Source organism: Papaver somniferum, chromosome 8, assembly GCF_003573695.1.
Source record: "Papaver somniferum cultivar HN1 chromosome 8, ASM357369v1, whole genome shotgun sequence".
Lineage (NCBI taxonomy): Eukaryota > Viridiplantae > Streptophyta > Magnoliopsida > Ranunculales > Papaveraceae > Papaver > Papaver somniferum.
This window is the reverse complement of record NC_039365.1, coordinates 145,922,174-145,994,262: the sequence shown is the minus strand read 5'-3', so window position 1 is coordinate 145,994,262 and position 72,089 is coordinate 145,922,174. Positions and strand designations below refer to the sequence as shown.

General features: G+C 36.7%; 3 protein-coding genes across 6 annotated transcripts; 2 read left to right on the top strand and 1 right to left on the bottom strand.

The window, feature by feature from the left end:
• The first annotated feature begins 27,167 nt into the window (after positions 1-27,167).
• LOC113303362 (cell division control protein 2 homolog 2-like) lies at positions 27,168-35,478 on the top strand. Of its 4 annotated transcripts, none has more exons than XR_003337432.1 (8): positions 27,168-27,255; positions 27,345-27,502; positions 27,679-27,708; positions 27,804-27,913; positions 27,997-28,069; positions 28,161-28,275; positions 28,386-28,487; positions 35,155-35,478. XR_003337432.1 is itself a non-coding variant. In XM_026552392.1 (7 exons), coding segments are annotated over exons 2-7 (339 nt in total). In that variant the 5' UTR covers positions 27,168-27,255; positions 27,345-27,492; the 3' UTR covers positions 28,387-35,478. The 4 variants fall into 4 exon arrangements, 1 of the variants encoding a protein (XP_026408177.1); XR_003337430.1 differs by having other exon boundaries at positions 34,842-35,478; XR_003337429.1 differs by having other exon boundaries at positions 34,751-35,478.
• Positions 35,479-44,365: 8,887 nt separating this feature from the next.
• LOC113303361 (myosin-1-like) lies at positions 44,366-55,414 on the top strand. Its single transcript, XM_026552391.1, has 23 exons — positions 44,366-45,751; positions 46,491-46,592; positions 46,690-46,833; positions 46,928-47,078; positions 47,188-47,215; positions 48,002-48,167; positions 48,303-48,366; positions 48,493-48,506; positions 48,591-48,675; positions 48,872-48,975; positions 49,080-49,218; positions 50,258-50,376; positions 50,734-50,886; positions 50,966-51,055; positions 51,251-51,328; positions 51,474-51,632; positions 52,265-52,471; positions 52,772-52,977; positions 53,107-53,242; positions 53,496-53,625; positions 53,738-53,884; positions 54,059-54,138; positions 54,516-55,414. Exons 1-23 carry the CDS (start codon positions 45,365-45,367, stop codon positions 55,197-55,199), a joined length of 3,573 nt encoding a protein of 1,190 aa, XP_026408176.1. The 5' UTR covers positions 44,366-45,364; the 3' UTR covers positions 55,200-55,414.
• A 623-nt stretch (positions 55,415-56,037) lies between these two features.
• LOC113304818 (DNA-directed RNA polymerases II, IV and V subunit 12-like) lies at positions 56,038-57,896 on the bottom strand. The gene is made up of 3 exons (XM_026553960.1): positions 57,735-57,896; positions 57,562-57,654; positions 56,038-56,316 (listed from the first exon to the last, which is right to left on the bottom strand). Exons 1-3 carry the CDS (start codon positions 57,772-57,774, stop codon positions 56,294-56,296), a joined length of 156 nt encoding a protein of 51 aa, XP_026409745.1. The 5' UTR covers positions 57,775-57,896; the 3' UTR covers positions 56,038-56,293.
• Positions 57,897-72,089: the final 14,193 nt, after the last annotated feature.

Sequence of the window (72,089 nt, the reverse complement as noted above, 5' to 3'; positions counted from 1 at the left end):
AGCTCAACTGTTTCAGTTAGGGTTTGCGATTTTGACCTAAACCCATAGCTAAAAATCGATTGAAACACTAATTAAACAGTTCTAAATGACTTACCTTCTCAGAGAAGCCATGTTTACAAGAAGTTGATCGTCCGAAGCCTCTTGTTCTTCGTCTTATTTCTCTTGAGCAATCAAAGCAAGCCTTTCCTGTAATTTCTGTTGAGCAATCGATTTTTATTTCGATTGGGCATCTTATTTCTTTCGTGGAGGCGTTCTTATGATTCGGGTAGGTTAATCGACGAAGGAATTTATGAGTTAACGATTAATCGTCGATGAAGAATGGATGAAGAACGATGAAAAACAAAAAATTCGGAACCTTAACCTAGAGTGTGTCAGAACTGAACGGGGGATAATTGATTTGACTTTTGATTTTTAGTTTTAAGTTTTTATTTTGTGGGGAAGGTATAACAGTCTTTTCATAATGTTTTTTAATAAATCAAAGGGTGTTTTAGTATTTTCGCCTCAAAAAACACCCCTTAGCAGACACCTTTGGTTGGGGGAAGTAATTCATATCCCCAATTAGTTTTGATATCCCTCAATCGCGCGTTCTAAAAGAAACACAAACCATTAAGAATGGTGAAGGAATCATTTGCTTCAAATAAAAAAAAGAAAAATAAGTCATTTCCAGGCAACCTCCTCCCAAAGATAAAAAAGAACGCGCAATTGGGGGATATATAAACTAATTGGGGGATATTGGAAAAGGACAAAAACGGGATCCAAATATCAATTCAAGGTCACCCCTTATATAAGTATCTTACTTAATACCTAATTTACCCCTCACTAATCAGGATTAGTGATTAATTATAATTAGGAAAAATCTTAAGATTATTTGATAAAAAATTAGTGTGTGTTTTTATTTGTATTTGGATGAGTGAGGTGAGAGTAGAAGGAGGGAAAAAATATTTGAGAGGGAGTTTTTTTGGGGGAAAATGAAGGATGATTGTGAAGAGAGAATTGTTGCTGCTGAATCTTTAGCTCAACTACAACAAGGATCATATCTTGAATCTTCAGTTGATGACAACAACTCAGAATTGCAACTCTTAGTTGAGCCAACACCCTTGAATGATGATTTTTACGAGCATGGAGATTTTTTTGAAGAACCTACACAAGAAAGTAAACTTGCACAACATACAAGCATCCCCAATACACAGGTAAAGCTGCTAAGAGGTTGAAAATTTGTTTTTTTTTCTTTGAGCCCACCATTTTTTCAGCTGAAAAAGCTCGGTGCCAGCATAGTAGTGGTATGAATACAACGCCGGAAGTCTCCATACCGGCATGGTATTCATACTACGGCCATGTCGGCAGCCCGATATCCCCTATTTTGAATATCAATCCGGCATAGTATTCAACCAAAAAACTATGCCGGTACAAAAGTTACTTTTTACCTACCATGGAATATTCTACGGAATATGGTACCAGCATGGTTATATTCTAAGGTTACCATGTCGGTACTGCATGAAAAACATACAGTAAACAGTGCCTTCCAAAGCTAAATACCGGAATGGAAAATTAATTAATTACCATGCCGGAATTGTGTACTGGCGTAGAACTATAGATAACGAGCATGCCGGCACCTCCAACGACATTGTTCGATTATAACTTTAGCATGCCGGTACCTACAAAAAAATCATACAGGAAGGAGTGTTTTTCAAATCTAAATACCGGCATGGTATATGAATTATGGGTAACGCCGGAACCAGGTACCGGCATGAAACCATAGATTACGAGAATGCCGGCACTTATGGTTCCGGCTTTTATTTGAAATGAAATTTGCATGCCGGAAACATTTTACAAATTTTGTCTTAAGTTTCGGTTCAGTTCGACTATGCCGGTAGATTGGTCGAGAATGTCGGAACCTGTTTCCGGCATAGTGTTTTAATTTTTTTTGGAACTAATTTATTTTATTTTCGTTCGATCCTTAGGTGGTGACATATATTGATCCAACAAATGCAAAGACGCTTGGTCGGGATACATCAGAATACTATAAAATGCTTCCAATATGTTACCAAAGAATACTTTTCACCTAGTATCTTGAACTTTACTAATGGATTGCTTGTAATGAACCTTCTCCCATTGTTGTCCTTATGTAGGGAATAAAAGATCCAAAGAAAGCAATCGCTTGGGATAAAGAGACGGCTCTTAAGAACATGTATGTGTTGGTGAGGAATACCCAAGGTTCAAAGAGCCATTTTGAAATGGTTTGCTAAAGAAGTTGGGAATACAAGAAGAAGAATAGTCACAAGAGAAAGCGTTATGTATATCCAAAAAAGACTAATAGGATATACAAGACTCGTACAAGGAAGGATAATTTCCCATTTAAGCTTGCATTCCATCTAAAATACAAGGAAAATGAATGGGATTGTAGGGGTTTTTTCGGACGTCATAACCACCGTGATCCGAAAGATTTTGTTGCTCACACCCTAGTTGCGAAGCTAAAACCTCATGAATTCGAGGATGTAAAGAGATTGACCAAAGCACTTATCAAACCGAGACAAATTCTCAGAGGCTTCAAGGAAAAGGATGAGACGAACGTGTTTTCTCTACGTACAATTTATAGCGCATAAGTAACTATTAGAAGGATGGAATGGGAAGGGAGGACCGTTATGCAAGAATTTGAGAAGATAGTTTGGGATTACAACTACACGCGTATCACTAAAAGAGGGTCGGACAACAAGCCCCTTCAAATATTCATTTCACATTGTTTGCTTTCACAATTGGAAAATACATGTTGTGGTGTTCTTTTGATGGATTGCACCTACAAGACAAACAAATACAATATGCCGTTGTTCAACATCGTGGGGAAAACATCGGACAGGGTAACATTCACATTGGATTGGTGTTTAATGGAAAACGAGAGGGACTATAATTATCATTGGGCTTTACGACAATTGAAGTTATTCTTCCGGGAAAATAAACTTCCGAGGGTCATCATAACCAATCAAGATGACGCATTAATGAATGCAATATCCGACGTCTTCCCGGATGCACAAAATTTCCTATGTACATACCATATACGTAATAATGTGATAAAAACCTGTCATGCCTTGTTTGAACCCACTAAGGCGGATATTAAGAAGAGAATGATTGTTCAACTAGAGGAAGATGTTCTCAAGAACAAAATATCCCCCGAAGAAGAAGAAGATGAGAGAGGCAAGATAAAAGAGCGAGTGGAAAAAGAACATGCGTAAAACCATAAAAACTGGTTGGAATTTCTAAGATATTGGGAGAAAGTTTATTGGTCTCTTACCGAGGTTATGTACGAAAAGAGATTGGACAAGTTTATTGCCGATTGGAACAAAGTTTATCCGATTGCCGTCTGGTATTGTCGAACTCAATGGTTGGATAAGTTCAAGGAAAAATTTGTTTGTGCATCCGGTGTTTCATTTTTAAATACTCAACCACCGCATCTAGGATGATGTCATGTCGTTGCTCGATTTGTTGAGCAATTCTTCTCTTCAGGTTACCATAATCGTGAGTAAATTTGTTAAAAATATTTAACCACATGGAATCCCGCGAACCGTTATCTATAGTTGAAGGACGATTTTAGAAATACCATGCTTTGGTGATTGCTAAATCTTCCTCGGAGTCAAAAGATACCATTTGTTGTATGTGGGAGTAGGTTTTATACTAAACTATGTATATATGAATCTTCTAGGGATTAGGGTTTTATAAGTTTAGAGTCTGAAGGATATACTAAAGAATACATGAGTTTTGGGCAATTAGGTCCAAGTATTAGCTCCCTTTATATAGAGAAAAATACCAACGGATAGTTTTTTTGAAATCACATGTGCCGGCATTGTAGTTAATATGAAGAGGTACGCTGGTACCAACTTCCGGTATGAATCACCGTTAAACATCTATGCCGGTAACAACGTATTTTCTTACATAGAGATTTTGTGGACTATGCAGATGGTACTGGCGTAGTTCTAACGACAGCGTACTACGCCGGCAGAGACTACCGGCAGTGATTGTCTTTCTGCGACAATGCCGGTACATTTGAATTTCAAAAAAAAAAAATGGCTAGTTTTTTGAAAAATAAGACCGTTGGAGCTTCAATCTATATAAGCCCCCCTCATTCCTTTGCAAAAATGTACACAAAGCACCTACCACATAACAAATATCCTTCTCTCAAGAAAGCAAGCCTAAAAAAATAGATCAAGCAAGCACGGTTCAAGCTTCACAAGCAATGGGATATTCATCTACAAGCTCTATTTGCAAACCACCATCAATCTCTACCTGCAAAGTAAGTAGATTCAACATTACTAACGATGGATTGGACAGTTAAAATCCTCTCTAATATCACGTATCACTAATATAATCTTCTCTTACAGAGTCATCATTGCAGTTGTCAAATTTGCAAGTCACCTTCTCATATATCCATGGACTGTCCTTTCATTTATTCGAAGTGTAGAAAATGTGATGGGACACACCGGTTTTGGATTGCAAAAACTGACGATGCTGAAAATGGAAGAATGTTTCTAAGGTGTTTGAATCACCCAAAGTGCGAAGAGTTTCAATGGTTTGACAAAGCAGTTGAACTAGCCGAAGCAAGAGAAAACCACAAGGGCCAATGCAAGCCTATTGATGGGTGTAATGGGTGTTATATGAAGGGAAAGGAATATGTTGAAAGAGAAGATGAACCAATGAAGATAGTCCTTGACACCGATTCCAGACGATGTTTTCGAAGATATTCGCGAAAGGCTCAAAGGTTCCGCAATTGTTGAAAAGGGATGAAAATAGATTATGAGATCATCTTGAACCAAAATTACTCCATTCCATGTTTTTTAGTATGTTTTAATTTAAAGTTTCGTGTTTTTTTAGTATGTCTTAATTTAAATTTTCAAATCTAATGTAATAGATTATCTAGGAACGAAATAAAAAGAGCATTCGTAACGGATCTATGATCAATCCCGGCGTTGTTGTTTTAATTTCTGAAGAGTTTAAAGCGTTCCGACATGGAAGATATCTTTTCTTACTATGCCGGTTTTCTACAAAACTATCCAAGTTAAAGAAAATCAGATTTCCGGCATTGAATATTAAAAATATATCCATGCCGGCACAGGTCAAACTCTATACATGAACTTGAAACCTTTCTTTACTACGTTCCGGCATGGGTTTAGAAAAATATTTTAATGCCTGTACTAGTTACGACATGGAATTCTAATACCAAATCTAAGCCGGATTCAGTGACGGCTTTGTTCGACTTAAACACTTCTATGCCGGCACCTGGGTGTGAATAAAACTTACCAAATAAAATATTGTACTACAAATCTAAATATGTTCAAAATAAACCAAACAACTAAATTGTGTTTAAATGTGCTTAATCCATGTATCATAGACAAAAAGTAAACCAAACAACTAAAGAGTTAATCCAAAAACAAACTCGGAATTGTTTGAAACGTAACAACAACCATCGAAATAAAGAAACACAACTAAAGAGTTGATCACTTGGTCTTTTGCTTCTTGTGGACCGCCAGCTTCATTGTTTTCCCGAACAAATCTTTTGCACTTGGGTCTTCAATTTTATCAAGATTTTCCTTGAGTTCCTTCATTTATTCTAGGGATAGGACCTCTCCTTCCTCGTACTTGCAACCAAACATCTTCTTCAACTTGCGAAGCCGACGCCGCTAGTTTCATACATCCAACACATAATTAGTATGTATATGCTAATATAAGATTATATGTACATTAAACTACTAAGCAATTAACAATACTTACTAGCAATCCAAGAGTCTTATTAAGTTGGGGCATTGTAGGTGGTGCCTCTGTAGGATTTGGAACGGGAGGGTTTTTCTGGGGTGGAACATAGACGTCGTCCGGGCGCACGACAAAAGGATGTGACCATTCCAGATAATTATGAATATAGGCAGGATAGGCTTCATCACCGTTGTTCACAAGCTCCAAATTACTAATATCTACCAAACGAAGTGGTTCCCTATCCCTCCAATGTGTTGGTTCTGGAACTGGCGTATACCCTACCCTCAACTTTGTGGAAGATGCAATGCACTGAGCATGGTCAATAGTGTACCTTCCAGGAGCGGCTATCATGAATCTAGGTAATTTCTTATGTCCAAGTTGTCGCATGACATGCCAGGGATCAACCATAATGTATCCCTTTGGGTAGAACAACGGTCCATTGTAGAATGCAACGTTATTAAAACTCATAATTTGGAGGTTTTCTCTAGTCTCCTTGTAAGGGTTGAACGCAACATCTTTGGTAGTCATCGCGTTCAGAGTCAATCTCATATCTATCAGCCGACGCTTGTTACCGGGCTTTGGAATATTTTTGAACTGGTATCTCTTAGATCTAGGCGCCACGGGTTCGAGAAGGTCTATGATCTTCAAGAAGGGGCAGTCCTTGAACAATGTTGGGAAGTGTTCATAATCCCACACTGATCTCAATGTGGAATAATACATATAAGAAGCAGTAAATTTTGTTTCTAAGTTCATAATAAGGGTATATGTGAACAATATACATAAGAACATAAGTTTAAAAACAAAATTACTTGGAGCAGAATGAAATTCCCACCAAATTGGTTTGTAACATCCTTAGAGGCCCTTCTCATCTCCGCCATAAAATGTGCCATTGCCACGGTGCCCCAAGAATAGTTACAGACATCTTCCAATGGATCCAAGTATTGAAGGAGGTTTCCACTAACCCTGTTGCCGTTAGTGTCAGGGAATACCTTCGTGCCCAAAATGAATAACAGATACGCAACGGCTGTATAACGAATCTGTGCAGGGTCCCATCCATCCTCGGAACTTCTTTCCTTTGTGTTTTGAAAGGTATTATTAAGCAGCGTCAGCTTGATTGTCTTTGTCCTACTAGCCTTAGATACATAGAAGCTTTCCACAGAAGTTTTGTAGTCTCAACCCAATATCTTGTTAGTGAGAGCGTGCAACTTCGACCTTTCTAGGTCAGGACTGTTATCTCCTTCTACAATTGATTTTCCGATAACATTCAAGACTAGAATGTTCTGAGCATCATCAGGGATCAAGGTCATCTCCCCAGACGGGAAGTGCATGGTATCGGTTTCACCATGATACCTTTCGACGAAGCAATTGACTGTCACAGGATCACACTTGACATGATTTTCAACCAAAGCATATAGACAAGAACCCCTTACTAATGTTTGGACCTCTTCACATTCCATAGACAAAACCCAATGAGACGCGGCTTGGTTTCGGCAAACACGCACAGCATTCTTATGATCCTACAATTAGGAGACAATACAATTAAGAGATTTTACATAAAAACACAACAATACATATGCACAAGATTAAAAATTCTTACGTAGGTTTAATAGATAGTACGAGCCCACGTGTTCTTGTAGGAAAATAGTATTCTCGGAACGTGAGCTTCACCCCAAATTCTACCATCAGCGCGGTCAGGTATCATGTCATAAACATGAAGAAGGTGGGAACCTTTTACTTTGCCTTTTCCTTGTGTCGGTTGTTGACTTGGCCCACCTCCTTCCTCCACAACTTCTCTATGGCTTGCTAATTGACTTGGATGAACCTCATTATCTTCCTCGTCACTTTCCTCTTCATCTTGCTCATCATCTGGCTCATTGTGCTCAGCTGTTCCAATAGGTTCACGGATTAAGACTCGACTACGGTCACCACCACTCTCCCAAATTTTCCTTCTTGTATCTTCCCTCAAACGCTTGTTGCGACCTTGTTCTTTCCCTCGAGGAGGTATGGACTTAGGAGTAGCAAGACCATCCTTCTTTCTTTTATTAATGCCAGCATCTTTAGTTTTTCCTTTGTTAGCTTCCTTGGCTCTAGCCCTATATTAAAAGACACACGAAATGAATATGAATATAAAATAAGTCACTCTCATTTTTAATACCGGCAGAGATGCAACAAATAAAAACAATGCCGGCTATGTGGTTACGGCATAGTTATGTAGCAAATACGTCGTGCCGGTACAGAATTACGGCATTACAAAATAACTATCGACAATGCTGGTAGTCTTAGCAAATTCATAGGTTGTTCCTGGATACCAAAAGAGCACTACCGGCACACACGTAAAATTTCCACTCCATGCCGTAACTCTGTACCGGTACTGAATGCACCTAAAACTGATACCGGTACTGGTTACAAATTCATAGGTTTTTCCTGTTTATTTAAAGTGCACTACCGGCATACACGAATAACTGTAAATCAATGCCGTAACACCCTACCGGCATGGTGTTCATCCTAATTTAAATGCCGGCGCACAACATTCAGTTTCAGATGAATATGGGTTTGAAAACGGCATAGTATTGATACTAAAATCAACGCCATAACTCAATACCGGCATTGTCTTCATTATAGATTGAACGCCGTAATATAGTACCGGTATTGTATTCATACTAAATTCAATGCCGGTACTCACCGAAACTCAACTGTTTGAGTTAGGGTTCGCGATTCTAACACAAACCCAATGCTATAAATCGATTCAAATACTTATAAAACAGTTCAAAATCAATTACCTTCTCACATAAGCCATGTTTCTGAGAGGTTGGTTGTCCGAGTTTGCTGCTTCTTCTTCTTCTTGCTCTTGAGCAATCAAAGCAAGCCTTTGTTTTAATTTTTGTTCACCAATCGATGTTGACTTCGATTGGGCATCTGATTTCTTTCTTGGAGGCATTGTTATGATTCGGGTAGGTTAATCGACGAAGAAATTTTTGAATCGACGATTAATCGTCGACGAAGAACGGATGAAGAAGAAGATGGAAGAATGCATCTTCCAAGAATAGCTTCGATTTCTACTTCTTCGTCTTAATGTAGTCCGAAACTATCTTTAGTATACTAAATTAAGAATGCATTTTGGCAACTAAAATTGACAACTAATTTGACATACCAACGCTAGTGGGTTCAGCCGAGCAATGCTCTAACAACATCTTAACTTACGTAAAAACATGTTGAGTTTGTTTGTTTACCGAAAGTGCATTCTTAATTAATAAGCCCCATGATGACTTTTAGCCGATAGTTGTGTATATCCTCCATGAATGAATACCATATTCTGATGCACACATAAGCATGTATCCATGAAAAATTTCCCTTCTGCATTTAATACTTTTGAAATTATGTATGCTGTGAACCCATGATTTTGAAGCTGTTGAGAGCATTTAAATCTCCTATTACGCGCATATTGATTTCCACTTTTATTCAATACACTGATTTTCTTTTTTAATAATGTTAATCAAGTAATATGATAAGTTAGATCTCCCTGTTATTTTATTGCGATCATTGATTATTCAATCCGAAGCATGAAGTGTTTAAATATAAATATATATGCTCTATGAGTAACCTAGTCGCATGTGTAGGTTGTCACTTTATTAACTTCACAAAGCATCAATATTATCTTGTCATCCAGTCGCATGTGTAGGTTGGCACTTCATTAATTTTACAAAGCATCAATATTATCTTGCTTTGAATATCTTGATCGGTTATACAACAAAAATTCTAGTAACGTGCTCCAGGCACCATACTAGTAAGGGTCCCTAAAGGCCGCTTGAATACAAATCTACTAAAGGATACGGGTTTCTTCGCGCATTCGGTCCGCTGACATTACAATTATCTAAAAGTATAAGGGTTGTTCCGCATATCCGTCATCTAATATTACAATTACTAAAAGATACCGGTTGCTCTGCACATCCGGTCGGCTGACATTACAATTACTAAGGGCTACGGGTTGCTCCACGCATCTGGTTGGATAACATTACAATTATTAAAGACTACGGGTTTCTTCGTGCATCGGTCGACTGACATTACAATTACTAAAGGATACGGGTTTCTCCACGCATCTGGTTGGATGGCATTACAATTACTAAAGGTTACGAGTTGCTCCGTGCATCCGATCGACTAACATTATAATTACAAAAAACGACAGATTTCTATGCGCATCCGATCGGTTACAAATATACAAAAAAGAAGATGGTTTGCTCATCCGATCGGCTACAAATATACAAAAAGGCGACGGGTTTCTCTGCGCATCAGATCATCCACAAACAAACAAAAAAAGCGACGAGTTTCTCTGCGTATCCGGTCAACCACAAATATACTAAAAAGGCGACGGGTTGCTCTGCGCGCGCGATGGATCAGAAATATACAAAAAAGGAAACGGGTTTCTCTGCACATTCGATCGGTCACAGATACACAAAAAAGGCGACGGGTTTCTCTGCGCACCCGATTGGCCACAAGTATACAAAAAAGGCGACGGGTTGCTTTGTGCACCCGATTGGCCACAAATATACAAAAAGGCGACGGAGTTCTCTGAAGCATCTGATCGGTCACAGATATACAAAAAAAAAGAACGGGTTGTTCTGCACATACGATCGGTCACAGATATAATACCCCAAATCGCTTCAAGCATCTGGTCGACTATCATACACACACTTCCATAGAGAAGTCAAAAGCCTTCATATAATAAAATTGATTACTCCTAAGTATAAATAGCGCTCTGTCTCTATCGTACTTACTCTTGGAATTTCAAATTTTATCTCTCCTAAGAGGGGGCAAGAAGACTAAGAATACAATCCAAAGGTCCAAAGACGCAAAGTGGTTTCATAATAAAATGTTCAGTCATACTCCGAGTTTGCAACATTTCATGCAAATATTCCTGAAAAATACTTATCCAAACCTCTCATCGTGCATGACAACAATTTCCTACGAACTAAGCATTTATAAGGCGAGATTAAAACCCGAGTGATACCTTAAAAAGGATTCTCATGTATTATGACATCTAAATCACTAGCACCAACCACTCCTCATAAACTCCTCAAAAAATGGGAGACTGAATGTCGAACTATGTCGCAGGAATCGAAAACTGAAACTAATTTGTGACAATCCAATAAACATACCATCGCTGCCATGTTTGCTCGAACCTTTAGTTATATACAAACGACATGCAAGCCCCTCTCCAAGATTTGTCCTTGGATAGACCGCCGAAGCGCCAGGAATCAAATAAAGCAGCAAATGCGCGTAGAACTTAGAGATTTCTCATGAGGACTCGGAACCAGGAAATAATGAACAAAGGGGAAGGTCAGAATAAGGACTAAGGTGCATATTGGGTTATCCTAATATCCATGGGACTAATGTTGATGCATGCAAAATAATTACCCTTTAGCAGGGCCAAGAGGTCCGTGAAATAGGTCAAGCCCAAGAAGTAAAATGGGGACTTGGGGACTAAATCCCAAGCCCTATGAAGGAGTCTGTGGATTGAAAAGGATAAGGAAAGCATTAAAGGAAAGGTTAAAAGTCATAGTGGTGAGAATGGTAATTAAGTTAAATAAAAGGGTTTTGGAGACATGTGGCATGATGTCATGAAAATTAGAAGTTTTGGGAATATATATATAAATAGGGAAACAAAATACAATAGAAGAGGGTCCCTTCTCTCTCTTGTTTTTGGAATTGGGTGTGTTGTGGTTAGGACTAAGCTCTTGAGACTATTTTTATCTTCAATCCACAACATCCATGAACCTGATTTGCGGGTTAGAGTACTTGGTGATTCCAAAGATAAATTTCCAAATATCAATCAAGTTGTATCCAACAAACAAGGATGAGTGTATCTACTTTGATTGATTAACGCACAACTTATAATATTTTAATTATAAAGATAAATAATATAGTGCGGAAAAGGAAATAACACAGACACCAGAAGTTTTGTTAACGAAGAAACCGCAAATGCAGAAAAACCCCGGGACCTAGTCCAGATTGAACACCAAACTATATTAAGCCGCTATAGACACTAGCCTATTACCAATTAACTTTGGACTGGAATGTAGTTCAGATTGAATTAAACGCTCCAAGCAATTCAGTTAAAGTTGTGCTCCTTACGCTCTTGAATCCCAACAGCACTCCGCGCAATTGATTCCCTTAGATGATGTTACACCAAATAAGAGTTTTTTCAACTCAATTGAAGACTTTAAACCAATCTGCCTCCCACAGATAAGCCTATATGTGTGATCTCCTTTTATAGATCAAGGTAATGAAAATTTATGGCAATAGAAAAAGTCTAGCTAACCTCAAAATCCGGACTTATGCAACCCGAAGTGCATCCTAGATTACTATTCACCTCACAAGTATAAAACTTGTGAAATCAACAAAGTCTAAGATAAAAAGTACTTTGATGATTTTTATCTATCTTTTTCAAGTGAGCAACTCAACAATCAAACAAGATCAGTATACTCGATATATCAAGATAAACAATAGCTGGACCTGTCTTCATGAATCCGTATGAAGTATTTGTAGTCGTTAAACCATAAAAGGGTTTTAGGAATAGGAAGACTCTAGTAACAACTAGGACACACCAAGAAAAGTACTGTTGGGATTTAAAGATCCCAGCTGCTTGAGGTTCCTCTTATACAGACATTCAAAGTATATGTTGTTTTAGGTTTAAGCTAAGATAGCTTTGGAGCCAAGCAAACAATATCCATTGTGAAAGACCGGAAAATTACGCCTTTGGCGCGCTGCCCCGCAGGCCGTAATCTCCCCGATGCGCCATGATGAAGCTACGATCCGGGCCTCAAAGCTAGGCAAATGCAAGTTCGTTGCCCTTGCAATCATGCTCATGGAGCATAATGCAGCTAACTTAGCTTCCACACTGTTCCAAACTTACCCTTGTCCGCTAAAGGGTGTAAGGCCATTAGGCCAAGGCCAATGCATCTTGCATGCATCACTGGCTTTTTGTTAGAGCATAACTCGGTTGAACCCACCAAGCGTTGGTCGTCAAGTTTGATTGTCATATTTTAGTGAGCCAAAACTCATTTTAAGAGTCGCTTGATTATGTACTAGAGTCAACTTCGTATAGGTTTGCTTGAAAGTACTAGGATATGAGACATTACAAGTATTGCGAAGACTTGAAGAAGTGAAGAAGTAAGGAGCTACAACAACAACATCATCCTTCCACTTGAGGTTAGTGATATTTGACTTGAACTGTTTCATTCCCTAACATATCTTTCAAGTCGTGCATATTGAAAACAAAACTGCGAAGCATGAATGATTATACTCTAATTATACATAATATTAAGGAATACAATACGAGGTTTATTGCTTAACCATTAAACATTGTATATAAGACATCGATATAATCGTTTTAATGCTACCGTGATTATGTATGGGTATAAGGTGAAGATTTCATCCTAGGAAACAATGTTTTACATTTTTTTTAAGGAAGTAAATTCATGAACTTGTTTTATGAATTGAAAGAGAAATCGCCAGGCATTATTGGTATTGTTATTCATTGCATATATTTTGAACTACCAATATGTGTGATTAGTATAACCGCTCATGACTTGTTTATATTCTTGGTAAAACTATTCACAAAGGCCTGACTTTTGTATTGGTATGACTTTTATTAGTGAAACCGATCTTAAGTAATCACCTGAGATGGTATGATCGATTTTGTGTTATTGATATGACCTGGGTAAAGGAAAACCGATCCTAGTAAGAGGTGCAACCTATCACAAAGGGGAATCGATCCTTGTATGAGGTGCATCAAGTTTTTAGAAGAAAGGGGAACTGATCCTATGTACATGTGCGACAAGTACAAGTTAGATACCATATATATGTGGGGAACCGATCCTAGTACCTAGTCAACCGAATTTTGGTAACTAGCGTGACTATGCATAATACTCACATGAAGGTAGAACCAAAACTTGTTTTGGTAGAATCGTGAACCCAAGATTGGTGATTGAGTGTTCTTGATCAATCACGTAGTTCTTGAAAGTCAGATGAACCAATTCTAAACTTGTTTGGAAGTGTGGCAAATCGGTTTCAAGATTGTAAGTATGAAAGAAGACTTACAAAGTAAGGATGTCGACATACTTTGAACATGTGCAGTAACGCTAATCTTTAATTGTTCAAAGTTATTCCTTAATATCTAAAGGAAGAAAATACAGGATCGAATAAAATAAACTGAGAATCTTTTATTTAAGGTTTTTAATTTTATTTTTGGAAAATGAAAATTAGTAATGTGCATTTGCTAGTTAGAGATTTTCCAAGAGATTTTCGGTCATTATTTGGACAAAGAATTTTCAGGAATTATGGAAACCGAATTTGAAATATATTGCATATCTTGAGAATATTTTCGGTTTTGGAAATTCCTTGGTGTCCAAACTTCCTTGGTCTATAAATATGAAAGTTTGCATTTCGAGCAAACTAATCCTCGTACAACAAAAACTATCTCACTTGTGCTGCTACTGGTGAAGCCGCCTATTCGGAGAGGAGATTAACCTAATTAGGCGAAATCTCTTACGTCCACTCAGTTTAAAGACTTCTTTGGTATTGAGAAGCTCTATTAGTACCGTTGGTGGGAAACTAGATAATTGTGGTTTATCTTTTGTTTTCGATTGATTTGATTGACTAACGATGGTTGAACTTTGATTGCACCTATTTTGTTTATGCTTGAGAATTTTCTCTTCTGATATAAGATTCACTCAAACTAGATCGAAGTTTCGATGGGGATCTTTAGACTGTTTGTAGATCTAAAGACGTCTTGTGATAATCCATTGTTAACAGACACCGTTTTGTGCGTGATTGATCACAAGAGATTCAAGTTGATTGTGTGCAGGTTTTTATTGAAGATCTAAGAAGGTTTGAAGACAAAGAAGACTTTGAAGATTTCTGATTTGGGTTCATAATCTTTGGTGTGCACAATACTTGTTTCGGTAAAAGAGAATCCAACTATAATCAGTTTATCCTTGTGGTAGATTAGATTGATTAGTTGTGTAGATCGGCATCAATATAATTCTTTGTGATTAAAAGTATTGATTGCAAAATCTTAACAATTACTTTGGTAGTAGATAATAAGACAGATCTAAGAACCTGACAAAGGATTTTATTGAGATAAACAGAAGAGTTTTTGTAACTCACATCACTTGGTTGAAAAGAGTTGATACCAAACAGATTTTTTGTGCCTTTACTGTTTGGAATACGAACCAAAGGAATTGTTCCAAGTACGTGACTTATTCATAATTTGGAGGCGTGGGAATATAGACGGAACTAGGTGAACTACATGTTTAGTTGTTTGGTCTCAATTATACGAAGTTGGTTTGATTTTGTATAGCGGCTTAATCCTGAGAGTATTCAATTCTGGACAAGGTCCCGGGTTTTTTCCTGCATTTGCAGTTTCCTCGTTAACAAAATCTTGTTGTGTTATTTACTATTATTTTCCGCAATTATAATTGTTGTTATTATAATTTAAAGTAAAATACATAAACGTTAGTTCCTATTTACTTGATAAGTAATCATATTGTGTTTGGTTAAGTCCGAACCTTTTATCAAGTAAACATACTTCGTCGTTGTATTGTCTCGATCTCGTATCCATATACGATCACACAAAGTGTGAAACGATTAGTTGTATTGTCTCGACTCAGTCCATAGACAATCACTTTCGGAGAAAGGACTTATAGGTGGAAAATTTTTAGATTGAGGTATTTTTTGGGTACCCTCGTCTTTTCACTTATCCTCAACATAGCAAATTCATCACTGAATTTACTATCTAGATGAGCCACCGTCATACTGTCGAGTCTTGTCCAGGCATAAGGCATGCCTTGGAATTGCGCGTAGGCAATTGAAGGCCTCATACCGTACTTTCCTTATGCTTATGCAAGCTCCACTAACTTGCATATCGATGTAGCTTACTTCCGAGGCCATGACCAGTGCACCATTGGTACATGCCTACGTTGAACGCCTTGATAGGAAGCATGACCATTCAAGGAATAGAATGCAACTTTCCTCATCAAGTATGGCCACAATCATCTCTTACGTCGAGCTACCGAGATAGATGATATGAGAGGCCAAAGTGCCATGATCATCTCTAAATTAGATGATATGAGCGACAACGTGCTGGACCGGCAATGCTCCAACTTCATTGCGGGTACCTACGTACCCTTCCCTACTATAAAGGGATCATGCACAGACCATAGTTCATCCTCGAAGGGACAGAAGCTTAAGCCAACTCGTTTGCAAGGCAGTAGCCAATGGCCTAGTCTGTATAGGCTGTTCCGTCAAAATGCATAAAGGTTATGCATCATCAAGCCCGTGGCATGCCATAGTAATGCCCATGCTTAACATGTTCCATTGACAAGTCTACGCATTTATAAATGAGACTTAGGCATCATTTATACTCTTTCGGCTAAGCTATGAATCATACTTGGTACATGGTCCGCATATGCACCTTTGATAAGTGCATAATTCATGTGATTTTAGTGTCCATTCCATACTTGCTTTAGCTATTATTCTTGCATATTTTCGTATTATTACTTTGGTTTTCTCTTATTTGTCTCAATTAGGTGAATCATCCAAAAAGGAGCTACAAAGTGCTGAAAAGATCTAGGAAGAGAAGTATTCCAAGTATCCAAGTACCCAAGTCCAAGAGAAGTGGAAGAAGTGCGACGAAAAGGAGCAAAACGTTCAAAATCAAGAGAAGGGCCAAAGACCGATATTAACTCATTCAAATTAAGGATTTCTCATCACCATCTTGAAGATAAATTAAATATAAAAAGAATGCAAAAATAATGAGATCATTCCAAGTTCGGACGAAGAAGTTGTGGCCAAAACGACTTTTTATTGAATACCAAAGACATTAGGGTACGCGTACGAATACACATACCCTAGTTCCGAAAATTTCTGCTGGAATTTGAGGTACGCGTTCGGATACGCATACCTAGCAAGTAGGAAAACGTGTATAAATTCCTTGGAAGGCCTAAGGGCACGTTTGTGATCGTTATTTCGGGTCGGGTTTTTGAACCGAACTAAATACTTGATGGCCAAGCAATATAAACCTATAAAAAGGTATTAGGTTATGTAATCTTATATCATCGAATCTCATATCACAAGTTCTACATCAAAAACCTAGGGTTTACCCCTTTATGGGGAAACCACCATTATTCATCTTCTTTGTAATATGAGTAGCTAAATCCTTTGTTGATTAAAGATGAATTCAATGTTCTAAGCGTGAAGCTTTATTAATAATACAAACATATTTGAAATTTTAATCATCATCCTTTGTTTTCATTATATCTAGGGTTTATGATTGATTCTTAGATTGGTTTGGGTGAAAAACCAGATTAGTCTATTTGTCATTCTATTGCTAGTAATGAGTTGAGATATCCGTAATTGTCGTGCATCTCTTGCAAAAGTAGAGAACACGAGACCTTGCAGAGGGATTCTGTAAAGCAATCGTGTGTGGAAACAACACCAGTAAGTGAACCGAGCGTATTGAGTTTAACTGCTGGAATCAAACCTAAATTCACAAACCCTAAAGCGTTCGATTGAGTTACACCTTGTAAGCGTACCTCAAGGCGGCTCAGTTGAATAGAATCCGGTGACTAAGCGTGCCTATTATCCGGTGATACAAGGAGTTTTGGGGATAGCTAAGCGTACCTGCTATTCTACAGTTGGTGATGAATGGTTCTAACGGAAGATAGATAAGTATTTTAATCATATTAACGCTTGGTAACGGCGAAGGATTCCTTGATCATCTTTCTTTTATTATTATATTTTTATTAATCTTAAAACAAATCCCCATTTGTGATTTAATTTATCTTGCTGATCAAATAACATATCAATTACACAGTTCTCTTTGGAACGATCTCTTAATACCGCTATATTACCAGTTAATTAGTGGGAAATATATTTATTAATTTGTTGAGCCTACGACAACTCATCAAACTTCAACCAACTACCCCTCTCTATATATGTTCAAAAGACGTTTTTAAAACTTTGATTGGGGGAGCAAAAATCATTCATCAACTCACACTTTTACTATTCATGGCCGTTGCCATATATTTTTGAATAACCGACCAAGATGGTTGTACATTCAGTTCTGCCTCACAGGCCAGCTCCAATGTCCGGCCATGATGGATGAACATCTCCTGAGCCAATTCCACTAAAGGGTTGTGATGGATGTATTTTCGACTTTGGCCCACATGCCATTCCAATGTCCATCCATGATGGTTGTACATTTCAAAGGCCAGACTGCTCTGGCATGTTGCACCATTGTGGTGCGATATTGGCCATAGGCCAATGACCCGCGTATTGCGCAATTTTGTCGCTAATTTGTTCTGGGCCATCCTCTCAACTGGCCTAATGCATCCTTTGATGCAAGATTGGTCTTTTGCAAATATATCCTACAGCTTACACCCTCTTGGTGCCATATTGGTCTTGACCAATATGCCATGTAATATGCCATTTTTGGCAGCGTATTGGCCTAGGCCAATCTTCCTTTTCCTACGTAACAAAGATTGAGATGAAGCTTCATCTCAGGCCATTGCGCATCTTTGGGCATGCACCATGCTAAAAACAAGGGGTGTTACATCCACTGTTAGATGAATCTTTGAATCTGATTAACATAATCAAGATATACACTCTCTGCCATATTGGTCTTGACCAATATGCCATGTAATATGCCATTTTTGGAAGCGTATTGCCCTAGGTCAATCTTCCTTTTCCTACGTAACAAAGATTGAGATGAAGCTTCATCTCAGGCCATGGCGCATCTTTGAGCATGCGCCATGCTAAAAACACGGGGTGTTACATCCACTGTTAGATGAATCTTTGAATCTGATTAACATAATCAATATATACACTCTGGTTAGTATGAACCGTATCCGAACCGTGTACAAGACCACGCTCATGAATGGTTAGCCGAATCTAGCCAAATGAACTATAAGCATGAGCATTTTCATAAACACTTAAGACTTAACTCGAAACACAATCATGTGTTCAAATATGTCTATGGTGTTCGTAGAGATAATTATCTTGGAGAAATAATTTATGTGCGTATGAGTTTAATCAACATGGTAAGTAGGCGTACAAGGTACTATTACTTATCATGCTCGTGAACAGTTATGTCATGTGGTACGTGTACCGGTATGTAAACCTTCAGGCATAACCGAGTTTCGTAGTTTACATAAATTTTTTGGTATGCGTACTGGTATGGATACCATCTAAACATAACAAGTTCCGGAGTCCACAAAACTTTTGTTGTACATTACTGGTATGGATACCATTAAACATAGCCATGTTTCGGAGTCCACAGAACTTTTTGGTACATGTAACGGTGTGGATACCAAACCGGTTCCGTAACCAACAATTCCTTTTTAGTACGCATACTGGTTTGGGTACCAATCTGGATTCACGAGTTCACAGATTTTTAAAGGTGTGCATACGAATATGCGTACCAAAAATCTGTTTGTCGACATATATCTACTCCGTTACATGTACAAGTACATGTATTATGGGTTCAAACTTATAACCGTTTTTCCAGTTTGCAAGACTATTATATACAGTGTCTTGTATCCGAATTATAGTAGTTTTATATTTTTCTCTAAATCGATCAATCATCAATGATATGTACCATTGTTCCAGGCTTTTTTCAAATGATAATTCTTGAACATGATTTTCATTGCGAACAATAAATTATCCTTAACATAAATTCATCAAGTACGAATAAATGTTCAATAAGCTTAGTCATATTTAGAGAAGTTCCTTAACTTGGTAAGTGGTCCTCGACTCAGAATTCTTGATATGCTTATGATATTTTAATTAGTTATACGAGATCGTCTCATAGATGGAAAGAAGAATATAACTTGGGAAATAGGTGGTTCAGTCTTCACTTACCTTTTGTTGAAGAAGTTCTCCAAAAGCTTCGGTTGATCTTCGCCTTCAAATAGTAGAACGCAATGATGACTGTCGTGATGTCTGTTTCTCAACTACACTTTTATCCTAATCCGAGACTTAACTAATTGTAGACTAGAAATCAAGATATAGTTTTGAAAACTAAATTTGATAACAAGCTTGAGATAGCAACACTAGTGAGTTCGGCCGAGCAATGCTCTAACAATATTACAGATAATTGAAGTGGTTACCAAACAATTTTTTTTCTTTACTCTTTGGAATACGATCAAAAGGAGTTGAGTACATATGACTTTACTGGGTAAAGAAACTCGAGATAGTGATTTCTGTTTTGAGATTTACGTGCTTGATCAAAAGGTCGAAGACGCAGGGATACTGAGGAAACCAAGTAACTAGGAGTAGTTTACTTGGTCTCAACTATATGAAGTTTGGTTTTGTTCTTTGTATAACGACTTAATTCTAAGAGTATCCAAAACTGGACTAGGTGCGAGGTTTTTCTACATTTGCAGTTTCCTCGTTAATAAAATCTTGTGTATGTTATATACTTTACTTTCATATTATAATTGTTTAGTTATAATAACGTAAATACACTTGTGCGTTAATCCTATAGTAAGTCGATTTCGGACCGTAACTATTATCTAGTGAATACCTAGTTGTTGTATTGTCTCGACTTTGTCCATAGATGCACGCAAGGTATATGACTTATAGGTTGACATAAAAAGTTTGTGGTGTATTTGGGTACCCTCGTCTTTTCATTGATGTTCATATTTGTTAATATATTCTAACATCAACATCATTATTAATATATTCTAACATCAACATCAATAATGAGGTACCATATCTTCCCCGACAGTTTATCAAATAATCGAAAATAAATAATTAAAACGAATTAAACTCAACGTGTATAAAGTTTTTAAGATTTTCTTAAAAGAAGAAAAAGCCACATGTGTACCAACTAAGGTTGGGAGCAATGCATGCCACAAAAAATTTCCGGAAAAAAAGTAGGGCAAGACAAATATTAAAAAGAAGTAGATATGAAGGGGATGTAGACATTGGAATAGAAACTTAGGCCTAATTTGGTATTGCTATTGCTTTTGCAAAAGTATTTTTCTGCTGTGCGTTGTCGTGTTGTGCTGTGAGAAAAAAACAGTTAGACGTTTGGTAAAATATTAATTAAAGTTAAAGCTGATTAATAAAAGCAATCGAAGCGTATTTGATAAAATATCATATTCAACCATTGTTGTTTTAGCAAATGACAAAAATAGACATATATCTGAAAATAATTTTGTTTCAATTTTATTGGTTTAAAAATAATTAAATTTTTTATTATTAAATATAACCACATATAATATTAAATTTACTTAACCACTTTTTAATATATATATATATATATATATAATTTTCAAACAAAAAAAGTAATTATTTAATATTATTATCAACTGTGTTATTAAACAAATATTTTATTATTTAATATTTGTTTTTATTTTTATTTTTGGCAAACTAAATGAAATGGTATCATAAAATAGTTCGATAATAAAATATAATAATATTTAAAAAATAAAATATAAGAAATAAAAATTGATTGTATATATATTTAAGGGAAAATTTTGTCATTTACAAAATAAAATAGGGACAAAAATGATAAATCAAACATTAAATTTTGGTGGGACCAAAACTTATGCTTTTGTAGCTTTTAAAAGCTCCTCCAACCCAGCTTTTAAAAAGTGAAAATTGAATAAATACCGTCACTTGTGATGGGCCTTCAAAAGTACTCTCAAGAGTCTTTATAAATACCCCTATTGGCATAATTGAAATTATCAATAAAAATAATAATATTCAAAGTTCCATTTTTAACCTTTCTATGTTATACTTCGGTTTCTTCTCTACTTCTCACTCAGAGAAAAATCAACCGAATTCAGCACCATCTCCATCGCTGCCACCACCGTCACTACCTCCATCTCCATCACCGCCACAACCAATGTCACAAGCACCAGCACCAGCACCACAATCATCTCTATCGCATCGCCATCATCACCATCTTTATCTTCACAATCAACAACAATCCAAATCTTACCATCTTCGCCGTCACCACCAAAAAGAGGGGTTTTTGTTCGTGATATTTCAATTAGATTCCCTGAGAGATTTTAGTGAGATTTTCAGAGATCTGTAGTTGCTTTTATCTTCCTCTTCTATTGATTTTGTTCTGTTCCGATCGAAATTAGGTAATTATCAACAGGTTCCGAAATCAAACTTTAAAGTCACTACTTTACGGTATATTTCTTCTTTCATTATTCATCGATGTTACTGATTTGGTTCAAATTTTATGAGAATGGATTTGGTGATCAATTTGGTTTACAGGAAATTTGATTTTTATGTGATTTAGTAATTTCATGATATTTATAGAGATTGATGATTTCTAATGCATAATCTTTGATGTTGTGATGGCGGTGGTGGTGGTGGAAGGTATTGTTATAGCAGTGGTGGTGAATTTTGTTTTTGGAATCTTTTTATTGTGGTGGTGGACTACATGTATGTTGGTAAATTTTATTATAGTTGTGAGGGTGGTGGTGGTGATACCGCACCTGTTAAGGAACCAACTCCAGCACCATTAACATATCCTGGAGGTGACATTATCTAAACCTTAATAATTTGTTACTTTGTGAAACCATATACTCATTATGTTAGTTGCCCATCATTATGTGTTGATCGATGCACAGTTTATTCAAGGAAGAATGTGTGCCAGAGCGTTTCTGAAACTTGTTATCAAGATTTAAATGTGTTTAACTACAGGACTTGCGGAAAATGCTACTTTTGAATAGAAAACTCATGGTGGTGACTACGGGATCATTCTTAGTTTACTGCTAGTTTGTTCTTATAAACTCTCTTATTGCATTACTATAAACTGATTCAATTACTAACATGCTACTGTACTGTTAGTCTGCTAGTCATACTATTTTATGTAAGTAAGTTTATATCTATAATCATACTATTTATCCATACTAATTTTACTTTCCATTGGTGTATTATTTTGTTTTGGTGGTGTGGATGTAATAAGAAATTATAGTTGGTTTTCAGAGTTACGGCACACTTGTGCTTGACCACTGGTATCTTTGTTGAGATGCAAATAAACCCCTTACGGATCACTTGTTGAGTTGTATGATACTATGATATTTTCAATGCATATTAGCGATGGACGCAATTGCATTTTTATTGTATGTACCACTTACTGTTCTTTTGTGAACTCAAACTATATACTTGATACTTCCTGATCTTAAATATCTTTGATTTACCGTTAGGCTCACATTCCCATTTATTAAGCATCTATTTTTCTCTTATTATTTTCAGTTTTAAGATGCATTATGAAAGCCCAATTCACGATCTACATGCTCATGTTTGACACTATAAATAAGGGACAGACAACATTGGACAAGTTAAGAGGACGCCATATTTCGTAAGTATATAGAATCTATTATTTCAATCTATATTTTGTTCATGGAAAATTTACATACACAACAAGTTTATGTAGACAAATTAGTGGTCAGTTTTATTAAATATTATTTTCTATTCTGATTTTTTTTTCTTGTTGTTGTTAGAGTTAGGTTTGATAAATAGGTGGCCTTGTAGTTCCGCGACTTGCTCAAACATTTATACGACTTAGGTAGTTTGATAAATTTCATTTACAATCATTTAGTATGTTGAATTCGTACTATGTACCAGTGATAATGTTTCATAGGATCATGTCAACTTATAGAAAGGGTGTTATTGATTGTGGATACTACTTGTTGAAGTATATGTACATTATACGAATTTGTGGTGTAATGGTATCACAACTGGCTTCGGTCAGAAGATGCGTGTTCAATTCACGTCAGGTTTATTAATTTTATCACATCAATTTTTGGGATCAACTTTGGTTGTTGACACCATATATTGGGATCAACTTGGGTTGTTGACACCACACATTTTCTGAATTTTTAGTTTTGGTATCAACTTGGGTTGTTGACACAATATTTGGGGATCAACTTCGGTTGCTGATACTAGATTTTAGGGTCAACTTTGGTTGTTGACACCATATTTTTGGGATAACTTTGACTGTTTAAACTACACATAATTTTAACATTTTCTGAAATTTTAATTTTGGCATCTACTTTGGTTGTTGATACTAATTTTTGGAACCGACTTTGGTTGTTGACCATATTTTAGGGATCAACTTTGGTTGATGATACCGTACATAATCTGAACATTTTTTGAATTTTTAATTCTGGGATCAACTTCGGTTGTTGATACCATTTTTTGTCTGATTTTTTTTTTGATCAACTTTGGTTGTTGACACCAAATTTTGGTGGTGGTGGTGGTGGCGGCGACGGCTGAATGGTGGTGGCGTTTTTGGTAGACTACATGGTGGCAGCGACAGTGATGGTGGACTAGAGGTGGTGTATCAGTGGTGGTGGTGAGGTGGTGGTGGCGGTTGGTAGGTGGTGGTTGTGGTGATGGTGGTGGTGGATATGTGGTGGTGGTGGCGCGATGAAGTGGTGGCAAAAGAAATGTATTGTATTTTGAAATGAAGAAAAATATTTTATGAGTAGGGGCATTGAGGTAATGTAATTTTGAATGGATGAGGTTATTAAATGATAGGGGTATATTTATTGTTGTATGAGGGTATATTTGTTGGGCGTCAAAACTAGGGGTATATAATTAATGTACCCTTTTGAAAATTGATGAATTTGGGAAGTGCTTTGGGTAAAAAGCACTTTGATTTTTTTTTTACCAAACACCAATTTCAAAAATTATTAACATATATAAGTTTTGAAAGTGCTTTTGGAAAAATAAAAGCATTACCAAACCCAGCCTTAGCGGTAGAAATAAAGAGTTGACTGCAAATTAATGGATCTTTCTTTAATTTTTTTCTTAAATTAAAATCGCATTAGACAGAAAGGCTTGCGGCGCAACTTATTGCGCGTTTGCGTGTTACGTCAGTGTAATTTCTAAGTTGCTTTTTAAATGCTGTAATGGCTAAAAGAAACTTTGATTATCTTATAATATCCAATAAAATTAGACAAAGGTTAATTCGTCATGTTGTAAAGGTAAAAAATACTAATTCAACATAAAAAGTGTAATCTTGACCGCTATTATAATTATATTTTGGACTACACATTATACACCATCTTAATGATGGGTTCTAAAAGAGAACGAAAATGTTTGGTATAACGAAAAGGTACACCGTGATGTGCACCGTGATTTTGGTGTGAGAGAAAAAAAGGTGGTGGATCTCACCTTTTAACCCACCTCCCGCAAGTCTCTCCCAGGACTGCCCTTGGATTTCTTCACGATGCACATCGCGGTACACACCTTCGGTGTGTGTATCATGATCATCTCTGAAAAGAGAAAAGAATTAACTTAGGTTCCTCGTATATTATCACCATCTTAAATTTCGCATAAATCTCGTAAAAAAAAAGGAATTGAGATGAAAATCAAGAGTTGACTGTTCTTTCTCACAAGAGTCTTGTTAATAGGATGTTAACTTGATACATTAGAGCACCTCCAATAGAGGGTGAAGTTATTTATTATTCATGACATGTTGGATTTTACACCTCCATTTTCTATAAATCCATCTCCAATAGTAGATCTTACGAATAAGGAAGGGTGTCAAAATAAATAAGAAGGTCTTGTAGAAAGTCTTGTTTAGACCTTGAGAATGACCTCCATGTCATCAATTTAACAACTTTTTTAATTATTATTTTCAAATAAATTTTCTAAAATACGAAAAAAGAAATCACTTTTATTCTTTATCCAAAAAACTAATCATAAAAATAAGACCATGCACCATTGGAGATGGTACACGAGCAAAACATTGTTATTTTTCCCACATATTCAAAACCCCATTAATAAGGACCCAAATAAAAACTTCACGTAGGATTTTTAGCACCCACTGTTGGAGATGTTCTTAGGAGTGTCATCTACGCTTCCCTTTCCTTTTTTGGTTTTTTTATTTTTCTACGGAAGGACATCTATGTTTCCTACGCAGCCGCACGAGGAGTCCTGACTTCTGTCCAAGAAGATTTGATTCCGAAAGTATACAGCAAACACCTAATACTTTCGGAATCTGGAGTCCTGACTCCAGATACTTTCGGAATTCACATTAGGAAAGGAAGGCTTTTTACATCTATTAGGTGTTGCGTGCTTGTTCACAAAAAAGAAGAAGGTGCATGTTTCTGTTCGTGTTCTGTTCTTTGAAATTGGTTCCATGAATAGGAAGACTTACAGTTTTATTAACTGCACTAACCTAAATTCGGTGGTGCAGCACTTTGAAAGGCTTCAAGAGCCATCCTCTGCATCTCAATTGTGCTACGATGTTGATTTGAGCACCAGCACCCGATGCCAAAGTTGCAGGGTTAAATATTCCTTGTTTGAAATGATTATCTCAGAATTTTTAACCTGTGTCACAATCAATGTAGTCAATATCGGCCCAGAACGATACGATAAGAAGGATATCGGGATACGATATTCGCCCGATAATATCGGCCGTATCGGTCGAATATCGGCCGTTTCGGTCAAATATCGGTCGTATCGGTCGATACGAAATTTTCCTACATTTCCCGATATGAGACGGTATTGATCGTTTTCTATAAAGTTTAAGGGTAATTTTGGCGAAGAAAGTCTTCCAGGTGGTAGTAGAGGTGCATGTAGCTCTCGAAACAAGTTACTAAAGTTACTCTTTTGTTTTTTTGATAAAATTGATGTTATCTATTATATCTTATCCGAAAATGTGTGGAGAAAATGTTTAATATAAAATTATACTCTCTAAATCCAGAACCGATATTATACCGATATTTCAACGATAATATCCCCGATATAAAATCGTACCAGTGTATCGGTCCCGGCCGAGATGAACCGATATCCGATATTAACTACATTGGTCACAATCAATGTTGTACGACTCGGGATCGGGTGGGAGCCGATACCCGAGCCTGGCCGATCCCTTCCGAGTAACTCGGCGAGTCGTCACGGATGCTGATTTTTAGGATCTCCTATATGAGTTTGTTATTTTAAGATGATTGTAGGAATATATTCAAGTTTCATATGGTTAATTTTTATCTTCTGCCACCAATAGTCGACTACTAATAGAAAAAACAGTTGACAATCAATCGATAAATATGGCAATGGCAAGAAAAGCTAAGATTTAGAAATTTATGTCTCAGTTTATTATTTAGCGTGATTATAGGAATATATATGTACTGTTTATGGTTCATTTTTGTTTTCTACAGATTAATTAGTTGTCAATATTTATTAGTCGATCAGTTATGGAAAGAAAAAAAAACTTGAGCAATCCTCATGGAAATCCAAAGCATTGAGTCAAGCCTTACAGAAGGAAAAAGATTCAGTCAACCATTATTGACGGACAGAATCGGTTGTCCTTTTAATTTTAAGTTTCATTTTTTTTCCTTCCAATTTTACCCCCTAAACCATAGTTAATAAGGTAACCGTAGTTATTTCTCCTATAGGTTTGGAATATGGATAGAGTAATACTGATACACGATAAATTAATGGATTTCTCCGGAACAGGAGCATGTTTACCCTAGGTATTTTCAAGTAAGTTCCTTTTATTCATTCAATCTTAAATAAGCGGGGTTTATTATGTTTATGTATCAATTGATTTGGGTTTGTTTTGATATGATTAGGTTGAGGATTCTATGTTCTTGAGGCAAAAGAGATTCAACAGATGGAACTCTTATACTTTCTTCACCGCGTTAGAAGATAACTTCACTTCCATTTCTTGATCATATTATAAGAAGCCTTGGTTTGAAGAATAATCTCTATTGGAAATTTATGCAAAGATGTGAACTTCTCATCCTCTCTAGAAGTTCATGTGAATGAAGTTCTTGAACATTGTTCACTCAATTCAGTAATCAGAATTTCTTATAGCTTTGAGTCTTTTCCCTCAATTTCTTCATGATGAGCATTTTACTCAGTCTTGGATTGTATTTGTTTTAATTTTCGGGGGTTGTCTTGCAGGTCCTGAAAGGGATGAGCAAGGGAGGCCTGGTGAGTAGTTCAATGTAGCTTGCTTACATGTATCTCATGGCTGCAATCATGAGTAGAAGTTTTTAATGGTGACCAACTTTTTTCTGGAACTGCAGATGGTAACAAATACAACGGTAGCATCTATATGGTCTTTGAATACATGGACCATGATTTGACGGGTCTTGCTGATCGTCCTGGTATGCGATTCACAATTCCCCAAATCAAGGTACCTTAGATGCAGATAACTTGATGTGTTGTACTCCATTTAGTCGGTGAGCTTCTTCTGCTAAACACGTCTCTTGTTGTCAGTGCTATATGAAGCAGCTCTTGACAGGACTTCACTACTGTCATGCCAATCAAGTACTGCATCGTGACAGTAAAGGTTATTATCAAGCTGACACTCAATAGTTATTAGTCTAATGCGGTTCATGAATTTTCCAGTTTATATGATGTTAGTACTGAATGCTTTGCAGGATCTAATCTTCTTATAGATAATGAAGGAAATCTGAAGCTTGCAGATTTTGGTTTGGCTCGATCATTTTCTAATGATCACAATGCTAATCTAACAAATCGTGTTATTACCTTGTGGTAGGTGCCAGTAGTTGTTGTATACTTCAAATTCTTTTGGTTGCTATCCATCCTTTTTATCTTTAAAATACGCACCACTAATTCGTTTAGGTTCGTAATGGTTTTGACAGACCTCCTGAGCTGCTTCTTGGAACCACCAAGTATGGTCCTGCTGTTGATATGTGGTCTGTCGGTTGCATCATGGAAAGGCCATTTTGCCAGGAAAGAACAAGGTAAGTAATTTGCTGTGAACCTGTAAGTTTTTGTTTTGAAGTCAACAAGTCAAGGGTGTTGGCGTTTCAGCTTCATAATCAATGTACTTAATCCGTAAACATGATTATATAGAACTCACTGAAATCATGATACACCCTAGTATTTACATGCTCTACAACATCCGAAATAGGTATGAAAACAATCATTACTTCCTGGCAATAGCTGCACATAATCTCTAATAGTTGCACAACCAATACATAGTAATTTCTGAATTGATTAATATCAGTAAGAGCAGAATAGAAGCATGACACATAATTCTATAAGTATAAGAAGAAGAAAACATAAATCATCAAGTAATTAAGGGTTCAATGACTTAGCTTCTACTTCTATTTCCTCTTGCTTGATCAATGGCAATTCACAAAATTCTGGATATATACAAGAGGTTAGAAGAGAGCTTAGTCATCACTTAAATAGCTTATGTGTCATCCAACCTGTCCATCATTAGTTGGATGACAGCTCACCAGGTGAATCATGCTTAGTCAACATGACACCTAAGATGTCCTTAAGCTAATCTTAATTCCTTGATTTAACTCTAACCTTTCCTTAATCTGGCATACACTTAATCCAGCTTAGATTAGAACTAAACATAGATTAGCTTAACCTAAGCCTAATTTGTTGCTAAACCAACATAAAGTCTAACATCCCCACTTTGATTAGCAACAAATTCTTTACTGAAAACTACAAGCTAAAGATAAAAGCACGTTAGTATTCGATTATGAAGACCTATACACCATTTAAAAGATGCATACGCCATTTCCATAATCAGAAAACTAAGACGTACAACAATTCTAAGCTAAACTTTATGCATTCAATTGATCTTTACAACAAAGATTTGTATACTTCAAAATTGAGTATTCTAGATGATCACTGAAAAGATCGTTCGTCTCAATTAAGGGACTTCTATATAATCATAATTGAGATCATTATTTCTGATGCTAGAGATTATCCCATGATCTCAAAAGATTTGCCAATGTCTCATTTATTATTACAACTGAGATTGTACCTCATTCGAGAGAATTCTTTAGGTCTTATTCGAAGGACTCTTTAGCCTCGAAATAGTTGTTTATATCTCTGCTATGAGATTTCTTTATAATCTTAACTTAAGATTTACACCAATGTCTCAATTAAGAGACTACAGTAAAAATAAATTCTTAATGATCTCTGAAGAAATCTACACCAATATCTCAATTAAGAGATTACAGTAAATGTCTCAATCTTAACTGAGATCTGCCAATGTCTTCGTCAAAAAACTACCGCAAGTTCTTTACGACCTCAACTGAGATCTGCCAATGTCTCCGTTGAGAGACTACAGCAAATGACCTACACCAATATCTCGGCTAAGAGACTACGGTAAATGATCTCAAAAGAGATCTGTTAATGTCTCAATTAAGAAACTATAATGAACTCTTTATAATTTCACTTTAATGTCTCATTTAAGAGACTACATCAAGATTCTTTATGATCTCAACTGAGATATGCTAATACCTCATTTAAGAGACTATAACAAAGCTTAAATTCCTTATGAGATTTCTCCGAAGAGAATTTTCTGTATTGTTCTCAATAATATAGATAGCAAGAACACATGTAAGTGATAATGAAACAAAAATATCATACTCCCACTGCTCTGTGGAATTCTGCAGCTATCTATACTTCATCATTCTATGTTCAGATAGTATGAATTGCTTACAACAACAACAACTATCTATGTTTAGATGATATTAACAACACTAGCATATGAAACTTCATATAACTATAAATCAGAACTACCAATTGTTATTGAAACTGTATGATAATAAAATTCTGAATTCAGACTCAATACACCACGACTTCATCTTTGGGTAAACTTGTGATATACTAAAGTCCTAACAAAAAACAAGACTAACCAGCCTATACACAGTACTCAACGGACCTTTTAAACCTTTGGGTCGAAAAGACCTATCATGTACTATGTATAAATAGATTATCTTGCTCCATTACAGACGTTCAAGCATGATTAACCTTTGGGTGTCGTCATACAAAAAACATCTGAAACACAATTTTATATAGTCCTTTCGTAACGAAATATGTAGCTTTTATCAGCTCCCTAAGTGTCACTTTGGCGACACATGGAAACGATAAAAGTTACATCAAGACTACTACAATCATCACTTGTTCTCATTAAATTTCTTTCATCACTCTCAAAGCATCATTTTGTAACGCTTAGTCGAGTAATGAAAAGGTACAGATTACATATAATTACAATTTTCAGAAAACTGAAAATCGAACGACATAGATACAACAAACTAATATACTATGAAGTTCAAATAAATCTGCACCATAAAGGAGAACATACCTGAAGCTTGATGCTGAACATACCTTCATAATAATCCAGATTCTGATGATTGTCATAAACCCATGGAACTCCTGAGCAGAGGAAAAAACTTTTGCTCCCACTGAACCAGGGTAGTGCTCACGTCAAAAACATTCAGAAATCAGCCACCGGTATGACTAATATTTAGCAGACCCTTAAGTCAGGAACATTGTGAGGCTGTTGTGCTCCGATGATCTGAGAAATATTACCCACAGAGGTATCACAGGGAACCTATACAAGAACGAAAATTGGTGAACTCAGAACGAAAATTGGTGAACTCAGATCAACTCTTCCACTGCCAACCCAAGGTACTTGCTCTTTGGTAGAGTGCACCACCTGCGAGACTAACATCCAAAAACAGAACAAGTCCAAAAATTTCATTGCTATCTTTGATCTGTATTGAAGGTTCTGTATTATATGCTCATACAATATCTTCATGAGCAATGGAACTGTATCTTTGAGTGCTACTTATGCTATAAAAGCATAAGAACTCAATCTACCATCCATTCCAGAGTCCCGTAAATCATTTGCAGTTAGTGATGCTCTAGCATTTCACCATTATCAGATGGAAAAAAAACTTCCCTGTCATGGAGCATGACCGGATTATGAGCTTTCCGTAAGCAAGAACTAATGCTGTCTCCGCCTTCTTCTAATTAGGTATTAACTGGCTGGAATCCTGATGCCCATTGTACCAGCATATTAATTCTCTATCTGAACGTATCCGAGCCTAAATCAAAGAGTTTACCATCACTTGTAACTGCAGTTGTGTGTTCAGCGCCGGCAATAACCATTTTGAACAATATCCCCTGGAAGCTTAAACCTTTTGCAGAACAAGTGAGTCCTCAATGGTGCATTTGCAGTTACATACACGGATACAAATTAACTTTCTTCTTCAGACTCCAACTTTTCGCCATTCATGAGACTTTGCAGCTACATCTAGAGCCTAAACATCAGCTGATGGCTTCTTCCAGCATATCCCCAATAACCAACGGAAAACTTTGCCCACCTAGAACCATTACTTGTCCATATGAGGCCCTGTAATTGATGGGCTTGAAACAGCTGGAGTAGGCGAGACAACCATCACGATATGGCCCATACCTATAAGATAAACTTCACCAGGTTGTGTGTAGCATTTAGAGTTGTCCTCACATTTTTCTAAAGCCTGCATAACCGAAAGATACACGCATTCCATATCGTTAACTACAGCTGCCATATGCAGAGCAGTTACATTCATTTCCAGCAGCAAGCAATACTTTAACCAACTCGCTGCCACTGATGTGCAACCTTTATATTTCTAAATGACTGCTGCACAATCTGTGTATTTCTGGATCCATTATGCCCCATTCTGAAGTTTGGTGCTTGATTCAAGCACAGCGACAGAGGTCAATGGAGAACACACAAGAACACTTCCAATAGGTAACTAAACCAAAACTGTATTCTGTATACACCCTAGTTGAAGAACTAGTTGAAGAACATGAAGTAACTAGGGGAAATAGAAGTAGAATGTTGCCATTTCAGCTTCATAATCAATGTACTTAATCCGTAAACATGATTATATAGAACTCATAGGCTGAAATCATGATACATCTTAGTATTTACATGCTCTACAACATCTGAAGTAGGTATGAAAACAATCATTACTTCCTGTCAATAGCTGCACATAATCTCTAATAGTTGCACAACCAACACATCGTAATTTCTGAATTGATTAACATCAGTAAGAGCAGAATAGAAGCATGACACATAATTCTACAAGTATAAGAAGAAGAAAACATAAATCATCAAGTAATTAAGGGTTCAATGACTTAGCTTCTACTTCTATTTCCTCTTGCTTGATCAATGGCAAATCACAAAATTCTGGATATATACAAAAGGTTAGAAGAGGGCTTAGTCATCACTTAAATAGCTTATGTGTCATCCAACCTGTCCATCATTAGTTGGATGACAGCTCACCAGGTGAATCATGCTTAGTCAACATGACACCTAAGATGTCCTTAAGCTAATCTTAATTCCTTGATTTAACTCTAATCTTTCCTTAATCTGGCATATACTTAATCCAGCTTAGATTAGAACTAAACATAGATTAGCTTAACCTAAGCCTGATTTGTTGCTAAACCAACATAAAGTCTGACAAAGGGAACTATGAGCCTTCACATGGACACCACGAGACTGATATGTAGACCTGGAAAATAAGATGAAATCAACTAAATCTCATAGATTCAGACCCAGTTTTTCTTAACATTTGGATTCAGCTAATGTTAGAGCATATGGTGAATAGCTGTATTACCACACTTGTATGCTATGCAAGTATGATGTACTCATGAATCACAACACTCCACTCTCATCCACACCAAAGGTCTCTTATTCCAATTGTATACATACTCTAAGTTGAATGGTTTAGGAAATATTTTAGTTTCAGCCAAAATAATAGTTAGGCAGTATATTACGTCAAATGATTAGGGAATTTTGGTTAAGAAAGTTATTAGACTGCTAACTGCGCAATACACACAACACTTTGGGTAAATAATTTGGGTCCTACACATCTACTGGTAGTAGCCAAATACAGTAGTAGTATATGTATCGCCAGCTTTGTATGTACCTAAGCTCATTTCAAGTCATTATCTTCTGTATGGAGATGTGCTCTACTTAATTGTTTTTTTTATTTTAGATCAGTTTTGTTCACTTAGTCATTATTAGTAAAGTATAAACTTCAAATCTTACAGAAAAATCTTAGTCACTCTTAGTAACAATAGCCCCCTTGATTTGTTGGAGGGATCTCTGTCTGAAAAAAAGTTCAGCTCCTAGTGTAAGTAAACTTTGCAGTCTTTGCTAAATGTTGAGTCAGTTGTGCTAAAAGTGATATGGCTTGTATAATTAACTCAATAAATTCAGGATTGTTAGACTCCCCCTTCAAAAGTTTTTTGTGAGTTTGCATCTCCCATTACGGTTACCTTGACTAATTTTATGCTGTTCATACTCATACTACTCTAGGACATCATGCAACTGGTTGATTTCTAACTGTTATAATTTCACTTCGGTTAACCTGATTTATTTTCATTTTTAATTTAAACTTCTCATGAATTACTATCATCTCTCTTTAGTAATTACTATCATCTCACTTTAGTAATTCATGAGATATGTTTTATGTTCTTGACCAGCTCTAGTTACAATATCATCTCTCTTTTAGTGTATATTGTGTAATATGTTTCTTTCCTCTTATAAGGAGTATGAATTATTAGTCTCTACAATTAGTTAAGTTCTGGCAAAAATTACATCTTCAGTTTAGAGGTAGTTTCTATGAGAATGAATAGATAGGAAGCTATCATTCTATATGCCAAGTGCCCAATGTAGTACGCCTCATCCGAGTCGGCCGAGTTACTCGCGAGTAACTCGGGGATCGGCCTCTGGACGGCATGACCCCTCAATACTCGGCCGAGCCGTGTATTTCACATTTACTCGCCGAGTTCCGAGTCAAACGGAACCCGATTAACTCGGTAAAGTCTAGATAAAATGGAAAAAAACAGAGAATTAGGGAAGGAAATGGATGGATCGTGGAGAGCATAGATTTCCATAAAAAATTGCACTCAAGTTGTCAGTTTTGGTTTATCTTTTGAACCTTCGATCCAAAATTTCTCAAGCTTTTTCTGATAAAATGTCATGGTAGATAACTAACAGTCTGTAGATCAAAAGTGAAACCCTAACACTAGCTTGACGCTACCATAGAAGGAGGAGGACATGGTGGGTTTTGTTGAAATAACTGAGAAAGAAGAAAGGATAAAGTAAGATAAGGTGGGTTTTGTTGGGAGAATAAAACGTCAACAGATATCCACCCCTTTCTTATGTATAATGTTAATGTGCTTCACGGAATTGTAGGTGTAAATACATTGCTGAGATATTTGGACGGTCAGATGTGGAGATTAGATCTCTTGTGATACGTGGCTGATAAAAATTAGATTATGTACAGGCTGTGGCTTACCGAGTTACTCGGCCGGGATCGGGAAATACTCGGGGATCGGTCCTTAGCCGAGCCGGGGCCGATCCCTGAGCCGTACTACATTGCAAGTGCCTAATCTTAGAGATATATAAGGGCATGGACCTGACTCTAGTGAGAAAGTGGCTTGTAAACTGCAGTTCCTTTTCAGTTTATACACTCAACAAATTTATTGTTCCCGGGTTTTATCTTGATGGTTGCTGCCTGTTGTGTTACTTGTCTATCAAATATTGAATGGAATCTATATTTTGTCTTTTAACTTATGTTATTTTTTTTATAATTCCAGTGCGTCATTGTAAGCGTATGCTGAATATTATTGTTACTCATGAAATATGATTTATTGTTACTCATGGGGATAATAGTACGGCATGAACCCAATAATGTACGGACGAGACGGCCTGAATAAATTTTTGAGGTGTGGGTTACTCATGAAATATGATTTATTGTTACCTGTAGCAGCATTTGTATGTCTGGTCAAGTTTGGATTGACCTTGATGTGTTGTTACACTATGAACCCCTTCTTATGTGAGAGGTATTTAATTTTAGTTCATTGATTGATTCTGACAATGATGTATATTGTAACTTCCGGTGTTCTTAGTATCAATCGATTCTATTACCCATTTTAATTTTTACGACCGTAATTGTCAATTACCCATTTCACTTATTATATATACTCTGATAAATGTATAATTGGTAATGTCTCCTCCTCTTTAAGGCGCGCAAGCCTCCAAACCGAATTTGAGTTATTGGCTACGTGCCTACGTCCCTCCATTCTGTATTCTTAAATTACTGATCATCATATTTCCTTTGTTCTGTACCTTATGCACAACCCAGGCCCAATAAAGCAGGCCGAGCCATATATGTGAGACATGTTTTCAGAGATCTAGGGATACAATCTCATGATGGGTGGATCAAAAAAAAAATAAAGTCTCAGGGTGGGTGGATCAATGTCTTGAACCATTTTCAGTTTATATCAGATGGCATAACAACGTAGCCCAATTTTGGCATTGGCTAAAACCCTTGCAAAAAAATTATGGCAATTTATATCTAGAAATGGAGCCGACGTCTCCACCATTGTCAAACATTTTCAGTATGTAAAGGCTGATTGCCATTCCTTTCTCCACTGAGGAAAAAGGAGCAATGAATACGTTTTGTCATAATCCAACTGGAACTTTAGGTTACACCTGATTTGAAATAGTCACATGAAAATCACATCAATATCGCAACAGAGTGGATTGAGTCTTTTTCAAGAAGATGAAATCTCTAGGGAGCTCTAAACCTCACAGCCCTAAAAACACAATAAATCCCCATTGCTATTTGTCTAGTAAAGTTGGTCCCATAGAGGAGAAAAGTAAAAGTTTGATATACACACTTTCTTCTTCTTCTTCTTCTCCATATCAAGATCAAGTTATCAAACAACTTTAGCTTTGTGTATTAGTTCCACTTTATTTTCTTCCATCAGTTATTAGAAAAAACCACGTGGGTCTCTCCCACAATTTGATCTCATTTAAAACTTAAAAAATCTACAAACCTTTTTTTTTAGTACTCACATGTGATGTAAGTTGTAGGCCTGAAAACTTTCTCCATTATTCAACCTTTCTTTTTTCCCTTCTAATACAAGTGAGTCGCATATGGTGTATGTTTGTTGCATCTTTCAACATCATCAAAAGATTCATGCATTGTCGATCCAACACATATTTCTCATGATTTCGGTTTTTGTTGCCCTCCCGATGTTGATTAATGTCCAAGTTTGCGTTTCAAAGTTAAAAAATTATGCAGTTCTTTTTGATCGATAAAGAACTTGGTGCTGGTGAGTTTGGCAAGTTTCAAACTCAGGTCACTGACACCATCCAATATGCAAGTTGCAACTGAATTATATGGTCATTATCCTATTTTTGGTTGATCTCTCATTTCACATAAGTGCATGCGATCACTTCACTTATGTGTGAAGCCTTGGGTGCACTTGATGTTACTAGTCTTTAACAGGCAGTACCCTTCCATCTGTATGCGAAGTTTCAAACATAATTCAAGAAGCAAAAATTAGCGGGATGGCCAAAGTCGTGTTGAATAATTATTATTAGATCGAAGTATGATTTCAGATGGTATATATTAAGCCATTGGTATGTATCTTTTGTCTGATAACCTAAAATGTTTTTTTGCCTCTGGCTAGATTATGGTTGTAGATTTTGTATTTTATATGGAAATAGGCTAGCTAGAGGATATGATTGAGTACATAATGTTAACTTGACAATACAAAATTCGTGCGTATTTTTTAATGTTTCTATGTGGAATAATGTATCTGAAATGAATACATTTGGGTCATCTGTCAATATTAGCAAATGATCTTAATATAGAATTCAACACCGGCTTAAGAATATTGTTATTTTTATATGGAGAATCATTGCAGGAGGATTAGACACATTCTCCATCTTTTAATAGGTTTTTGATATTTGTAGCCGACATGCAGTCAATGTCCAAGGATTGGATAGTTAACCTAACAATATCTACCCAGACGTTGCTTCTAAGAGCATCCACAGTGGGTGGTTAAAAATTGTAAAATGCTAAATCTGCTCTATAGCGGTCGGCAAAGGGTACTGACTGGGTAGTGTAAAAGGTTAAAATTATCATTTTGTTGTAGAAGATACGTATTATTTATTTTTTGATCAACGAAGAATTAGGTGATTGCAAGTTCCAAACTCAGATCACTGGTACAATTTTACTGTAATTTTCGATGGATAAAACATTTTTTTTTAGTAATTACTAAACTGACCAGCCAGCGTTTAAATATCTAGAGAGTTTGAAAGGTGTTTTAAACACTGCTTGAAATTCAGGAGGTGTTTTCAATATTACTTGCTATGTTTAACATACTGTATCTGGGCAGCTTTTACTACTTACCATTGCAGATGCTCTAGTCATATATTTCTCTAAGAAATGCACCATTAAAGCTAAAGATTGGGCGTTCCATTCCGAATTTTTGATGGTGTCATATTTACAGATTTGTTGATGGTCATACATTTTTACCAATTTAACCAGTTTAGTAAAGTGACATTGTTTTTTGACAAAGAAAAGTAACGTCTAACCATATATTTCCGCTGCTGTTGTTTGGGTATCCCGTTGTATGTACACAGTCACTTGATCAACATAAACAAGGCTGCTAATAGGGATACCAAAATATACATTGGTAAGGGACTACTGGTACACAACCAGCAATTGGATACCCCTTGTTAGCAATCTTTAACATGAAATGCAGCTAATCTCTCCGAGTATAGGTGTTCTGAAACTCAATGATAGTTGATTGAAACTCTAGGACGGTGGTGTGGGGTGGACCGACTAAAATATGATGGCAATACCTACCGTTGTTGTTTCACTTTAATTGTTTAGGATTTTAATGAGACCTGAACACCGAATAAAGTCTATAAAATAGATGAGTCACTCAAATAGGAGTTGAATCGTTCTTAACCTATAAAGCTCCATTAAGTTGACCATTTCCGGTATGACTTTTCAGGTGAGCGGTGAGCCCATCCTTCTCATTTCTCTTTATTTTGTTCATCAAAATTTATTCTTTTTTAGAAGAGATAAAAACTTATAGACTTTTGTCGGATTTAAAATGTCAAAATTGCAGTTTAAAGTCAGACCAAGGTAAAATGACTCTTGCTCCAGCCGGGCAGCATTCTCCTAGATTTCCTCCCAATAAACAAATGATTATCCGTTATGGCCTGGTCCAATTCCAAATGCTTTTAGTTTTTGTCGATGTACTCGATGCTCTATCCCCCAGAGTGACCGGACCACCAGCTCAAAGCTAACAGAACCCGGTTAATCACGAATCAATAATGGATACCAAATCAAAGCAAAACCCTGGTGTTTAACTTAGAAACAAAGCCGTGAAGAAGAAGCAATATACGTGTTTAAAAAACCTAGAAGCCGATGATGGCGACAGTTGAAAAATCAATAAATAAGTTTACAGATAAATAAGCAAAGGACAAGAGAAGAGAGAAAGAAAGAGAGGCAGTCAGGGGTTTCCTTTATGCCGGCTTTTTCAACCAAAGCATGTCGCGTGGCGTAATTCCATCTCTTCCGTTTCTATCCCCATTAGCTCCCCTTTTTTATGCCCCTAATTTTCTTCCACAAAAACAAAATGAAAAAAAAAATAATTCTTACAATAATCTTTGTATCCGTTGTTTTCAATCTTCAATGACGAAAATACCCCTAATTAAGTTTATGGCCTCATTTTGAAAGTCTCTTGTATATACATTTTCATCTGCATTTGTTTCCGCAAGGGTGGGTGGGGATTCAAAAAAAGAACAGATGATTGTGTAAGCGTTCCGTAGATGATGGAATGAACTTTGCCGCTAAGATAAGGAAATGTTGGAGAGACAACACAAGAAACCAAGAATGAAATGATGTTGATTGAAATCGTTAGATTCAAGAGTGGTTTTGTACTATCAATATCTTCAATTGCAATGAAGACCGATTATACATTTTGACAACTAAATCACTATACAAGTTTGTTGCCAAATCATGGGATTAGATGTACTATGATTTATTAGCGAATATTAACTCGAGAGATAAATACTAGTATGCTGACATGATCAACCACCTAAATTACTAAAACCCTCACCCGTGACTAGTTAACGTTGTTTATGCTGTTAGTTGCAACTTGTAAGGTCTCAAGCTGATTATGTAGGTAAGAATGTACGGTATGTACCTATGGGCGCTGCGTATCAACAGCCTTTCTTAGCTAAATGCACCTCGCCAATTGGTTTGACCCTAGTGTAATGTGTAGAACCTAGGAATAAACAAAATGATAAGGGTTGCAGATGCAAATATTTGCTTTTAGCCATCAAAGTTTTTTTCTTTTCTTTTCTTTTCCTTTTCCTTTTTTTTTTTTGGATGAAGAAGATTTATAGTATTAAAAGAAAAAGCCAGATGCTAGATTATATCCTAACAATCGATCAAAAAAGATAAATTATACAGGAATAATCATCTCCCAGTTATGTAGAATTTGATCAGTGGTTATAAAATGAAAACTGTCTAGGTCGCAACTTCATAAAACCACACTTTGTTTGATCAGAATTTTAAGCTCGTCTACACTCTTAGAGCAGTTCCTATGGAATGAACAAATTATCAAGTTTGTTCATTTTGCTCCCACTATGGACTCAACAAACATGAAAAATGGATGTTCAAACCAACAAATTTGTTGGTTTGTTCATTGAGTTGGAGGATGTAGCGAGCGAGTGATGTTACGCCGGGCGAGCTTGCTTCAGTCGCTGGCGTTTGCGACAAAAACGCCGGTAATTTTAAGCCCAACGCGCGCTTAAAGTTGAAACGCCAGCGCTCATCCTAAAATCGCCAACGTCTCCTTCAATCCAACGGCTGATACTCTTTTTTTTTCCCTATAAATTCAGTTCATCTCCTGACTCAAACTCACACCTTCTTCATCACTACCTCAAAATTACACAATTTCATATCATCTCTAATTTTTCTTCAAACAAAACTATTCATATCAACTCAATCTACTAGAAAAACCTAATCACTCCATATTTCATTTCTAAGAAATATGACATCCTCACAACAACGAGCACAACAACAAACACCATAACAAACACAACAACGATCACAACAACAAACACCACAAAAAACACAACAACAAACATCACAATAATCACAACAACAATCACAACGACAAACACCACAACAATCACAACAAGAAACACAGCAACCAAGAAACACAAGAATCAGTGGTGTCAAGTATACGATGGATGAAGACGAGTCACTTTGCAGAAATTATGTATTATATACATTAGATGAAATCAATGGTAGTTATCAAGAAAAAAGAACTTTTTATGATAAGATTTTTCAATAAAATTGTGAAGAAACAAGTAACCCCAATAAACATGATGGCGATGGGTTGTCTCATCGTTTTTGCACAATTTCAGGAGCCGTTAGTGAATATGTAGCTTTGATCACTCAAATGTGGAATAACAAAAAACGTGGTGAAACCGAACCAGATGCGGAACGAAGATATCGGGAAGAGTGGCAAAGATCCCACAAAGATTCCAGCTTCTAACATGAAAAGTGTTTCACCATTTTGAGGGTGCTTAACAAGTTTAATCCATACTTTCTGGAAGGTCGTCAAGTGCCTGGAAGATCACCATATGGACCAGTCTCGCAGGATTTTCAGAATGGGGGGCCTGATTCCTCACCTGATGGAACTCCAAGTAGTCAGGAACAACACAACACTAATCTAGATGTTACCACCAACATCAAGAGAAGAAGAGGAGCGGGTCAGAAAGCTGCTAAAGCAGCGAGAGACGCAGCCCAACGAGCAGTAGAAGGAGGTTCAAGCGAGTTCAACTATGCTGATCACAAAGAAATGGATATGCAGATGGAGGCATATAGGGTCAGGGACCGTGCCATTACTTTAAATAATCAAAAGAAAAGTCGTATTTCGCGAGAACAATACTACATGGATTGTAAGCTAAACAAGTTACTCTCCTTGGACGTTGGCAAAATGAATGAACGACAATATTTTGTATGGACTAAGCAAATGGATGCGGCCGAACAACAACAAGTCCTCTCTCAACAAACTGGCCAGTATGTGAATGTGGAAGAAAACAAAGATGATGCTTCGGAAGAAAACCAAGATGAATATAGTCTTGCCAACTGATTTTAATTCTTGTCTAGTTAAGTTTAATTTAATTCAGTGTAGTCGTTTAATTTAATTCAGTTTAGTTTAGTTTAATTTAATTGTACTCATTTATTTAAAGTTTATTTAAAATTACTTTTAATATAATTGCCTCAATTTTAACAAACAACTTTAATTAAAAAACATATTAATTAAAATAAACAAGAACACTAAATTGAAAACTACATCTATCTGCCTCTCCCTCGCCCCCGCGCACCGTTTGTTGCTCCTTTTAAAGCCCAAAGGTGCTTAAACTGAGTGTAGTGATGATTGTTGATGGTGAAATTACAGTGCGGCGGCGATCCCATTCTTAAGATCTTCAAACAATGGTAACTTATACGAAACATTGAGATCGTTATTTGAACCCGGGAGTCCAAAAAAGGCATGCCAAAACCAACAATCATAGCTAGCTGAAGCTTCTAAAATTACAGTTGGTTTTGGATAATAACCCTTATATTGGCCTTCCCATACAACCGGACACGCATGCCATATCCAGTGCATGCAGTCTAGACTACCTAGCATTCCTGGAAAATCCCTCGCGGTGTTTTCTGCAGTTATTCTTTGAACATCTTCCTGAGTAGGCTTTCTTAAAAAGGTTGGACCAAAATGCTCGACTATTGTTTCGCAAAACAATTTGAGATACCTAAAGGCGATTGTTTCTCCCATAGGGATGTAATCATCCATGGAATCCACTGGTACCCCGTAACATATAGTATACGGAGGGCCACAATGACCTTTTGTTCGGGACTAAAGCCTCGTAATGTCGTGCACCATACTGATAATTAAATAAAGGTTATACCTGACAAAGCTCGGGAATAATCCTTTGCGCAAGTTGCGACCCATGCGGAATCGTCGCTGAAAATCCTCATTGGAATAGAAACAATCATGATAAAAATAATCATGCATCATATTTTCGTGGTAAAAATGTCGATCTTGCCACCTCCATCTTCTATTCACAACTTCATATGGCTCTAAAGGCTTTGGTATGATCCCGGATTGTAATTGCAACATAAAATGTTGCCTTCTTCTATCTTGATTTGCATCTTCATCCATCTTGATTTGCATCTTCATCCATTTGATGTAAAAACTCCATACACATTTCTTCCTCTTCTTCATACAACATTTCATCCATCTCCATATCTTCCTCAGAAGAATCAAAATCAGAATTCATGGTTGAAAATTGAAAGCAATTGAAAGAAAAGATTGATCGGATGAAGGATTGTTGTGAATTTGTAAGATCAAACTCGAGCCGTATTTATGGAGGAAAAAACTAGCCGTTGCGGTGACCGTTGAAAAGTAGTCGTTGGCGACCTTGGTTCAAACGCCAGCGTTTCTTCTACAAGCGCCAACGTTTGTTCAACGAATGCCAGAGATTTACCTACCACCGCTGGCGATTCTATTACGGTCACGTGCTTAGTTATCTAACACCCAGTCCTTTACCATAGTGGAAAACACAGTTTGTTCATCCACGTGGCTCAACAAAACAATAAGTTTGTTGATTGCTATAGGAATTTCCCTTAGGTCTGCTACTACCAAAGACCTTATTGTTTCTCTCCCTCCAGAGATTCCAAAGTATTGCATAATATCTCATACTTTTTTCTGCATCTCCCAGTGAGAACATTAGTATCCCAATATTAAACAGGTGCAAGATTTTTCTGGAATAGGCTACCATATATGAAATGCTTTAATGAAATGATCCCAAATATCAAAAGATTTAGAACAGTGCAAGAGCAAGTGATTAGAAGTCTCCATAAAAACGAAATCTTAACATTCGTCTAAAACTTAAATTCACTTCAATAATAACGACATAAGCAGGAAAGAAAACTTGTGTGGATTAAAATAATGCTAATGTGAATAGGTTAACATTAACATTCTCGAGATCAATAACATTAACATTAACCTATTAACTAAAATAATAGGTTAACCTTGCCAATAACAAGGAATATCAACTAACATCAAAATGCTTGATATGTGATTATCTTTTTCTAGTAGTTTTATTTTAGATTGATATTTGTAACTCAATTTTATAAAAGTTTTTTTATCCACGAATCTATAAACTACCGCACTTTTGTTGGTTCAAAGTTCAAACAACGAAGAACAACCTACACTGAATTGGTATTATTGGCAATTTACACAACTCGATCCATTTCGGTTTTCTATCCGCTCTCCAAAACCGTTTATCCAGAAGAAAAAAAAATCCTAAATTTTCTCTCTTAATCTTCTCCACTCTAATCCAGATTTACTCGGATTTAGGTATGAGATGTCAGATCTACCGAGAAAATTTAGGATATATTAGTCTGTTTTTATCTTTTCTCTTTCAATAAAAATATTGCGTTTATGCAATATTTGGTTTAGGTTTTTTATTTCTTTTCTTCTTTGATTTTAATGGCTATTACATGCCATGTGTTCTTTCCATAAGGTTCAACCAATTAGTGACATAAACTAGTTGGGGAGTGAATTTCGTGGTTTCCGTCAGGTTCAACCAATTAGTGGTTGTGATTGCGGAGTGAAATTTCGTGGTTTCCGTCTGGTTCAACCAATTAGTGATTGTGATTGCGATTGAGGTTGACGACAATTATCTCTTTTAGAAAACTTGTGATGTAAATTATAACCGAGTCTCTGGCATCTCTAGCTGTTTTATGTTAACTTTTCTTTCTTGTTTAAGATAATTATTAAGAGACAAACAATAAACCAACCCAAATGAGGGGTATTTTAGTACTTTTATCCCCATGTGATTACAAGTTTAAAACTTTTTGAATTTGGTTGGTCAGTAAAACCTCATTAAAACCCGAGAAAAATCAGAAAAAAGAAACTTGCTTTTTTTATCCGTAAATAATAAAGCGGAAAAAAGCTGCTAAGTTTTCAGTCTCTCCACACACACATTGGATTTTATTTTCGTTTCTTTTTCTCTTTCTTTTACTAATCATTCAAATATTCACAGAGAAGTAAAGAAGAAGAAGATCTGTAGATTCAGAGTTGGTTTCTACAGGAGCAATCTCTGTAATAATAATATTTATTTATTTTTCAAACAGTTTCAAACGGTTCAGCCAGGTTTGATCATTTGAATCTTTCAAGATTTTTTTTTCTGTATTTTTTTTAGAGGTTTTTTTATGGAGCTTATAAGGAAATTTTAAGATTTTTTCCATTTTTGTGTTTGAGATTGAAGTTGAAGAAACAGAGTGATCGGATAATTTACTGAGTAAAAACTTTACTTTTGTTTGGTGGAATAGTATATTTGAGTTGCATGAGTGAAATTTGCTAAAGTATTCAAAGATCGAGTTCTTTTTTAGGTTAAGGATCTTCATGAGATGGAGATATTCAGTACATTCAAAGGAAGAATTTGAATTACTTATTTATTCATTTTCAATTTATCTGAAAAAAATCAGGAAGATTATTGAAGTATTTGGTCTTAGTGTGTTTGAATCCATAGCAAGGAAATACTAGTAATAGAAGAAATTGATTTGGAGAATTTTTCAGCGGTTTTAGGTTTCGTTTCGTTTTATCATTCAAGTGAAGAAGGTAAATTGGTTTAGAATCAATTTGAATTTTGGATAATTTGTTTGATTGGGTAAAATTGGTCATTGATTGAGCAAAGAAGATTACTGTACTCTGTTTATCAAGGTATTATGGTCCCCTCCGTTAAAATGAAGAGATAGTTCAAGATTGTGGGGACAAATTTGTTCAAGTTTGATAGCCTCTTTTGGGAAAAAAAAGAAGAAGAAGAAAAGGTGTTTCTTTGGTCCTCAATCTATTATTCAGTGGAATCTACTGAAACACATTCTTTGGGACCGCAATTTTTATTTCAAACAAAATGCCTCAGAAGCCAATTTCTTCTAAGAAAATGCCCAAGAAGCCGCCTTCAAAACCCCGGGTTCCACCTTCGTTACAGTCAATTAAGTCATTGCCTGGTGATTTTAGGTATATTGATTCAGCTACAGGTACGTCTGATGGCACAAATGGAGGAAATAACCGAATGATGGCTTCTGAGAGTATTCCCGAAAATGATGATTTGACTGACAGCAATATGGAAGTGATTAATGAAGAATCGCCATATAGTAATGGCACCATTTCTGTTGAAGAGGTGCCATCTGAAGGGAATAATGGGTGCATGGGTTCCGTAAAATCAGGCTTGCCGGCTTTATCACCTTCCCATAATGAAAATAGGTGGAGTGACACAAGCTCTTACTCGGGGAAGAAGGTAATTCTTTTATTTCTTTAAAGGCATATTATTACAGTGATTCTTAAGAATATAGTATAATGTAGCCTCTATTCAAATTCACAAGCTAATTTGATAGCTATGTCAATCAGTGGATCACAATTATCCGTTTCGCATATTGTTAACATATGCACACCTCTTATACTGGCTCAGTGAATTCTTAATTTGATATACTAATGTGCTTTGAAACTCCAAATGGGGTTGCTAAAACAAATAATACTAGTTACATGTAGAAGAAAATGGTTTATGTAGCAATGTTATGCCTTATCTGCATAAGCATAACTTTTTCGTGGTCATTTTCACTAGAGCATAGAGATGTGATTTTTTCTTACTTAATTCTTTCAGTTATCATTTTGTTGATCTCAATATAAGTGGATATCAGCTTCCTTAGTATGATTTTGTACCAGTTCTTAGACTTTATATGGGCACAGTTAATTGCTTTTCCAAATTATGGTTTGCCTGCAAATTTTGTATTTCAAATTTTCTGTTGGATAAGCTCTAGCACCTAGTTTTCTAAAGTTTTGGACAAAACCTCTAGTGGTACTATGATCTATAACATAGACACTATGTCAATGTGTTAACTAACCTTCAGAACGAAAATCTTTTTGAGATAATAACCTGTAGGGTTTTCAGTTACGCTAACCAATGAAACTGTGAGTGCATATAATCAGGATTTAATTTATTGATTGATTACCTACATTTTCAAGTTCATTTGTTTCAGAAGCTCCAATATTGGTGTCAACTACCAAATGGCAACTGGGCGTTGGGGAAGATAGTGTCAACTTCAGGGACGGAGTCTATTATTTCACTTAATGAAGGAGAGGTAAGTCTAATATTTCTTAAGGAAGATGTTTATTGCTGCTAAATATAAACCCTGAATAACACTCCCCGCTTGGCGTACTTCCTTTTTCCTATTCCAGGTTTTAAAAGTAAATGCCGAAAGTCTTTTACCTGCAAATCCTGACATCCTTGATGGTGTAGACAATCTCATGCAGCTTAGTTATTTACATGAACCTTCGGTCCTGTACAATCTACAATACAGATACAACCAAGATATGATCTATGTGAGTGTTTGTGTTTGTGTAGATATCATTTTAAAGCATCTAAAAATCTTTATGCTTCTAAGTATTTTGTTGGTGTTACTTTTGTACATTGTAGACTAAAGCCGGACCTGTTTTGGTTGCCATCAACCCTTTTAAAAAAGTCCCACTATATGGAAATGATTATATTGAAGCATATCGGCGCAAATCAACTGATAGTCCACATGTCTATGCTATCACCGACACAGCAATTAGGGAGATGACAAGAGGTGGATTTCCGTTGTATGATGAAATTCAATTAATAAGATAATAGTTGTTTCAACATTTGTAAACATTTTGTTGCATTTTCCACTTACTTTGTTTTGGTAAATGTTGCAGATGAAGTAAACCAGTCCATCATTATAAGGTTGGTATAAGATCTCCAAGTATATGGTTTCTTTCTGTATCCATATGCACTACCTTTTCTAACAATTGTTGCTTGTTATATCAACTTTATAGATACTTTTTAAGAGGTCACTGAATGGCTCTTTGCTTCTTAAAGCTCACTTTATAGTTATTATGCTTATATTTGTGTGCTTATTTTATGCCAAATCAATTCGTAACATGATAGCTAGTACTGTACATGTATCCAGAAGGTTTAGCTGAAAACAAGTAATTGTTAGTTTAGAGAGTTAGAAAGGTTTCTTTGTGTAATGCGACTTCAATGGGTGACTGCATACGAAGTATACAAACAGTAGAATTCTCCATTTATTTAGTTTCATCTCATGTGTATATCTGATCTTAATAATAGATAATCCTGTCTGTTGCTTCCTTTTATATTTTGCACTGATCCATTTTAGGCTTAGTTTGTTCTACATGCTGTGAAGTTGACGGATTTCTTTTTTTCTACTTGACATGATATTTTTAGTTTTATGATACTGTTTGTTGACATTAGGTGCTTAAGTTGTTCTACTTTTTTAGTATAGAATCTACATATAGTTTGCTGTATGAAGTGATCAACATCAGCGTACTATATGTAGCTCTCGGGTGACTTTTACTGTTATAAGAAAATATTTTGAAAATTGGATGAAGTTTATACCCTGATGCGGTCAACTGAAGACTGAAGGCTTCAGTCTGTGTACCTTCTTGTTCTTAGTTGATAATTCCATTGTCGTAGTTTGTTTTGTTGACATATGTGCATCCGTCCTTGCAGCGGTGAAAGTGGTGCAGGAAAAACTGAAACAGCAAAGATAGCCATGCAATACTTGGCTGCTCTTGGAGGGGGTAGTGGAATAGAGAATGAAATACTGAAAACTAATCCCATTTTGGAAGCTTTTGGTAATGCAAAAACATCAAGGAATGATAACTCAAGTCGTTTTGTAAGCACCCTACCCCTTTGCAATTTGTTTGGTTTGACCTTTTTGTTGTAGGTTCTATATTCTTTTGTACTTTTTTAATTCTAAAGATTTAGGGTTCTGGTCGACATTTTTGAATATTTAAATATGCTGTTGCAGGGTAAATTAATTGAAATTCACTTCAGTGAGACTGGGAAAATATCTGGTGCCAAGATTCAAACATGTAAGATAACTTGTATTTACTGGAAATGCAGCAAATACTTATTCTTTCTTTATTGAAAAGTTGTGACTGACTTTATTGCTTGCGTCTGTGATTTGCTTCATCTACGCGTCTCCTCATTCTTTGCAGTTCTACTTGAAAAGGTAATTGTATTTCTCCTTCACCAGATATGAGATGTTAAAGGATCTTCATTATTGTCCATTAATTAAATTTTGTTTTATGAGCAGTCAAGGGTCGTCCAGTGTGCAGATGGAGAAAGATCGTACCATATATTTTATCAGCTATGCGCTGGGGCTACCCCCGCTCTTAAAGGTTGGCGATATGTCCTCTTTGTGTGGTCACATTTACATGTTTATGTACTGGTACATTATAGACACTGATCGGTCAGGAAGCTATAGCTATTGTGTAAAACCTTTTAGTCATCTGCATTTTTTGAATTTCGCATGTGTTATTATTATGAATGCATTTTTGTTCATTATGTATTTATTCATTTATGTTATGAAAACAGAAAAACTGAATCTGAAGCATGCAAATGATTATAACTATTTGAGGCAGAGCAACTGCTATACCATTGCTGGAGTAGATGATGCCGAACGGTTTCGCTTGGTTATGGTAACGCGCTTTATCTTCTCATGTGGATAAAATCATTATCAGCAAGTGTATGTCATCTCTTAAAAAATTGATGTGTACATTATCTTCTGTCTGGCTTTTTCCAGGAAGCTCTAGATATAGTACATGTTACCAAGAAGGATCAGGAGAGTGTGTTCGCCATGCTTACAGCAGTATTGTGGCTGGGGAACATCTCCTTTGCGGTGGTGGATAACGAAAATCACGTTGAACCTGTGGCAGATGAAGGTAAAAGTTTTATTAGAAGCACAAGGAGACATTTCCTTTAAGTTGTGCCTGCTATAAGAATTAAAAGGTGGAACAGCTTCATGATTAGATCTCTTTCAGTAAGATGAAAATGCATTGTTAATGTTGATAGCTGGGTTTCTATGCACCCAAACACCCCCTCCATGATTGGAAATGGTATTTAAAATGCTAGAACTCGACCTTCATATAAATTGTGCATGGCAGGTTTTTGTTCTAGGCAGGTCATAGGCGTGTTACAGTGTTCGACTGAAATCAAGAAGAACAGGCACTATTTACTTTTATTTTCTCATTTTTCAACATTTTTTTTATTTTTATAGAAGATTTAGAACCAATATATCCTGATACACAACCAAAACAGGAATTATTTCCCTGGGCCGGATCTGTCTATTTGAGAACCAGAAGCAGAACCATCAAACTGTAGGGTCCAAAAGGACCACTTTTCATCTTTTCAGTGAAAGTTGCACCTGAAATTAGCTCATTACGAAAATTAGCTCCGCATGGCATCCCTTACATAATTGACACTCATTACCTATTATTATCAGTAGTTAGATATTTGAGTTGTGAAATTAGCTCCGCATGGCATCCCTTCCTATTCAATGTTGAGATTAGCTGAAACTAGAGAGAAGTTTATTTCATGTTGTCTGAATTATGCTTCAAAAAAAAAAAAAGTCTCTGAATTACATTGACCACAGAAAATGCAAAGCTGAACAAGCTGCATTCCTTGTCCATTACAAAACAGCAAAAAGCACTACAATGGATAAATTGCTGCCTTTGGGAAGATCACCCACATCCATCTTTCTTAAGATTATGACACATTCACTGTGTGTTTAGGGCATCTTAAAAAATAACAGCCTTTTTTCTCAGTCGTAACTGTGCTTTACCTCTAGCATGTCTAGGGCATCATGATCAATAATGCTCTATCTCTTTAACTTGTTATGATTTAGCTCACAGCATTTTCAGTATAATATACTTCCATTTTTTGTATTTGCTACTAGAGTATTCGTGTTCATTTCCTTTTCAGGCCTAGAAACGGTTGCCAAATTGATCGGCTGTGAAGTTCAGGAGTTAAACCTAGCTTTGTCAACTCGCAACATGAAAGTTGGCAATGACAACATTGTCCAAAAACTTTCGTTATCTCAGGTAACAACAAATTGACATTGTCAGTTCTGTTCTTGCCTTACGGAGACCAGCATATGAACGCCTAACATGTGTCGAGCGATGAATGTGAGCTCTTCATTTTGTGGGTGTCGGGACTTTTGGACCAAGTTGATCCTTGTTGGAATATCTTTGCCTTCCATTTATAAGAATTTGTTCAGTACTTTTATAAACAAATATATGTGTTAGTTTTTCCTGATTTTAGCACAACCTAGTGTCCTCTAATTTTTCATGTCTCATATGGCAGATGACTTTAAATCCCTTTATATTCCAACACTGGTACTATGTTATCTTTATTTATGCATGGGTTCTTAAGCTGTCAAAATGGATGCCTCTTTTCAGGCAGTTGATACAAGAGACGCATTGGCAAAATCACTGTATGCTTGTTTGTTTGAGTGGCTGGTAGACCAAGTTAACAAGTCACTGGAAGTAGGCAAGCGGCGTACAGGCAGATCCATCAGTATTCTTGATATCTATGGATTTGAATCTTTTGATGTACATAACTATCCTTGTTATCTTTCTTGTGACTTGGCTATTTCATGAATGAGTATTAACTTGAAGTTTGTATTTACAGAAGAATAGCTTCGAGCAGTTTTGCATAAACTACGCAAATGAGAGATTACAGCAACACTTCAATCGGCATTTGTTTAAGTTAGAACAAGAGGTATTGTCTCGCTCTTTGTTTATAATGACAACTATGTCAGTGCAGTTTGGTCTCACTCAACCAATCTATTGCCGTGGCTGATCTTAAATGTGATGTTTATCTTTTATTTGTTGTGTTATTCTACATTATCATCGTAGTTATTACTTAGATGACTTATCCTCGTCTTGGATTTCAAACACCAACATATTTTCTCAGGAATATATCAATGACGGAATTGACTGGGCAAAGGTTGACTTTGAAGACAACCAAGACTGTCTGAATCTTTTTGAGAAGGTATGTGTATAACAATGCCCACTGAAGTAATGATTTTATATTCACTTGATCAAGCCTTGAATTTTCACTTTTAGTGAGCAAGTTTTCGTGAATCTATGATTTTATATTCACTTGATATTCCATTTTCTTTTGATATCCTATGCAGAAACCACTGGGTCTACTGTCTCTGCTGGACGAGGAGTCTACTTTTCCAAATGGAACTGATATAACTTTGGCCAACAAGCTTAAGCAGCACTTGAGTTCAAATTCCTGTTTCAGAGGAGATCGGGGCAAAGCTTTCAGTGTTAGCCATTATGCTGGAGAGGTTGCCACTCTGTCATTAAAAAACACGTTATCTCTTTTATAACAATTCTGCAGTAACTTATGGATATCGCAGTCATCTATTTTTTTTCTTGAAAACTTGGATAGTTTTAGGTAGGATTCAATTAGTGCTGGTTTGTTGAGATAAAAATTGTCGATCCTATAAACGTTGCACAATGATCCTGCAGCTCCCCATGTTTATTTGCTTTTCAGTTCGATGCACAATTTTGACATTGGTGTTAGAGCACTCACACCCATAATGATATGGCTACCAATTCCATGTCACTTGATATGGCTACCAATTGCATGTCACTTGACAAAGAATATTTATCTTCTTTATTTTATTGTTCAATTTAACGTCATAATGCTCATTTTGTACCACATGGTAGGGTCGGGATAGTGTAATATAGGAGGGAGAAAGAAAATTCTTAAGAGACAAGAAAATCTTGATTACAGCGATCCTGTTAACTCCAGTCAGCCAATATATTTTAAGTTCGTTCCCAAATCTTTGCGCATGCATAGTTTGAATCCATGTTGTGGCGTTTGTTGTCACCATCTGCGTTATGGTTTCCTTAGATCATACCCTTTTCCTGTTGTTTTCTGAATGTTTAACTATTCTCTTACTCCTCTTCGCAGGTTACATACGAAACATCTGGTTTTTTGGAGAAGAACAGAGATTTACTGCATTTAGACTCTATCCAACTTCTGTCATCCTGCAAGTGCCAACTTCCTCAGATTTTTGCATCCAGTATGCTTAAACAATCTGAAAAGCAAGTAGTGGGTCCATTGTACAGATCAGGTGGAGCAGATTCCCAAAAGCTAAGTGTTGCAACAAAGTTTAAGGTAAGGGTTGCTATGTTCTTTGTTATTTCCAAATTTTGACACGTTCTAAGGTAAGGGTTGCTAAGTGTTGCAACAAAGTTTAAGGTAAGGGTTGCTAAGTGTTGCAACAAAGTTTAAGGTAAGGGTTAATTACACGTTCAGTATGGATAGTAGCAAAAAATAATATGACTGTTGAATTGTTCTAATTCTTGCATTAAATAATCGAATATGAAAAACCTGACACATTTTATAAGTGAGTCAGGTCACCTTGATGTTATCTGTTTTATCACTTGGTCTGATTGTTTTGCCACTTGTCTTTAGGGTCAACTGTTCCAACTTATGCAACGACTGGAGAACACAACTCCACACTTCATACGCTGTATTAAGCCAAACAGCTTGCAGCGTCCTGGAACATATGAACAAGGTCTTGTATTGCAGCAGCTGAGGTGTTGTGGAGTCTTAGAGGTCGTTCGCATATCTAGATCCGGCTTTCCTACCAGGGTTACTCACCTAAAATTTGCAAGAAGGTAAGCGATTTAGTTAGTTCTCTGTGTTGTTTATACTAGTATGGATAGCTGAAATTCATTTCTCTTTCTCCGACTTGACTCTTCTTTTCCTTTTATTCTTTTGTTGTCTCTTCTTGAATCTTATGTTAGGTATGGCTTTCTTCTTCTGGAGAGTGTTGCTTCTCAGGATCCGCTTAGTGTTTCAGTTGCAATTCTTCATCAATTTAAAATTCTTCCAGAGATGTATCAAGTTGGCTACACCAAATTGTTTTTCCGAACTGGACAGGTATGTCATAACACCAGGGTTTATCGCAACATTAGTTTCTATCCTGGATAGCTGAGCAGGTTCAGATATTCGTTTGTAAAACTTTGTTGTACGGCTTTTTTCCTTTGCCATATAATGGATAGTGAGGAGTTAATCACTGTTGAGATGATGTCTTCAAGTATTTTACTGGCTTAAATTTTCATCTTAGGAGTTTGTTGAAACAAAAAACCATTAACTTTTTAAAATTTTGACTGAAATTATGTCAAAAATTTAGATTGGTGTTCTCGAGGATACAAGAAACCATACCCTACATGGCATTTTACGGGTGCAGAGTTGTTTCAGAGGCCACCAGGCTCGGTCTTATCTCAAAGAGCTAAAAAGAGGAATTTTGACACTTCAGTCATGTAAAGTGTTTCTCGTCTTACCTGTAGCTTCTCTTGATATTCTTTTAGAACTATAGTTACCTTTGATTTCTGTATTTCTCAACAATGCCTTCTTTTAATGTATATTCTTCAGTCATTCGGGGTGAGAAAATCAGAAAAGAGTATGAGATTCTGGTACAGAAACATAAAGCTGCCAAGGTAATACAACTACATGTGAAAGGCAAGGTTTCCAGGAAAGACTTCGTTAATATTCGAGATGCGTCATTAGTGATACAGTCAGGTAACGATTTTCTTTGTTATTTCCAGTTCGGTGCTGCTTAGTGTGACTTGTGACAGGCAATCAGAAGGTTGCAAAGCAGTGCCTAAGAAAAGCTGATTATTTCGTACCTATCTGCTTAAAGAGTGATGAGTGTTATTCTACATATCATGATCGATCTTATAACTGTATTTTCAGTTATTCGCGGTTGGTTAGTCAGAAGGTGTTCTGGAGACATAAACTTACTGACCTATACAACGAAACCTGAAGGCACTAAGGTATGTAAAATGTTACTAAACGGAAAAGAAATCTTGTTCTCTGGTTTTGGTTACCAGACGTAGTTGATTTTGATGTAGTCGTCATTTGTTTGATAAGGCTACAGTGGGAATATAGTGTTATGACGAGGTCTCTAAGCATCTCATGAAAATTGAGGACGGCTGTATGAGCCAACAAAAACCAATTTGAACCTCTAGTAATACTAAAGATATAACTGGTTCTTGATATTTTAGTGAACATGGAGTCATACCAAAACCTATAGTGATCATCAAATAGTTGAGAGTGGGAGATACTGAGATTGGGATTCAACTTGATCTGGCTATTGTACATCATTTCCTAATTGTTGAGATGATAATCTAGCATAAACATTCTCAAGCAGGCACCAGATGAAGTTTTGGTCAAGGCATCAACTCTCGCTGAACTACAACGGAGAGTACTTAAAGCCGAAGCAGCTTTAAGAGAGAAAGAAGACGAGAATGACATCCTCCAACAACGGCTCCATCAGTACGAAAATCGGTGGGCAGAGTACGAAGTTAAAATGAAATCTATGGAAGAAGTGTGGCAGAAGCAGATGAAATCACTACAGTCCAGTCTCTCCGTTGCAAAGAAAAGCCTTGCTGTAGATGATGCTGACAGAAACTCTGATGCCTCAACAAATATGGTTGATAATGGAGAATATAGTTGGGACCTCGGAAGTAGAAATACCACTAGCCGTGACAGTAATGGAGCAAGATCTGCTCCGCGAGGTATGAATAGAGAAATGAATACAGGATTAAGTGTGATAAGTCGCTTGGCTGAGGAATTTGAGCAACGAAGTCAAGTATTTGGTGATGATGCGAAGTTCTTAGTGGAGGTAAAATCTGGTCAGGCAGAAGCTAGTCTGGATCCTGACCGCGAGTTAAGAAGATTGAAGCAGATTTTTGAAACTTGGAAGAAGGATTATGGGAATAGACTGCGGGAGACAAAGGTAATTCTTCACAAACTTGGGAATGAGGAAGGGAGTGCTGATAAGCAAGTGAGGAAGAAGTGGTGGGCAAGGAGGAACAGCATGAGGATAAATTAGTTTTTATCCATAATAGATTCCACTTTTTGGATTGTTTGGTATTTTATTTTGGTGTAGATTTGTTGCAAAGGAAAGTAAAGGGTGTTTTGGTGCATTTTTCACACCTAGTAGTTTAACTGTATATAAAGTTTATGATACAATACCACTTGCTCTCGAGGAAATCTAAAATTTTATATCCTTAAAATCTTATAGTTACAGAATTACAAAATTTTCAATTTCTGGTGCTCAGTTGAATTGTCCGACTCCTTTTGCTATATTATTTTCTTCTCTCTTTCTGCCTAATGGGCAGTTTTAGCTAAGTGTTTGTAAGTTTGTTACATGCTCCTATAATTTTTTTTTACCAAAATGATCAAGGAGAAAAAGTTATCTGACAAGTTTGAACATCGATGGGTACTGTACTGACCTATCAACAAAGAGAGGCAGTAAAAATTCCCAGATGTGGGAGGGGATCTAAAGTTAAAGAGGCTGGCCAAACAATGCGGTCTTAGCTAACAAAGTCGCTTTAGACACTAGCATTAACCTTCGATTTTTAATTTTAGCCCCAAAATAACCACGATTGCTGAAGGCGCATTAGCGGGGCTGGTACCATTTCAGTGATCCAAGGGCCAGGATCATTTATAAGTCTTTTATCTTATATGAAATGGTACATTTCAGTGATCCAAGGGCCAGGATCATTTATAAGTCTTTTATCTTATATGAAATGGTACCAGCCCCGCTAATGCTGGTACCCGCCTTTAGCAATTGTGAAAATAACCTTGTGCCATATACATGCAAGATTATTTTGAGCCTGAGAAAATCCATACAGTTTGGACAAACGAAGTCTAATCGAGATCTGTAATTTAGAGAAGCACTGAAACAAGTTCAAAATTGCACAATGATACTGATCAACCTGTCTGCTAGGTTCAAAATAGAATTAAGCACCATATTACTATTACAAGTGCAATGCTGCAGGATAGTACTAGAGTATAACTTAACGAACAATATCGCAGTTCTCCAAACAACCCATTAGATTACAATGATAGTTATCAGTTTAATATCTAACACCATTAACAGCCTTTAATATCCATTGCTATTTTGTTGCTCTCCCTTTGTATTCAGCGAGCTTCATACTGCACAACTGCGGCAAGCAAAACCATCAGCTTAGGTTTGATCCAGAACAGAACTACCAAAATACATCTGAATCAGATGAACATACATTTTCAGAAAATATAGAAAGGTATTTATCGAGAAACCATAATTCAACTTCTTCAACATGGTTTTCTAAGAAAACTAATGCATACATAATGTTCAAAATATCACCATCTCAAAGGGGGTCAAACACCCATCAAAATTACATTTAGATATCCCTTAGATAGCAGAAAAACCATACCCTAAGTGAGGGCCAGGTATCTTTTCTATAATTCATATATTGGTCAACGCATAACTATATATGCTGGGCACTCAACAATCATCACACAGTAAGCATATATAGCAAAATCAAACATAGATAAATAATCCTGCTTAAGAAACAGTCATGAACAAGAAGTTTTAACATGTATGAGAATGTGTTGTTTAAGTTTACAAGTACAGACTTGCACCAATATTCACCAAAATGTACATCAAAGTTGCTCAGCACTCAGCAGCACTTACAAAATTTCCATTTTCTTAAGCTTAAGTTACTAAAACTACTTTCAATTCAAACTCTAATGGTATAAGTTCATCGATGTTTCTGCAGTCTTTATCAAAATTATGCTTCTCCTATTTGATCGATCCATGCGAGTTTTCTTAACCTAATATAAAATGCTATAATACACCAAACAGACAAATCTGAAGGTTCATTGACAAATCTTAGAGACTAAAGTAAGAACCCCTAGAAATACACATCCGAAGCAGTTCATACTTACAAAATACACAGTTTACTGTAGGACACAGGTCTAACAGGAAACTGGCCACTAGTTAGTAGTTACAAAGTTCTTTCCAATAAGGTAACCAGAGGTTTACACAGTCGTCTAGCAACTGCCCCCAACTGCCCCTTTTTGCTACGTACGCATCTACATACTCAGCGGGTTGAGACAATAACTTACCCGGCAAACATTCATCATCCAAAAGGTAAGGTCTAAATCCTAAAAGTAACATGCAGCAAGATAATGATTTCCAAAAAAAAAATCACCACTCACAAACCCTAAATTTAACCATACCTAAAATCCTAGATTTAAAACTTGAAGAATCATCTGATAAATCAAACAATGTTTCGTATTGAGCAATTCCAAAGCCTAACACCCAATTTTGCAAAGCTACATAACCAACACGACTCAAAACAATCAAAGATGAAAAGCACAAAAATAAATAAATTAGGGTTTAAAGTGGGGTAGAAACTACTTACTTCGTTTGGTTCGCTTCTTGTAAAGGATGCGATAACCACACTCCCTACACTGAATGACATCGCCCGGCTTCAGTGTGTTCTCCATCCCACAGTCTAACAACCAAAACAAAGATCTTTTAAGAAACAAAATCAAATTGATTTCTTGTAAAACGAAAGTAGATAGTAAGAATTACCTCCACAGATGTAACTGACTGGATCTTGAGGAGGATCCATGGATAGAAGCTAGAGATTTCAGGGTTCCTGAACAAAAAAACAAAGAAACTAGAAGACGGCTTCCGCTGAGAAGAATTTAAGATAGACGAGAAGAGAATGCTTGTAAACTAAGGATTTTGCTAGGGTTTTAAAAGGGACTTTGTAATTTCATAAAAAAAGTAAACAACGAGTATTACTATTGACACCCACTGGAACTACCCGGGGCATCTAAAAGGTCAGCAATTTTGCGCATAATATCAACTTCTTTGCTAGCTGCAGCTAAAAGACACTGTTGGCTAGCTGCTGGTATAGTTGGAGCATAATATCAACTTCTTTGCTTCTGGAAAGCTTTTGTGCGGTGCTAACATAGAATTTTATGTATATTTTGGTTTTTGTTCTACACTACTCGGTATAAGAAGATCTGGTAATTGGTGGTACTCTAGTTATCAGAACTTTGCTTGATTCCTAATAACAGTTGCTGCAACTGGAGTTTTAGGCTTATTTTTTGCGGGCACCAAAGTTGGTTATGCCGAGGCCAATCTGTTAGAGCACTGCTCGGTCGAACTCGCATGCGTTGCTATCTCAAGCATGTTTGTTAATGTTAATGATCAAAACTATAAGTCTTGATTTCTAGCCTATTTATAGATGTCTCGGATTAGGACATAGATTGTGTAGTTGAGCTTAGTTTTCACGAAGTTCATCATTTGAAGACGAATAACTACTAAGGGGAGCTTTTGGAACTTCTTCGACAAAAGGTATGTGGAGGCTTGAACTCATCTATCACTTGGAAAGTCTATTTCTTCTATCTCCTATATTGAGACATAAGTCGTGTTACGATATAGTTTTCTCTATACACATTTGATATTTCGAGCTGAGTATATCTCGCCTACATATTTCTCGAAATATGTGTTGGTAAGATTTCGCTTCGACCAAGTTCATCTTATATCATGAGAAAATTTTCGAGTAACATTTTACATGGTTTGTGTGATACAATCATTTGATGTAGGCTTGGAATGTTTGGATAATGATTATTTCAATATCTTGAAAATTGCTTTGATGATAATAGTGTGTGAAAACGACTATTATCATTATAGAAGAATGTTTCAATGATTGAAATAAAGAGTTTAGAATCTTGTAACCATCTTTGGATATAAGCATAGTGTGTTCGCACGTTAGTGTATAAGTCCAAAACCGGGAACCTAAAGTATGCATACTTTTGTGTATACAAAACGGTTGTAGGAGACTGGGTAAGTATGCGTACCCATACACATACTGGCGGAAGTTCACGTCCGTGAATTTCTGCTGAGTTTGAAAACCAAAACCAAACTCATCCGGTTACCTAAAGTACGCGTACCCGTACGCATGCTGGCGGAAAGTTCACGTCCGTGAATTTCTGCTGAGTTTGAAAAACAAACCAAACTCAATTTTGATTACTTAAGTACGCATACCCATACGCATACTTAAGTGTGTTACTTTCTAAAATAAGTTATACATGAACCTAAACATTTATCAATAAGGAATGCAATCTTTGCAAACCGTGGCTATAATGTTCATGTATTGATTCGAGTGAATCCAACTGATTTTGCTTCAATTGTGTTCTTGTATAATTCTATGAGAATATAACAATTGAACAACTTTTTAACTAGTTTCATTTGAGTCATTTGAACTAGTTATGGTTAAGATGAATAAGGTTGATATGAGAGTAATCATATGGCTAACCTCGATTAACTATTTGTGAACCAACATGGTGTACACGTTTGGGTACGGTTACATAAACCTAAATGAGGGTACATTTCATTTGTGTGTAACAAGCTAAGTTCGATCTAAAGGTTGAAAGATATTAGCTTGGTTGAATCAGGTTTTTCATCTAACGGTGAATATTGAATGCTTTGTTACCAAGGTAACTTGGATGGCAAACCCTGATTTGAAAATTATATAAAGGATAACTCTAGAAACTGGGAAACCTAATCCCCACACCTCCTATGTGTTACTAGTTGCATAACTAGAGTCGATTCTCCTTTAACCTTAGGTTTCTTCTCGAGACCCTGTAGGTTAACGACTTGAAGACTTCATTGGGAATGTGAAGCCAGACCTAACTATTATCTTTGTAGTTGCGTGATCTGATCTTGCTGTTTCTATCGTGTTGAGTACAATTGGAATAATTGACTCGAGATTTTATATCTTCGATAGGAAAGATAGAAAAGTAATCACAAACACCTTCGTCTCATCGTTTGTGATTCCATAATATCTTCTTTCACTAGTCGATTAAGATTATTGTGAGGTGATTGATAATTCTAAGATGTTCTTCGGGAATATAAGTCCGGGTTATCAATTGGTTCTTGTTCACCTTAATTTATCAAAAAACGGAACCAGAACTCTTGGGTATTTTTGTGGGAGACAAATTTATCCAATCCTATAGACTTTTCTGTGTGAGACAGATTTGTCTATCAATTCTTCGACTTTGGGTCGTAGCAACTCTTAGTTGTGGGTGAGATCAACTAAGGGAATCAAGTGCGTAGTATCCTGCCAGGATCAGAGACGTAAGGAGCGCAACTGTACCTTGAATCAGTGTGATATTGATTAGGGTTCAACTGTAGTCCAGTCCGAAGTTAATTGGTAGTAGGCTAGAGTCTGTAGCGGATTAATACAGTGTGGTGTTCAATCTGGACTAGATACCGAGTTTTTTTTGCATTTACGGTTTCCTCATTAACAAAATTATGGTGTCTGTGTTATTTCTTTTCCGCATTATATTTTGTTATATAATTGAAATATCACAGGTTGTGCGTTAGGATCAATCAACCTTTGGTTGTTGATTTACATTGATTGACACTTGAACATTGGTATTTGGTACCATTCAAGTTACTCCTCTTATATTCAATCAGGCTCGCAGATTTCTATTTGCTGATTGTGGATTAAGAGTTAGAGATATTAAACTCTTTGATACACTTTATTTTAGATTGAGTCTGACTGTCTAGTTGATTCTCTAGAAAGTGTATTGGAGTAAGTCCTCTCAGATTTCCAAACGAATTGTTGGGTGTGGTTGTTAGACCCCCGCATTTTCAGTTGGTATCAGAGCTGGAAAACACGTTTAAGACCTTATAAGTCTGTGTTTGAAGCAATTTGATTATTATGGACGAGTCTATCTCTATTAACGTACCAGTTCATAAATTACCAGATGCTTTTCAAAGATTGGATTCACCTGAGATAGCTGTCACATCTAGGTCAGTATATAAACATTCTCTTAATGAAGAACCCGTTGAAGTCTGGGAAACTCGCCTAGAAGAACAGTTAGATGAACTTTCTGATGAAGGTGATTCAGATATTGATAGAGATGTTGATGAGGAAGTCTCAGAGTATGTTAAGCTTTTGAATTCGTTGGAAAGAAAAAGATGACAACTTCTCATGTCACACCTTTTCTGACTAATCTCTATCGTACAAACAAGAAATTGAGAAGATGTTATGCCGGGTGTTTATGTTTCGAATCGTTCTAACGAATCGATCCTCAAGGATTCTGAGGAAAACCTACGTATGAAGTCACTTGAATGTGACAATCTTTATCAAAAGTACTTTTTGTTGGAAGAGAAATTTGCAGAAACTGAAGCAAGGATTAACTCTCAGCAAGCAAGTTTTAATGAAAGAGAAAGCGCTTATCTTGCTCGAGAAAAACGCCTTGAGGCTGATTTAGCTGTTGCTCTTGATAAAATCAAAATGTTAGAAGATGACTTGAAAAAGTTTAATACTAGTTCAAGAAAATTAACCAATATGCTAGGAGCAAGTAAAAATCATCGTGATACACGAGGATTGGGCTATAAGGGAATATATGCTCCAAGTATTAGCAAAGAGGTAAAATTTGTCAAGGCTAGTGATTCTTCTCAACAAAAGATTTCCACTTATAGCAAAAGTGAAATACCTTTACCGACGGTTAAGGTTCGAAAGAGCAAAGTATATCAACCTCCAAAGTCAACACACACGGATAGAGGTAAGAACATTCCTTATGTTTGCCATTATTGCGGAAATAAAGGTCCCTGGAAAGGAGATGTCGTTTCCGTATAAGGAATGAGCAACTTCATGATGTTCTTGTTTGGGAATCACAAGAAGTTGTGAAACCAAGATCATTTGTTAAGACTAATCCCCTTAACGCTATATGTTGTAACTGTCCAACCTTTAGGCAAAGGAATCAGTGATGTGATAAATCTAGATTTGCCTATAAACGTCATACGAATCCTCTTCATAATCGTAACGATTATCAAAAGGATAACTTCGCAAAGACTAAGACAAGATATGATGCTCCCAATTGGAGAAAGACTAACTTGCAAAAGAATAAAAATCCAATTCTCTTCCGAGAAATATTAAAGAGAGTAATGGGAAGAGGGTTCCTGTTGCTCCTAAACGCACTCAGAAGTGGGTATCTGATGAGTGCCAAATATTGTATATATTTGCACCTTTTTATTGGCATTTAACTCATCATTTGTGCACTAACGCTCCATTTTATCCCATATTATGTGTTTTCGTTGTTTTCAAGAATAAATACTTTTCTCAATTAATTTTGCATTTTTAGGTACTAAATAAAGCCTGGTTAACTCACGGAGCGAAAAGAGCAAAGACACGGGAAAAATCCGAAGGAAACTCTAGCGGAAAAGAAGTGAAGAATGCGGTATGGAAGACTCAAGGATGAAAATGGGCTTAACAAGGAAGAAATTGTTCTTAAAGAAGAAGTGGGCTCAAGATTATCTAAGCCTAAATCCATTTCCTAAACCCAAAATCCAAACCCAAACCCGCTTCTCTCCTTAGCCGTCAGATTGGATCCATTCCATCATCTAACGGTCGCTTCATCAGAGTATATCGAGCTTTGATGTTCCTGTGTAACACTATAGCACCTAACTCCATCTTGGACCGTCAGTTTTGATGTATTCCATATCCAACGGTCGCTCCATATCCACTTCCATCGCGCCGTTGGATCATTCTCTCATCTTTTCATCCAACATCTTCCCTTCGCTGACATCAAAATTTGATGAGCCCGCTCAACACCATAACCTAGAATACCTATACCCCAAAACAAACAGCCCCTAACCCATTCTTCTCTCGAGCACTTCTTCCCCTTATTCCCAAAAATTGCAGAGCCTGCAAATCCCTCTCCCAGGCACCACCAGCGTCTGCTCCACCATCTCCCATCCCTCGAGTTCCACCACCACAACCACCCGACAAAAACCCATCTCCCTAGTTTCCCTCTGTCTCATTCCTAGCATCATTCCTGGATTCTATGAATTAGGCAGTGAGAAGCTAGGGTTAACTAGGAGCGCAGAGAAGCCCAAGAAGGCATGGGTTCGTAGTAGAAGAGGAAAGGAAGGACGAGCAAGAGAGCAGAGGAGACAAATTCAGAGAATCAGTGAGTGAATTCTCGATTTTCAAAATTCGGGTTCTTTCAAAATTAGGGATTTCATGTAAAACTATAAATAGAAGATGGTATTGTGTGTGTGTGGGCATGCCCGGACTAGCCGATGCACCAAGCAGTAGTTCATGTTTGATTTCATCATCTTCATCTTATTCTAAATTCACCTGCTAGGGTTTAGATGAAGCCCTAGTTTGCTACTAGTTATTCCTGTTAATGGCAGTAACCTTGTTGTGCTTAATTGTTTTAGAATAAAATTCAATCTTAGGACTTCCGTACTTTACTTTCACAGTGTATGCCATGTATCCATTGTAGTTAGAATAATACTGTGCTGAAGAACTACAACTCATACTTAATCCCATATATTGATCTTTTGATTAGCTGTTCCCTGAAAAGACAGTTAATGCTTAGGAGAAATACCTTAGTTGTGATTGAATCATTCATATCAAGGTGACCTTAGATATACAGAGGATTGACATCCCTTTTGTTATCAGATATAAGGACAAGGTTAGTGTTATGAGCAGAATAACTAGTGTAAGTTAGTGGTGGACTCAAAGGCCCTAGTACCATTCTCATCATTTGCTCTATTTACTTTCTTTGCATATTACTTTACTGTTTTTGTTACTCACCAACACCTTGTCGTATCGACACATCAAAACAACCCCCATTTTGGTTACTCTTTCTTGTTTAGAATCAGTTTAGGTGAGATCATAGTTTCAGCATTACCCCCTCCTTGTCCCTGAGGACAAACCCCTTCTGACCTCACTCACTACAACTGACCCTGTATACTTGCAGGTCTAAGTTGTAGGTTCTTTTAAAACCACACCAAGTTTTTGGCGCCGCTGCCGGGGACTCGGTAACGACGATGTGTTGTTCCTCTCATTTTCTGCATCTTGCTAGTTTGCTGTCATCTTTGCTAGTTTTCTGTTTCATCTTACTCTTTCTCTTTGCATTCTTGCATTTTAGCATAACTTCATTATCTGTCATATTGCATACTGCATTGCTTTCCTGCTACTGCCTAGCTTAGCATTCTTGCATAGTGCATTCCTGCATCACTTATTGTTTGCTGTTTTTCCTCATTGCTTTTTTGCTCCACCCATTTGCTTCAAAGAGACTGATCTTCTCTTCTGAGCCAGCAGGTACCTACTGTGGAGCAACATCTTCTGTTGCTGTTGTGCTTCTCTTGCTGTGATGCTGTGAAGCCTGAACCTGTGGTGCTGCTGCCAAAGTTGGAAGGGAGAGGAACAATAGCTGTGGGCTGAGGCAGAAATCAGCCAAATCTAACCCAGTTTACTGGGTGTGGTAGTCCAAATACCCTGCTGGGCCTGTTGCTGAAGCCTGACCCTGTCTTGCTGATCTGCTGGGCTGGGCTGGTGCTGTTGGAGTAGAAGCTGTGAACCAACTGGAGCTGCTTGTGGAGTTGCACAGAATTTGAACCAAGCCCAACTGGGCTTTTGCAACAAACACAAAGGGACCAAAGCCCAACTGGGCTTCCCTCCCAAAAGGTAAGCCTAAACCCATTAAGAGAACCCAAATTGTGGGCTTCCATTTTCTGTTGGGTTTGTAATTTTAATTACCTGTGGGCTTGTTTTAAATTGAAAATTGAACTTTTGAATAGTTTTTAAAAGCCCAACTGGGCCTCAAAACCAAAGTCTCCAAACAAAAACTGTGGGCTTCCCTTTAAAATTTGAAACCAAAAGTTTCAAAACCTATTGGAACAAAACTTTTTGAAACCCACTTCCAAACCCAACAGTGGGCCTACAAAATTCAAATTTTCAAACCAACTTCTAACCCAACAGTGAGCCATCAAAGTTTTTAACACAACTTCAAAAGTCAAAACCCCACTAAAAACCAAATTGCATTCTCCCACCAATGTGGGCTTGCTCCTAACAACAAAACCAAATTTTTCTCCCAACTCAAAACCAAATTCTTGCTCCACCAATCTGGGCTTGCTCCCAATTTTAAAACCAAAGTTTTTCTCCCAATATTAAAAACCAAATTTTTCTTTTATCTCCCAATTGAAACCAAAAGTTTTCTCCCATTCAAAAACCAAAATTTTTCTCCCTCTTTTTAACCAAAAATCCCAAAGGCTTTACCTTTAAAGCCTAAAAACCAAATTTTTGAAACCCATAACTGAAAAGTGTGGGCCTTATTTCTCTTTTTGAATTGTGTCATTGTTTGATAAACATAACATGTCTGGATTTTGGTCTGCCACTGGGAATAAATCTATTAGAGAAGCTTACGGGCAAGATTCACCTTATGAGCCTCCCACAGACCATGATGTCAATAGTTATAGGGATTATTATTATGGACCTTCTGTAGGTCATGAACCTCAATATGCAAACCCTAATGACTATTCACACATGTATCATCCACCATTGAGTGAAAATGAACATCTAGACAATATCCAACTCACACATTCGTCACTTGTGAATCAGTTAGAGGCTCGGATCACTGCTTTAGAAATGCAAACACATGAGAAATCTGTAGCATCTAGTTCACATAGACGACCTGAAATCTATGCATGTACCTTATGTGGTGGTTTAGACCACCCGGATAAATATTGCTATATTTTGCATGATTATAGGCAATTTAGAGAATCCCATGAAAATCCAAATTATGAAATGCCCACAAATTGTGAGGCTGGTAGTCATTGGGACCATAATCAATCCTTTGAGGGTTGCGATCAATCTTTTATAAACCCTAATGACCATGCACACATGTACCATTCACCACAATTTGAACATGAAGAATTTTGTACTCCCATGAATTTAGACTCCACCACAGAAGCTTTCAGACTTAGTGAGCAAAACTTTGCTAGATCTACATCACGAATTCAGGCATATTTAGATCAGATTTTGCTTCACCTACAAAAGGAGGAAATTCATGAGGAAATGTATGTTGTCCCTAATGAAGTGTCTAGTCCCATTCATGTAAATGATGTTGAATATGAACCTAATTTAGAGGAACATGAATCGACTAATGACACCACCACTGTTAATGAGGACCAATATGCATGTTACCATGATGATGATTATGAAGATTATGATGATAATGATGTTATGTTAGAAGAACATGAAAATATTGTGGAACCTTTTGGTTCAATAACATATGGCTTCTCGCCCTCGACCTTCATGAATGTTGTTTCTTCTAATACTCATAGCAAATCATATGATTTTGATATTGATATGGTACTTGTACAATTGTTCTTCGAAGATGAGCATGACATAGGAATAGTTGAATCTTCTGTAGACACTAATGTTAATATGCATGAAAACAAATTTGATGTGTCTGATTCCTTGCCTAAGTCACAAGATGTTATTTCTTCCGATGTTGATTTGAGTACTACAGACAATCATGATACCGATTTAGGTCTTGATGTTTTGTTCGATGAATGTGAGCATGATTTACCAATTTCTGATTTAGGGGAAGTATGTGTTGGTACTATTGATCTTATCCTTGAAATAACTTAGAAGTACCAACTTTCTTACCTAAATCGCATATTGAGATTATTCCACCCAACCTAGATTTGGTTTGTAACAAAACTTTTAAACCAACTTTTCTGAAAATTCCCAACCTAGGATTGGAACTGTGTGCCTCCCAAGTCCTTTTGGACTATTTTGCATCAAAATACAACATTTTTAAAGAGCCACAGTTGGAATTAATTTCTCTGACCATCCCGCAAAAAGTCCATTTTGAGTTAGACCTTGTGAATCCTGAACCCCTAAAATTAAAAGATTTTGTGCTTAAAAGTAAACCTGTTGAAAAATATAGGTTTAGGGGTGATTCATTTGGTTTTTCACTCTCACTCTCATTTCAGTCTAATTTTAGTGTTTTGAAACTGTCTATGTTTCAACACTTTGTCTTTTGGGTTGATCCTCAACTCTTTAGACTGTATGTATATAGTGAATTGTTTGTATATAATCTGGTAGGTAATGTTTAGTGGAATCATATGTTTCTTGTATATATTGTGCTAACCCAATGTGAATTCAGTTGAGTTACTGTTGGGTTTTGCCTTGAATAATGGAGTTCAAAACTTGATTTCGCCAATATCCGGTAATCTCTTTCCTTTTTCTACACTTAGCATCGTTCTCATGGTATGTGTTATAATCATGTTTATCTTTCGAAACATTGAGGAAAATGTTTAGTTTAGGTTTGGGGGTGAAAAGTAGATACTTTGATAACATGCTATAATTGAAAACAAAACTCTTTCTTTTTGAAAAAAAAAAAATTAAAAAATCAAAATAAAAAATCAAAATAAAAATTAAAAAATTCGAAAAAAAACATAAAAATGGAGCTCATTTACCTTGAAATGTTGACTCTTGTGCATGTATGTAAACATAAGGATTCTTAGTCTAGATATTTAGGCACCCTGATTCTAGCACAATTCACATAGTGATAAGAAACTTGCACGCGCACGATCTACCAATACATGTATAGCCTCATCCTTGAGGTGTTCTATCAGAAGTCACGATTTCCAATCACTTTAGAATACTGAACGAAACTTGACTAGCTTGTTCTTTGGTTGGTTGGGATAGAAGGTGGAGGTTACATTAAGAAAGACAACCATCGAATTTAACTGGGTGCATCAAAAAGGGCTACCTCTTGCAAAGTGTCATGTAATTTTTTGTTTCTTTTTGCTTATTTATCAAAAGAGTTACCATGTTGTAAATAATTTTAATCAAAAAAAATAAAAAATAAAAATTCAAGTATTTATCAATTCCATCTTCTCTTGTTCCAAAAATAAAAGAGAGTAGTCAATGTAAATAAGAGTCATGTAAAGAGTCATCTTTTGTGTTTTTGTGTTATAAGCAAGGTAGGGTGTATGCCATTGATGTACAACGCGAGTAATTGTGAAATACCTCCAACTCATTCACAATTCTCGTAAAGTCCGGACAGCTAGCTAGATTTCGACCTCGGTTCTTAGCCTGAGAAACTATCTCTTGGTGATTAGTAGTCATAACATCCGATCTTTCTTTACACATGTGTAGATACACTTTACACCCTTATCACATGTCTTTATTTGTTATTAGTGCTAGGATTTTGCCTTTGATAGCTAGATTGACATCTCCATTTTGCTGTGAGCTTCTACTGTCTTGCACATGTCACATTTCATGGAATCTGAGCTTATATTTTGTCCTAGAACTTTGTAGGTACGTTCTAAGCAAACCTTCACGAGACTTCAACTCGTCCACTAGGGACACTTAGTGGTTTATAAGGCTTATTGCATTCGCTAAATGCAATCGAGAGACCAGCGACAGTGGTATACGTAGGATTTCCTTAGTTTTTTTTTACTTGAGGACAAGTAAAATTCAGGTTTGGGGGTATTTGATGAGTGCCAAATATTGTATATATTTGCACCTTTTTATTGTCATTTAACTCATCATTTGTGCACTAACGCTCCATTTTATCCCATATTCTGTGTTTTCGTTGTTTTCAAGAATAAATACTTTTCTAAATTAATTTTGAATTTTAGGTACTAAATAAATCCTGGTTAACTCACGGAGCGAAAAGAGCAAAGACACGGGAAAAAGCCGAAGGAAACTCTAGCTGAAAAGAAGTGAAGAATGCGGTATGGAAGACTCAAGGATGAAAATGGGCTTAACAAGGAAGAAATTGTTCTTAAAGAAGAAGTGGGCTCAAGATTACCTAAGCCTAAATCCATTCCCTAAACCCAAACCCATATCCTAAACCCAAAATCCAAACCCAAACCCGATTCTCTCCTTAGCCGTCAGATTGGATCCATTCCATCATCTAACGGTCGCTTCATCAGAGTACATCGAGCTTTGATGTTCCTGTGTAACACTATAGCACCTAACTCCATCTTGGACCGTCAGTTTTGATGTATTCCATATCCAACGGTCGCTCCACATCCACTTCCATCGCGCCGTTGGATCATTCTCTCATCTTTTCATCCAACAGCTTCCCTTCGCTGACATCAAAATTTGATGAGCCCGCTCAACACCATAACCTAGAATACTTATACCGCAAAACAAACATCCCCTAACCCATTCTTATCTCGAGATCTTCTTCCCCTTATTCCCAAAAATTGCAGATCCTGCAAATCCCTCTCCCCGACACCACCAGCGTCTGCTCCACCATCTCCCATCCCTTGAGTTCCACCACCACAACCACCCGACAAAAACCCATCTCCCTAGTTTCCCTCTGTCTCATTCCTAGCATAATTCCTGGATGCTATGAATTAGCCAGTGAGAAGCTAGGGTTAACTAGGAGCGCAGAGAAGACCAAGAAGGCATGGGTTCGTAGCAGAAGAGGAAAGGAAGGACGAACAAGAGACTAGAGGAGACATATTCAGAGAATCAGTGAGTGAATTCTCGATTTTCAAAATTCGGGTTCTTTCAAAATAAGGGATTTCATGTAAAACTATAAATAGAAGATGGTATTGTGTGTGTGTGGGCATGCCCGGACTAGCCGGTGCACCAAGCAGTAGTTCATGTTTGATTTCATCATCTTCATCTTATTCTAAATTCACCTGCTAGGGTTTAGATGAAGCCCTAGTTTGCTACTAGTTATTCCTGTTAATGGCAGTAACCTTGTTGTGCTTAATTGTTTTAGAATAAAATTCAATCTTAAGACTTCAGTACTTTACTTTCACAGTGTATGCCATGTATCCATTGTAGTTAGAATAATACTGTGCTGAAGAACTACAACTCATACTTAATCCCATATATTGATCTTTTGATTAGATGTTCCCTGAAAAGACAGTTAATGCTTAGGAGAAATACCTTAGTTGTGATTGAATCATTCATATCAAGGTGACCTTAGATATACAGAGGATTGACATCTCTTTTGTTATCAGATATAAGGACAAGGTTAGTGTTATGAGCAGAATAACTAGTGTAAGTTAGTGGTGGACTCAAAGGCCCTAGTACCATTCTCATCATTTGCTCTATTTACTTTCTTTGCATATTACTTTACTGTTTTTGTTACTCACCAACACCTTGTCGTATCGACACATCAAAACAACCCCCATTTTGGTTACTCTTTCTTGTTTAGAATCAGTTTAGGTGAGACCATAGTTTCAGCATTACACCCTCCTTGCCCCTGAGGACAAACCCCTTCTGACCTCACTCACTACAACTGACCATGTATACTTGCAGGTCTAAGTTGTAGGTTCTTTTAAAACCACACCAAGTTTTTGGCGCCGCTGCCGGGGACTCGGTAACGGCGCTGTGTTGTTTCTCTCATTTTCTGAATCTTGCTAGTTTGCTGTCATCTTTGATAGTTTGCTGTTTCATCTTACTCTTTCTCTTTGCATTCTTGCATTTTAGCATAACTTCATTATCTGTCATATTGCATACTGCATTGCTTTCCTGCTACTTCCTAGCTTAGCATTCTTGCATAGTGCATTCCTGCATCTTGCATCACTTATTGTTTGTTGTTTTTCCTCATTGCTTTTTTGCTCCACCCATTTGCTTCAAAGAGACTGATCTTCTCTTCTGAGCCAGCAGGTACCTACTGTGGAGCAACATCTTCTGTTGCTGCTGTGCTTCTCTTGCTGTGCTGCTGTGAAGCCTGAACCTATGGTGCTGCTGCCAAAGTTGGAAGGGAGAGGAACAATAGCTGTGGGCTGAGGCAGAAATCAGCCAAATCGAACCCAGTTTACTGGGTGTGGTAGTCCAAATACCCTGCTGGGCCTGTTGCTGAAGCCTGACCCTGCCTTGCTGATCTGCTGGGCTGGGCTGGTGCTGTTGGAGTAGAAGCTGTGAACCAACTGGAGCTTCTTGTGGAGTTGCACAGAATTTGAACCAAGCCCAACTGGGCTTTTGCAACAAACACAAAGGGACCAAATCCCAACTGGGCTTCCCTCCCAAAAGGTAAGCCTAAACCCATTAAGAGAACCCAAATTGTGGGCTTCCATTTTCTGTTGGGTTTGTAATTTTAATTACCTGTGGGCTTGTTTTAAATTGAAAATTGAACTTTTGAATAGTTTTTAAAAGCCCAACTGGGCCTCAAAACCAAAGTCTCCAAACAAAAACTGTGGGCTTCCCTTTCAAATTTGAAACCAAAAGTTTCAAAACCCATTGGAACAAAACTTTTTGAAACCCACTTCCAAACCCAACAGTGGGCCTACAAAATTCAAAGTTTCAAACCAACTTCTAACCCAACAGTGAGCCATCAAAGTTTTTAACACAACTTCAAAAGTCAAAACCCCACTAAAAACCAAATTGCATTCTCCCACCAATGTGGGCTTGCTCCTAACAACAAAACCAAATTTTTCTCCCAACTCAAAACCAAATTCTTGCTCCACCAATCTGGGCTTGCTCCCAATTTTAAAACCAAAGTTTTTCTCCCAATATTAAAAACCAAATTTTTCTTTTATCTCCCAATTGAAACCAAAAGTTTTCTCCCATTCAAAAACCAAAATTTTTCTCCCTCTTTTTAACCAAAAATCCCAAACAGGCTTTACCTTTAACGCCTAAAAACCAAATTTTTGAAACCCATAACTGAAAAGTGTGGGCCTTATTTCTCTTTTTGAATTGTGTCATTGTTTGATAAACATAACATGTCTGGATTTTGGTCTGCCACTGGGAATAAATCTATTAGAGAAGCTTACGGGCAAGATTCACCTTATGAGCCTCCCACAGACCATGATGTCAATAGTTATAGGGATTATTATTATGGACCTTCTGTAGGTCATGAACCTCAATATGCAAACCCTAATTACTATTCACACATGTATCATCCACCATTGAGTGAAAATGAACATCTAGACAATATCCAACTCACACATTCGTCACTTGTGAATCAGTTAGAGGCTCGGATCACTGCTTTAGAAATGCAAACACATGAGAAATCTGTAGCATCTAGTTCACATAGACGACCTGAAATCTATGCATGTACCTTATGTGGTGGTTTAGACCACCCGGATAAATATTGCTATATTTTGCATGATTATAGGCAATTTAGAGAATCCCATGAAAAT

Bases quoted from the DNA above. Each gene is read 5' to 3' on its own strand.
- LOC113303362 (XM_026552392.1), top strand. The intron at 27,709-27,803 runs GTGAGTAGTTCA...CTGGAACTGCAG, and splicing joins GGATGAGCAAGGGAGGCCTG to ATGGTAACAAATACAACGGT. The intron at 27,914-27,996 runs GTACCTTAGATG...TCTTGTTGTCAG, and splicing joins TCACAATTCCCCAAATCAAG to TGCTATATGAAGCAGCTCTT.
- LOC113303361 (XM_026552391.1), top strand. From the start codon at position 45,365: ATGCCTCAGAAGCCAATTTCTTCTAAGAAAATGCCCAAGAAGCCGCCT. The intron at 47,216-48,001 runs GTTGGTATAAGA...CCGTCCTTGCAG, and splicing joins AACCAGTCCATCATTATAAG to CGGTGAAAGTGGTGCAGGAA. The intron at 48,168-48,302 runs GTAAGCACCCTA...ATGCTGTTGCAG, and splicing joins ATGATAACTCAAGTCGTTTT to GGTAAATTAATTGAAATTCA.
- LOC113304818 (XM_026553960.1), bottom strand. From the start codon at position 57,774: ATGGATCCTCCTCAAGATCCAGTCAGTTACATCTGTGGAG. The intron at 57,655-57,734 runs GTAATTCTTACT...TTTGGTTGTTAG, and splicing joins AGTCAGTTACATCTGTGGAG to ACTGTGGGATGGAGAACACA. The intron at 56,317-57,561 runs GTAAGTAGTTTC...TGCTTGCCGCAG, and splicing joins CAAGAAGCGAACCAAACGAA to TTGTGCAGTATGAAGCTCGC.